The following is a 71,906-nucleotide window of genomic DNA, read 5'->3' on the forward strand; positions in this document are numbered from 1 at the left end:
CCGGATTAGATCTATTGGATAGAAGGGGAGATCTCAATTTAAAAACTGCACAAAGGAAACAAAACAGCTGGTTTGAAATGTTTACATTTTGTACTTCCTCAGCAGGGCATTCCAATTTTTAACAACTTCTCATATGTTGACCAGTGCTATTCATTCAATAAGCTTTTGAGTGTTGTCTATGCCAGGCACTGTCAGGAATCATGATGCAAACATTATCACCAGCCCTGTCCTGAAGTATTACTAATAAAAACTAACAATTACAACAGAGTGAGTTATGAAAGCATTGAGAATGAAGCCAGTACTGGTGCTTAGGAAACTGTGGGAAGGTATCAAAGAGAACACAAAGAGGCAACTTTGAGATGGTGTGTATGGGACTGGACTAAAAATAACAGAGATAAAGAAAAAGCCCTTGAAGAGAAATAGGATTCATTACTGTCTCTTCTTAGAATTCAAAGTGATTTGCTCAAAATTAGATATTATATACTCTTATTTATTTTTTTAATTAGAGAGATGTAGGTTTATAGAAAAATCATGTAAAAAAATATTCCCCATTATTGACACTCTGCGTTAGTGTGGTATGTTTGTTACAATTGATGAAAGAATATTAAAATTTTACTATTAACTATGGTCCATAGCTTATAAGGTGTATTTTTTCCCCATATATCACCCTATTATTAACACCTTGTATTAGTGTGATATATTTGTTATAATTCATGAAAGAACATTTTTATACTTATACTATTACCTACAGTCCATCATTTACAATAGGGTTCACTGTTAACACTGTACACATTTGCTTTTTTGTGCTTATTTCAATGTGTACATTTAGATGCATGTTTGTAATCATTTGACTTTAGACTGAAAGTTCCTTGAGGACAAGACCATGGCTGTTTTGGTGTACCACTATTTCCCCAGTGATGACAGGTGAGAGATGCCGAATAAATATTTATTGAAAGAGTTTAATAAAATATATGGGGAAGTTCTCAGGAGAGTGACTAATCATTATTTATCCAGCACTGCCAGGTGAGACAGCCCCTGACTCTGTGTAAGCTTTTATCTCACCAGAGGGGTGTGCTCTGTTGTTTGACAGAGGATAATTCATTGGACTTTTCTGTGGCCAAAAGGAACCATTCCTCCCTGCTTACCCCATTAGATGAATCATCCTTTTATTGATTTCAACCTTTTGGTCAGTGATTCAGCCTCTCTGACTGCTTAATACACTACAAATATCTTCTGGTAACTAAAAAGGTCAGCTGAAGGAGGTTTTTTTCGTGATCACTCAGCCTTGATCACTCTTGTCCATCAGTTGCAAGGAATATAGTTGCTGAGAGACAAAGGTGTCAGACTTTCAAATTACCTTGCTAAAAAACTGGTTCAGTGTTACTGAAAATTCCAGAGTAATGTAGTAGTCAACAGAAAGAATGACTGCACTATGAATGAGAAGAAACTAGGTTTGGAGACTTTTGGGTTATCGTTGGAAAAAGAGGTATCTTTTAAATGACATTCCTGAACACATCCTCAGAATTGTTCGCCCTCAAGATTTACCCTTAGCCTTGCTGCTTAAAGCATATTCAGGCGGCTTGTGAAGACCAGAGACTCTGAAAGTCACCAGCCACCCCGCCCGCTGCGTCCCAGAGGAGTTAGTCAACACCGAGATTACCTCCCGCAGTACAAGACGAAGGTAATCCAGGGTAGCCTACCACCATCTTGGTTGTGGTTAAGAGCAGATCAGTGGTTGGCGTCACTCAGTTCTTGCGCGCAAGCGTATTAGGAGTACGCTCTGCGCCCCCCCCCACCACCACCACCGTGCCAGTGCACGCGCTCGGAGCCCGCAACTCTCGCGAGAGAAGCGAGATTTATTCCTACGTACCGGGCCGTGCTGCTGATGGCGGCGCTGGAGAGGGGGCGCTGAGCTGTTGGGGTGAGTACGACCTCAGGGTCCAACTAGGGGTAGTAAGTCGTCAGGAATGGGGCAGATGATAAGACCAAGGCTAACGAGAGAGACTTCTGAGTCAAGGTGGGGATTCCGAGGGCTCAGAGTAGGGAAGATGTCACCCTAAATCCTTACCTAGGCTTTTCCACCCGTCTCCCGTTCAACCGTTTGGGAGCCACTTTGGGCGGCAGAACCGAAGCGAGGAGTCGGGCCAGGCGGACGCGCGTGGAGGTGGTGGTGGTAGCGGTGACTAAAGTGGGGGGAGGGAGCGAAAATGGAGGCTCCGACCGCAGCCAAGATGGAGGCACAGGGTGCGGGGCTGGGGCGCGGAGGTTGCTGGGATCTGTAGTCTGTCGGCTTCCTCCTCTGCGGCTTGGAAGGGAAATAGGAACTACAAGTCCCGGCGGGCGGGGCGAGGGGGTGGTGGCGCGGTCCTTTGTGTGAGGCCAGAAGCGCCGGAGGCAGACGAAAGGGCTCTACTCTGACTATGAACTCTGTAGTTTTCTGGCCGTCATCTTCTTGGGGATCGTTCTACGAGTACCTGGGCGCAGTGCAGCAGTGGCGCCCCCTTTGTGTGTATGGACCGAGACCCCGCTCCATCTAAGGGAGCCGCTTAGAGATTCCTCCTTTTCTCGGCCACATCTGGCACAGCAGTGTGGCAGAACTGGCATCCTAACTTCCACTCCACTCCTGTATAGCTATTTTATCTTGGGTCTCAACACCCAGCCTTCCCCTCTTCGCCGCCTCCTGGGCTTCTTGAGAAAGGGAATCACCTAATTTTTTAGGCACAGGTTTCCCATCCCTCTGTCCTAGGGAAGGGGTGTGAGTTGTGAGAGCTCTGTGGAGTCCTCCTTGCCACCTCCTCTGGCTCTTATGGTGCAAGTGCCTGGTTCACATTGTGCAATTATAGGCCCGGCTTCGTCGTTTTACTTGGAGTTAGTTTTTTCAGAGCCCCAGTCGGGGACACCTTCTAGGTTTTCATAATTCGGTGCTTATTACAATACGAAATCTTAGTGCCGTGTTTCTTTTTTTGCTCTGAGTTTTTCTTTTAGAAGCACCGAGATGGTTTCTCTCTTGCTTGACTCACAAGTGAGGCAGGGAACGCTCCCTGAAACGGGTCTCATTCTGCAACCACAAAGATATGAACGTTGTTTCGCGAAGTAATTTCCTTGTTTTGCACCTAAAATGAGTGAAAGAATGTAGTACGCTTTAAATAGTTGGAAGGCGGGGCATACAGAAGGGATGAAGTGGGAAGGCACTGTTGATAATTGCCTTTTCCTTTGAGAGACTTAGGTTTTTATGAGGCTGGTAGGTACTGGCAGCTCTCAGAGCTACCAAACTACCTTGTTAAATTGTAGGTTCCAAATTATACCCCACTTATATAAGCTACTCTGTCCCAAAATGCTGAGTAATTTTTATTTTTAATTTCTAGAAGGCAGGCATTCTCAATATTACATTGAGGGCAATGAAGAATAGGCATATACCTGAGTCATAAAACCTAGATAATATTCAATCTTGTTTCCTTTCCTTGTTTTCTTTTAGCCAGAGGCCCAAATAAAAGAGATGGTAGTAGTTTGAGTGATTTTGCAGCTGCTCTGGATGTTTACCATTGAGATGAGTATTTATAGCAGCTGAGTTGAAAAGTAAAGTATTTGAGGCATAGAAAATAGCTTTTCTTTTTCTTTTTTTTTTTTTTTTAAATAAGTTCTGACTTAGCAAATGTGACCTTTAAAGTGTGGGGTCAAAAATGCTAGTAAATTCCTAGCAGATCAAAATTAAGTGTGAAAGTCCTTTCTATCTACTTTACTTCCATCGCTGCTTTTTCCCCTCCCTCCTCCTGGAGAGACACCATGCAGGGCCATACTTTGGAGGGTCGGGGTGGGGGTGGGGTATCATGCATCATAATATTTCCCATTTTTACCACTTTCTACCATGCAGTTTAGGGGCCATACTTTTGAAAGGTAGTTAAAATATGGAAATGCCACGTAGACAGATTTTTAAGGAGTTGAATTTTAGGACTGTGTTACAAAATGAAATAAACACAAATAATCGATTTGCCTACGTAACTTTGCAAAAAACAAAGGAGGGACAACTTTGAAATCCTTGACCTAAACTAAATTGTACTATGAAAGGTGTTAGTGCTTTTAGGATTCTCTGCAATAGATCATTGCAGCTAGAAGAATTATAATTGCATTTTCTAAGATTTATTAGCTAGAATGTCTTAAGTGATGAAAGTGTAATATTCAACTTATTTTCTTGAATCCCATTATCTCTTGCTGTTAAATCCCTTCTGGACGATAAGGATAAAAAACAATTTCTTCGTCTTGATATTAGAATGTTTTCCATTTGCATGTGTGACTACCTAGTTTTAAAAAAAAAAAAGAAAAATGCAAACCTTTTTTCAGTTACTGCCAAGCCTGACAAATTCTTAGAAGTTTCCATTGTGGTACTTTTCATTAGGGATTTTAAACTGATTACAGTATTCTTGGTAGGCGTTCAGAAGTATTGGATATAGTAGTAAATTTATTTTTGGAGTATTTTTATATTTACTATGCCCTTTTATGCTAATGTAAAATCATCAGTGTGTAGTTGAAAATAAAGTCATTGGGAGTTTCTTCATATTGCATACATAGGCTGTCCATTGGATTGCAGCTACAGCCTGTGTCATTGGCACTTCTTTTCCAATTTAATAACTATTAAGTTCCTACTGTAGTCATCTGGGCTAGATACTGCCTCCTTTTGTCAGTGAAGGTCTTTTGTTTTATTGGTCAGTTGAATTCCCACCCCCCATCGGTCTACTGTCACCTCCCACCCCCCACCCCCCATCCATGGGTCTACTCTTCTGTTGGATACCATAGTCACTAGCCACATGTACCTATTGAGCATTTGAGATGTGACTAAAACTGAAATGGGCTATAATTGTAAAATAAACATTGGATTTCAAGGAATGTAAAAACTTTTTTTTTTGGATGATTATATGTGAAAAGATAGTATGTTGAATACATTTGGTTAAGTGAAATATTTTATCAAGTTTCACCTATTTTTTATTTTAATATGGTTACTGGAAAATTTAAAATTACATTATATGGCTCACATTATATTGTTTTGACAGTGCTGGTCGACACTGTCCTCTGAGTTTTGTGCCTGGAGCATTTCTTCAGCTTGTTCCCACACTGGCATTTGTCCTGCTTCAAGTATTTGTATGTAAAAGCAGTTAAGTGATAGATGGGTATATAATTTTAAATAACTTATTGAGTAACTTTCAGGTAATAAGCAACCCAGAACAATTGTTTTTACTAAACGTATACAAAAAATTAGTTGCATCAGTTTGGTTTTCTTTTATTTCAATGCAACAGGCAATGACTTAAATTGATTTAAGTTGGTTAATTTTTTAAACCTTACCACTTACCTTGGATTCTAAAGTAAAAGCAAATTAAAACCTGTATAGCACTTCAATTATATGTTATACCAAAATGTAATGTACTTGAACTTGTTCTGAGTTAATGCATTAAGAAATACTAGCTGTAAAGTTAAGGTAAAAGTGTTATTAGTAATCAACTTTTTTTTACCCATTGAAAAATTATTTAAATTTGATGCTCAGTGAAATGTCAGGCAATAGAGAACTTTTCAGAGTGATGCTGCCTATTTGGGTCTCAAAGAAAGACTACTCCCTGAAGGAGGTGGGGAGATTTCCTAGGCTGGTTTAGACCTTCGTTAATATTCTTCCTCAGAGATTGCTGTACAGACTTTCAGGATAATTTGCCAAAGTGTTAAGCTGAGTTATGTGATACATTTTAGATGGATTACTGATCATGTAAATAAGTCTTGATTCACAAATACTTAGTGTCTGCTTGTGCCTTTCTTCATACTAGGCCTTTTCCTTTGTGATAAAACTGATCTAGGAGAGATGGTAAATAACAAAACAGGTGGTGATAATTTTAAGACAGGTGAAATAGGGAATAATTTAGATTATCAATTCAGATAAAGGAATTAGCTTTACTTTCTAAAACAAAACAACATAATAATTGATAATTAACTAGTGGTGGTATTGTTTCCATACTTAGCAGAGGAAAAAGTTGATTAGCAGTCAGGGAGACTCAGATCCCCATTTAAATTGTTCCTTAGTTTTTTGATTAGTATTTGATATTTCAGGTGACTTAAGAATTGTCTAGCTTTTGGCGGGAGTAGGGTAGGGAGTAATGCACTTAACATTCAGAGAGTTAAGATAAGACAAGGCAGTACCACAAATGAATGTTGATAATCGTGGCATGAGTGGATAGCCACTTTTATTAAAATACTAGAATGCCTTCAGGTATATGCATAGAACCTGTCCTTAGCAGTTGCATAAGATTCTCGCCTATTTTATCAAATAAATATCTTGAGTTCTTTAGGTCCATAAATAGACCCAAGTTATTAAGGTACAAGCAGGTAAAAAAAAAAAAAATAGTCTGTATTTTTAAAATAAGAGATTATTACTTCTATATTGGATAATTAAGACTCATACAGTTAACCAAAACACATTTTTAAAAAGTTGGTGGAACTGTCTAGACTTGAATTGTATCCTTTTGGCTATTACAAATTATTCTTGCTATGTTAGTTTCTGCTGTGTTAAGTTTAGCAGCCTTGGAGTAGGTGCTAAAGGGGAGTGTGATAAAGAAATAAACTTGAGGTTGTCCCTCAGCATAATTAGAGGAACAAGATACATAAACATTAAGTAATTGAAGTGCAGAAATGATTTGGTACTGAAAGAGTGATACAGGCAGTGAGTGCTACAGAAATTACAAGAACATAATCTGTGTTGCAATAGCCAAAGAAGGCATTTTTTTGTCACCTTGAAGATGGCAAAATTACATTCTTTGTGGAGGAGACCCATATGAGCAAAGGTAGAATTCAAGAATCTTCCAAGAGCTATGTTCATGAATTAGGGGAAGAAATTTACCTATCTGGGAGAAGGACTGGAGAGTAGTAAAAGGTAAAGATAGCATAGAAAGGAAATATAGAATGGAGGTATTTAGAATGGTGCTTCCTAATCCTGGCTGCAAATCAGAAACACCCTGAGGGGAGTGGGTTTAAAAAAACAAACAAACAAACAAAAAAACACCAAAGCTTGAGGGTATCTGGGACCTAACCCAGTGTGGTTAAATTAGAATCACTGGGTAAGACTTAGGCTGTGATAGTTTTTAAAGTTTCCCAGGTGGTTGGAGGTGTAGCTATGATTGAGAACCTCTGATCTCAAGTGCTAAAAAAAAAAATAACAACAACAAATCACTGAAGATTTTGAACAGGGGAGATGAGTTTTAGATAGAATCAATCTGGCTGTGTTATTTGCTTTTGAAAAGGTTGACAGTGGAAGTTGGCATATGTATTAGACACCTAAAATACTTTAGACAACACTAAAGTATGTTGTTTAGGACCAGACATGAATGCAAAAGATATCTTGAAGGAAACGTGATGATACTTGGAACATTTGGATGCAGAGATGAAAGAGAGGAAAAAATTAAAAATTAACTGAGAAAATACCTCAGGCCAGTTAAATCACTCTGGGTGGGGACCAGGCATAGGTAGTTTTAAAGTGTGCCAGGTGATTATATTATGCAGCCAGTTGGAGAATAATTACTCTAAGAAGTGTAGAGTCTGGGTAATAAAAGAATGATCTAAAGTTGAAAGATTACACAAGTTGTGATATTTGATTTTTGAAGTTACAATACAGAATCAAGGAATGTTAGATACAGAAAATGGCCATAGATCAGCTGTTACTGAGTTTTCATTTTGCATGTGAGGAAACTGAAGCTTATAGGGGTTATATCACTTGTACACAGCATTTGATTATAAGTATTGATGATTGAAATTGAGCTCTCCTGGTTTAAGATATTTTACCAGCTCTGACCTCCCACTTCATATAGTCATTCTTATTTTGGATGTTTTTTTTCCCAAATAAATTTACTATCTACCGTCTCCCAGCATGTCTAAAACCAAATCCATCATTTCCTTCTCCCCATAAAATCATTTAACAGCACCCTTGAGTCACAGTGCAAAATAACCATTTATTTTATAGCTAATATAAAACAGAATCTGTGGTTTTATTCATAAATGTATTTTGTTTCTCTTCCTAGCTCTTCTCATTTTTTTTTTTTTTTGTTGCTTTTATAGACATTTCTCATCTATTTACTGCAACAGCTCAAATAAGATTTCTGTTTTCTTTGCTAAGACATCTCCCACAGGATTTCAGACTTAACACCAGTTTCATCAAGGCTTTCTGTTACCTGTTATGTCACGTTGAAATGCTTCATAATCTGGCTCCACTACACCTTTCACACCCCACATCTCATTTCACTTTAACCCAACCCTCTGTTCTAGCCAGGCTAGCCAGTTGATTGCCTCCAGAACAAGACTTGTCAGAGTCATTCATGCAGTAAACCTCACTTGATGCCAGACATAGAAAATCATAATACGTGGACCCTGTTTTCAGGGAACTCACAATTTAGTAGCATATTCTAACTTGGCTTATATAATTTTTCATGCTTAGAATACTCAGCTTTTTTCTTTCTCTTCAAATTCTGCTTGTTTTCTAGGTTCAACTCAAATTCCACCTCTTCCTTAAGAGCCTTCTCTATGCTAACCATGTTTCTTCATGTACATACAGTGGTGAATAAACAATAAGTTGTATTTCCAATAGAGTATGTGAATTAGTAGATATCCAAATATTAGTTAAGCAAGTTAATTTTTGACATCTCATCCTGTATTCTGTTTTTTTTTTTTGTTTTTTGTTTTCTTTTTTTCTGTGTATAACTCATCTTCTCAGGAAGATTTGTAAACTCCCTGATGGCAGGAGCTTCTTTTATATTTCCCACAGTACATAATTCAGTGTTAGCTGCTTACAAAAAGCTTGTACTTACTGAATATTATGCTTAAGCCTATGTAGCTAAGAGTTTTTGGGAGGGGTCAATAATGACTGAAGTAATTTCAGATCTTGGGTGTATGGTACCAAAGGAAGTATTTATTAGCTTTAGAAATTGCTTATGTAACATCAAATGAGTGTGCTTCCAGGTTTCCTGCATTAATTGCCAGATCAATGATTTTAAGTTAATGAAATGAGTTTGTCCCTCTTCCCACCCTCTGTCCTTGATTCTTTTATGTAAGTTACACTTAATGTCTTCATTTTTTATCTCTAGTATGAAGTGTAACAGAACAGACTTTACCACCTGAAACTGCTGCTTCAAGTTCAGATCAGGCAAGGAACAAACGTCGTAACAACCAACAAGACCAAAGAAGAGTACACTTAAGTTGAAGACACAACACTTGATCTGAAACAAGAAGTTTGTGCCTACTCAACAGCTTTGAAAGAGCACTTCCCAACGCTGCTAGTAGTCTTTGTTTTCTTCAGTGCTGTACTGTGAGATTGCCTGGTGCAGCAGCAGTTATATTCTTTATTAGCTTGATAGAGCATTTTCTCTCGCTCTTTTTTTTTTTAATACTAGCAACTTTTCATCCTTTGAAACGTGTGCTGAAAAAGAAGAATCAGCAAATACTACTGAAAGTGCAATAATATTTGATTATCACTGCGAGGTAGGTTTGCAGTTTCCTATTTGGAAAAATTAGTTCTGTAATTCTAGATTTCCTAATTATTTGGTCAAATATAAAATCTTCATATTGTGTTCTCTTCTTAAGGTATTCTGGGAACGATTTTTATATTCTCAACTCTACAGTATGAAAATATCAACCCTAGATTATTTTATTTATTGTTGTCTCTTGTTGGGCTAGGACAATGTATGGCCAAAACTATGGGATTTTCATATAAGGTTATATTTTGTATTAATACATGCTAACCTCTTTTGATGTATTGGTTTCTTAGAGCAACTCTATCTGTTCTATTTTGGGTTTCAGATAGGAATGCCCCTTCCAAACTATACTGGGGTCTTTGTAACCTAGGTGATAATAGGTACTGATATCTCTGTTTCCCTTTCCCACTCCACCTGTCCCCATTCCCTCTCCTTACTCCTCTCTAAAAGCTAGATTCATACATTAGGGACTTTGCCCTACCTTTGGTACCTGTGTGCATTAGCTGGCATTCATTGCATATTGTCAGGCATTGCTAGCACTGACATACAATAGTGAATGAATAATATGTTAATGGACTTATGATTTTGAACAATTTACTGTAAAATATCACAGTTTAATACAGGCTAAAATAGAGGCGTGAATAAAGTACTAAGAAAATATAACTGAAGGAGCAGCTAATTCTCTTGGAGGGGGAGAAGGGTTGCAAAAAAAAAGCCTATAGAGAAGGGACATTTGAAGATAAGTAACATTTTGCTTAGAGAGAAGAGCCTTCTGGTAGTTATAGAGTTAACAGAATGAGCAGATTTGGGAGGAGTGAATGTACATAGTATATTTAATTAATCCATTATGAAGATTAAAGGATATACAGTTTGTAGGATGGGAAAGAGTAACTGGAAAGTGCTACTTGCCAGTCAGGTTCTCAAAATGCCAGTATATTTGGCTTTATACTGTAGGAAAGACGTCAGATGTTCATAAGCAAAGGCTTAATGGATTCTGTTTTTTGACAAAGATGAGATAGCTTTATTTGCTTCAGATTTTTAACATAATAATAAATTCAGGAATGTAGCTTTAAAAGGTAAGTGATACCATTTGTGAGAAATAGACTTGAGGATGGCGAGACCTATTGAGACAATGGATAGAGTAAAGTATAAGGAAGATAAAAGCCAGGAACAGGTGAACACTAGGTGTTTTAGTAGGAAAACTAATAAGACGTGGTAGACAATTGAATACAAAAGATGAGCCTGGAGGGAATTTGCTTACATTGTCCGAGCTAGAACATTGTTTGTGTTGGAATAGGGAAATTTGGGTGGGGACCTGCTGAAATTAAAATATATTTTGGATATCTGTTAGGTTCATTAAATAGTCATCTTAAACTGAAGAAAATATGCTAGAATGGAATGTTAAACAGTGGTTCTCTTTGGGGAGTGGGATTTAATCTTTAGTTTCTAGATTTCTAAAATTGGTAGGATTAAAGGCTTGGCATTCACAAAGGAGTCATCAATTTATAGGTGAGAAAGGAAGAGGGGCTAACAAAGAGATTGTTCAAAGCAGTGACCAAAGTTGGGGGAAAGTAATCTCACAGAAAGCCAAAGAAGATAACTTCAAGGAGAAGTTAATGATAAAACTTTAAGATGTTGCCAAGGTCAAATAGATTGAAGACTGAAAATGGGTCATTTCTAGGTCATTGTCTTGTAAAAACTTTATCACCATTTTAAGTATCTCTCAGACCTTTATGTCCAGTTTAATTAAAGATTGTGTGGCAGTATTGTGATTACTGTGGACCAGAATTATTCTTTAAGAACTGAAAATACCAGTAATGCTAATTTATTTAAATTATCCGTGCTCCATAAATATCCTCATTTTCTCAATTTTAAGGTTATTGAACCATTTACTATTTCTGTTTCTTCTATCTCCCTAAATTCTTTTTATAATTTTATACCAATATATAGACACTTGACAACCACCCCCTGACTGGTTGTTATCAGTTCTGTTGGATGAGGAGGATAGTGCAGATTGAAATTGCAGTTTTATGTTTATTGTTCAAAAGGATATTTTTATAAACGACCAGAAGCTAAGGCTTGTATTTGAGTTCATTAACATGAACTGTGGAAATATATTTAAACTAGGATTTTTTTTTTTTAACTTAATCTTCAGGTTCTGAATATTAGTTTGCTACATGAACATTTTAAATCTAGAAGTAAATATATCCCTATCCACCCATAGCTCTCTAAAAATTGTTACATGTGGTAGATACCATCATCACGATTGATACAATTGGGGTGGGGAGTATGGATGGTAAGACATGCTCTAATTGTACAGTTGTAAATTATTCCAGCTAAGGAAACAGATTTGGAAATGCAGTAGAACCCGAAATTTTAAAAGGGACTTTTGTAAAAATGGTAAAAGTAATGCATAATTAGGAATGAGTAATTACAGAAGTTATTAGCCTTTAAAATGGCAGGCAAGAATAAGGCTTACAACAAGTTTTACCTGTTGAAAGTAGACAGGAATTGGTTTGGTGAGCATTTTGGTCAAGACAGTCTAAAGATGACCAAAGAAAGGCAAAGCCAGGGAATCCCTATTGTGCTTCCAGCTTTTTCCTGAAGATAATTTTCACACTTGAAAGCACAGCAGAAACATCAAGAGAATACTAAAACCCCAAGTGAGTGAGAAGGTAGCAGTGTACCTTGCTAGAGATGTAGTTACAGTTAACTAAATGGAGACACGTGATTAGGAGCTATAAATGTCCTGATTTTTAAGTCAGGGGGTGGTTGTCAAGTGTCTTTCTTTTTTAAAATAGAGTTGAAATCACCCTACATAAATTACTTTTTTCTTTGTCATGTAATATTACAGCATAAGCATTTTCAAACATCTTTTTTAATGATGGCACAGTATTATATAAAAGACTGATTTCTTGAATCAGGGTTAGACTTTTGGTTGTTTGTAGGAATTTGTTATTAAAACATTGTGCATAAGCCCTTGTCTACATTTCACATTTCCTTAGGTTATGTTTTCCTCAGTGGAGTTATTGAGGAAAACAATTTTGATGCTTGTTGCTAAACTGGATCTCAGAATTGGTTGCACCAGTTTACCACCATTAAAGTTTATGAGCATGTTCTTAGCCAGCTTCCTCAATTTTTAAAACTCTTTTATCTTTGCTCGTTTGATAAATGACTAATACTAATTTGCTTTATATTTTTGATTATTGCCAAAATTGAGGTTTTCAAATATATTGTTGTTAATGAATGATTTTTTAAGGCTAATTTGTTTATTCTTTGCTCATTTCTCTGAAGTGTCTCCTACTGTGTGCCAGGCAATCTCCCATCTAGACTCCAGGAGTTTAGCTTTGAACAAAAAGCCCCTGCCCTCAAGAGCTTTATATTCCAGTAATTTAACTCTTTATTGATTTCTTAAATTCTTTAATAATACACCAATATATTTATATTTACATTTGTTTTCCTTAGGTTTAAGTATAAAAGTTTGTGCTTTTTATACAAATCTTGATCCTTAATAATTTTTTCAGTTGATTTCTTTTTTTTTTAATTCAATTTTATTGAGAAAGTTCCCCTTCCAAAGACTTTATAAATATATACATCTGTCTTTTAATATTTGTTAAAGACATTTAACTCAGTCCATCTGGAATATATTTTTCTATATGCTGTGCAGTGGGAACTAAGTTTTTTTTTTTTTCCTGCTATGATGAAATAGCCAAATAACATTTATATGCTGATCCTTTCTAATTGCTTTCTCTCCCTTTTTGTGAGACTTATTTAGCTTAATTTCTTTAATGAACAAGGATTTGTTTTCGAGCTAGTTACTTTTTCCTTTGGACTTCTGCTTTTTGTATCATTGTTTTTGTAATAAACTTCCATCTTGGCTAATGGTGCTGCTTTACGTAAAAGATTTTTGGTGGCACTAATTAAGAAATAACTAACAGTGTTATATGTGGTAGAGACCATCATCACAATTGATACAGTTGGGGTGGGGAGTATGGATGGTAAAACATGCTGTAATTTAACTAACAGTTCCAGAAAAATGTAGTGTAGCTGAAATATTAGGAATTCTTTAAAGGATTGAAGGGAAAGGTGTTAATATATTGTCTTTTATCTGAAGTTGTTTGAATAGTAATTTTTTTTTTCCTTTGGGAGGGAAAAAAAAAGCACCAGCATGTATAATGGCTAAATTTCTGGGAGAAGGGAAAAGCTTACTTTCAACTCTGTTCTTATGTTCATTTAGGGGTGAGATGAAACTCAAAGCAATAAAGTCTAAATTCCCACTCGTGTTTGGGAACAATTTAGTCTTCCCAGGAAATGCTTGCTCTAATTCCTTCTGATTCTGGTTCATTTTCCTTTAGGGTAAGAAAAACAAGGTCCTTATCTCCTGCCTGCAAGGACATGCGATAGGACTAGAGACTTGAGAATGTAGTTTTTTGCAGCTTTCTCATCTATGTATTACAAATCCTGGCATTGTGTTCTTGTTTGGTATAGTAATAAGAGCTGTAATCTAAACATGAAAGAAACATATCTTGAAAGTCAGTCAGTAATCTAACCTAGTGCTGTTTAAATTAATTTGATCATATTGCTTGTCAGTAAAAGTTTTGAGCATGTACTGCCTATAGGTATTAACCTATAAATATATATGCATACTGCATATATATTTATAGTAAAATATAGTGGTACGAATAAAGATAAACATGAGATATATATTCTAAAAATAGTTGTTAACACAGAAGCTTTTCCACCCTTACTAGAGTATGTGATTGAAATTGTTTAATTTTTTTAAAAAACTTCATTTTTCAAGAATTATTATTTCAGGGGACAATATGCATTTAATGTGTCTTACTTGTTACCAATTTAAGTCCGTATCATAGTATTGCGTTTAACTTTGGCAGACTTATCAGGTCTCATTAGATGGTCATTTATTTCATAATGTGGAGGTTGAAGAACCTAGTATTAGGAATAGAAGTGTCAGCCTCCTATGCTCTTCTTTGCTTGTGCTTTTATTTTTCGCATTATCTTCCATCTTAGGTTCCTTTGCAGGAATTTTTCAACATTCGTCCATTTGTGAGGACAGTTTAGTTAAACTAGATAGCTAAATTTGTACATCCACCTAACTGGGTATGGATGAACTGTAATATGCTGAAAATGAACCAGTGAGGGTACCATCAACCTCCTGTAATGTATGAGATAATGTGACTATCTGCCATACATATGAATGAGACTCCTCTCTTAAATACATAATAAATATTTGTAATAGATACCTTTACCTTTTTTCTGGGTAAAAAAATATGTGTAGTTCTAATATTGTCTTCTCACAACCAATATATTATCTGCATTTACTGTGCATTAGGGAGACCAGTGATTGAAGAGATTGGATTCAATTTAACGTTGCTGGACATTGAGAACAAATTGTGATGAGCTGTCTCACTCCAGCAACCATTTTCCCCAAAGTCTTCAGGGCGTTGTAAAAATTGTAAATACATTGTGTTAGGGATTTAAAAAATATATTTGTATGGCCTTTTAAAGATAATTTTCTAGTTTATTTCCTACATTAAAAGAAATCTTATTAAATGAACCATATTTTGATAAACGGCCTTAATCAAATCTGAAAAGACATACAGATTGTCAAATTTGCATTAAATTGTTGTTGGTCATGTTATCACAGACGTTTGAAATGGAGAACATTTTTACTGTGTCATCAGATCCTCATCCCCCTCCTGCAGCCCCTCCTTCACTTTCTTTACCTTTATCTTCATCTTCTACCTCATCTGGACATAAAAAACAAAAGAAGACCCCCGCATATCAGAGATCTGTAAGTCAAGGGAGCAGTCATTCCAGCTTATTTTGTTTTATGTTAAGAGCATGACTTACGAGGGCTATTTGGTTTGATTGAAATGCCCTGCAGACTCACTTTCTAACTCCTCTAAGCTTTTCACCTTGAATCTTGAAGGGTACTCCAGTAGTAGCCTTGCTATGCAGAATGTGTACAAGAATCAGAAGCATTTTTTTTTTTTTTAATGTGTTGTAATACATTGATTTTCTTATGTTGAACCATCCTTGCATGCCTGGAATGAACCCCACTTGGTCATGGTGTATGATTTTTTTAATGTGTCTTTGGATTTGATTTGCAAGTATTTTGTTGAGGATTTTTGCATCTATATTCATTAGGGAGATTGGCCTGTAGTTTTCCTTTTTTGTAGCATCTTTGCCTGGTTTTGGTATTAGATTGATGTTAGCTTCATAAAATGAGTTAGGTAGTGTTCCATTTTCTTCAATGTTTTGAAAGAGTTTGAGTAAGATTGGTGTCAGTTCTTTCTGGAAAGTTTGATAGAATTCCCCTGTGAAGCCATCTGGCCCTGGGCATTTATTTGTGGGAAGATTTTTGATGACTGATTGGATCTCTTCGCTTGTGATGGGTTGATTGAGGTCTTCTATTTCTTCTCCGGTCAGTCTAGGGTGTTCATATGTTTCCAGGAAATTGTCCATTTCCTCTACATTATCCAGTTTGTTGCCATACAGTTGTTCATAGTATCCTCTTATAGTTTTTTTAATTTCTTCAGCATCTGCAGTTATGTCACCTTTTTCATTCATTATTTTGTTTATATGGGTCTTCTCTCTTTTTGATTTTGTCAGTCTAACTAGGGGCTTGTCAATCTTGTTGATCTTCTCAAAGAACCAACTTTTGGTGATATTTATCCTCTCTATTGTTTTTTTGTTCTCTGTCATTTATTTCTGCTTTAATCCTTGTTATTTCTTTTCTTGTACTTGGTTTAGGATTGGTTTGCTGTTCATTTTCTAGCTTCTTCAGTTGATCCATTAGTTCTTTGATTTTGGCTCTTTCTTTTTAATATATGCGTTCAGTGCTATAAATTTCCCCCTCAGCACTGCTTTTGCTGCATCCCATAGGTTTTGGTGTGTTGTGTTCTCATTTTCATTCGTCTCTATATATTTAGCAATTTCTCTTGCTATTTCTTCTTTAACCCACTGATTGTTTAGGAGTGTGTTGTTTAACCTTCAGGTATTTGTGAATTTTCTAAGTCTCTGATGGTTATTGACTTCTAATTGTATTCCATTGTGGTCAGAGAATGTGCTTTGAATAATTTCAATCTTTTTAAATTTATTGAGGCTTGTTTTATGTCCCAGCATATGATCTGTTCTGGAGAAAGTTCCGTGAGCACTAGAAAAGTATGTGTATCCTGGTGATTTGGGATGTAATGTTCTGTATATGTCTGTTAAATCTAATTCATTTATCAGATTGTTTAGGTTTTCAATTTCCTTATTGGTCTTCTGGAATCAGAAGCATTTGTGTCACCTTGGAGCTTATTAGAAATGGAAAATCTCAGACCCCACTCCCACTGAATCAGATTTTGCATTCTAACCAGATCTCTGGGTGATTTAAGTTTGAGCAGCCTAGTGGTCTAGAGCCCGGACTATAGAAGCAGACCTTAGCTTGAATCCGGCTCTATCGTTTGACTTGGCAACTCATTTAACCTCTATATGTCTGTTTCCCTCTTTGGTAAAATGGGGATAATATTATTTCCTTGTGGGCTTTTGTGAAAATAAAATGAATTAATACATGTCGAACATAAAAGAGTATCTAGCATGAAAGAAGTAGAAATTAACCACCAGTAGGTGTGGTGACTCTGATTTGCATGGTTTGTCCTTGCTACATACTGAATAACTATTCATATTTGGATTTATCTTTCTAGAATTTATTCTTCTATTTTCCTAATGAAAAAATATTTTTATTAATATTGCCCAACTTCTCACTTAAACCATGAATGAGTACAATTTTCAATGAAAGAGTCTAAACCTGGTTGTAAAGATACAGGAATGATGCCAATATAGTAAATCAATTATAGGCCTTGCCTTTGCTGGGGATTTTGTCCTGTTTTATGCTTAACTTAAACTGGTCAAACTATCAGATTCTGTGGTTTTACTCAAATAAGGTAAAATGAAATATCCAATATGATAGACGATATTTGAAGATCTAAACAGGTTCCATTGCGTTGAATTTAATAGCTCCTCTTTCGCTGAAGAATGTTTTCTTGTGCTTGATCTGATCACGGAAACAAATGACAGTATTTAGAAATTTCATCAGTGTCTGAAGCTGGTGAAAAGGTTTGTTTAAAGGTACCTGTGGAATGATTGAAAAATTTCAGAATGGAAGAGCTTTTGCTGCCCTGGAGTTTTGTCTTAGAAAACTTGTTCTTTTCTAATCATTTTGGGTTATCTTCCAGTAAAGGACCTAAGCGTTAGTCACTCTGGAATTTTCTAATTGAATGAAGTATTGTAGAGAAAGCTTACTTTATTGTATTAACCTTTACTAACTTAAGTTCATTTGCCTTCAAGAATGCATGTTTTACTAAATAGTGTTAAGGTTTCTGTTGTTTTTTCCTCTCCAAGTTTAAAAATAGCCATTAACCAGTTTCTCGTGAAACAGATTTAGTCTTTTTGGTTGCTGTTTCTTGAAAATTGCCCACCTTTGCTCTGAAATTGCTATTTTGGCAGTTTAAAGTTAACAGAGGAGGCTTTTACTTAATGTGGGTGATTTACCTTTAATATTAAATTCCAGAAATCCTGTTTCGTTTGAAAAGGAAAATTCTACCTTAAATGGGGACACTTCCCCCAAATAATTTTAATTGTTTTCTCTGAAATTTTTATTAGCTAAATTAACATTTTAGTAATAAAAGCCCATAATCTTTTAATTATTTTACCTTTTTTCTTTGCCTTTTCATACTAAAATTTTAGTGATTTGTTAATCAGACTTAGTATGCTACAGAAATGAAGTACAGGCATTTACATGTTGAGTTCTTTTTATTTTTAAAACAGATGAGCTTTGATCCAAACCTTCTCCACAACAATGGACACAATGGGTACCCCAATGGTACTTCAGCAGCACTGCGTGAAACAGGGGTTATCGAAAAGCTGCTGACCTCTTACGGATTTATTCAGTGTTCAGAACGTCAAGCTAGACTTTTCTTCCACTGTTCACAGTATAATGGCAACCTGCAGGACTTAAAAGTAGGAGGTAATCTATCAGTTCTCCCTTTTACAAAATGTAATCATAAATTTCTTGAATATCAACTTTTGTTCGTGAGAGTATTACCGTTTTTGCTTTCAGTTGTACCAACTACTGAAGTTTGTCTGTATAAACCAGTAGAATCCCAAATTCTGTTGCAATGTCTCTTTGAGAGATGAAGGACTGATTGATTTCTTTGAGTAGTTTTACAATAGATGTTTGAAAGATTTAATTGGTGTTCCCCTAATGATAACTGTTTACTTATTTGATTTTAAACCAATGAAAATTTTTAACTTTTATAATGTTATGATTGTTATACCAAGTACTGTTTTTGGTAGTACCTAAAAAAATAGGTTAGAATGTCACCACCTGGACTGTGTGTCACTTCATCTTCGCTTATGACATAGAAATCATTTTCACATATGAAAGTGTTCGGCTTATTAAAGGACCTGAAGTTAAACATCTCAGTGTGTTTTCAAAAGTTATTTTTGAGAAATGAGTCAGAATAATAGCTAATCTGAGTGTTTGCTCTATACTCAATACTCTAAATGCAGTGGTATTTGTTTTGTTTAAACCTTATAGCAACCTTGTATAGTAGAAATATCCTTATTTTATACATGAGGAAACTGAAATACAAAAAAACTTGCCAGAGATCATGATTGTTAACACTGCCTCATTTGCAATATCTGAAAAATATGGTAGGCTATCTTAGTCTCAGACATTAGCATGTATCAGAAGGAACTGATAGTACCTGATCCCCAGAACTTCTCTTTGACTAGGTCTGGAGGGGGGCCCAAGAATTTGCATTTCTATTAAGCTCCTAGGTGATGTTGATGCTGATGCTGCTGGTCTAGGAACCCCATTTTGAGAACCACTGGTCTAAGGCAACTTAAGTGCTACCTTAAGTTTACCTTAGCTTGGAAATGAGATATCATTTCACCAAAATTAGTCCAACAAACATAGTATATTCTTTATTTTAGATGATGTTGAATTTGAAGTGTCATCTGACCGGCGGACCGGGAAACCCATTGCTGTTAAACTGGTGAAGATAAAACCAGAAATCCTCCCTGAAGAACGAATTAATGGACAAGTTAGTGGCTTTGACGCTTTGTGTTTTCTTAGGGCCCTGCATTTGCATATCTTTCACATTAGAAAAGGAAGATTTCTCCCCCATCTCAGTTTGCACGCAAGAGAGCTATAGTATTAAAGATTATTATTTTAAAATTATATCAGAAGCACTGGCATTTCTTGACCTGAAATAAAAATATGGTCAAGACTCAATTTGGGTTTTTACACATAACCCTAAGTCTATGCTTACAGTCAATTTATGTACTGTAAGTTTGAAACTTGGCAGCATGACATCCTCTGTGGATCATATTAAAATGCATCCCTATGTATAGTATAGAGGATTTTAAAATTCAGTTAATATTGCGCAGCGCTGCTCCTGAAATGATTAGCAATGGAAATTTTTTTTTTTTTGACTGGTAGGTTGTGTGCGCTGTTCCTCACAACTTAGAGAGTAAATCTCCAGCTGCCCCGGGTCAGAGTCCAACAGGGAGTGTATGCTACGAACGTAATGGGGTAAACTTGTGTATTTTTCTTAAACCTTTGCCTGATCCACCACGTGGTCTATAAAGCGTACTTTAAAATTCAAAATAGAAAACATAAGCTGCAGTTGCTGAAATCAGTTTTAAATTTGGTTTCTAAAGGCTTTGAGTGCAGTGTAATAAAAAAATTTAAAAAGAAAACAATCCATAGAACTTCCCTTAGCTTACCCAAGTGTGACCTTAGTTAGAACTTTAAGGTAAAATGCTCCTTTTAATCACTTTTTTTGGGGGGTGGAGAGGTCTTTTTTCTGGTTCTTTTAAAACACTAACTCCAGCTTTTTTGTTTGGAATGCCTTATATAAAAATTGTTTTGTTTTGTTTTGTTTTGTTTGAAACGTAACTATAGTCTCTGGGCAAATGCTTCCACGTGTGTAAGCTTTTTGAAGTTGGATTGCTGCTCAGTTGTGGACTCGCAGAAGTCATCAGCTTCATGGAGGGGAAGTGTGTGCTTATATGAATAAAACAACTTATCATAAAGCATTTAATTTTAAGAAATTTGGCTTAAAATGCCTATATAAGAGAGATTTAAGTAAGTAAATCACAGTATACTGTCAATATGCATCCTGCCAATATAGTAATAGTAATTTATTAATTCACAGGAAGTGTTTTATCTGACTTACACCCCTGAAGATGTCGAAGGAAACGTTCAGCTGGAAACCGGAGATAAAATAAACTTTGTAATTGATAACAATAAGCAGTAAGTTCTTTTTTATTTATTTTACATTAGAAAATCTGAAGCAAGTTTAAAACACTAATTTTAAAATTGGGATAGTTATGCTCTTTTAAACTTTTCATTCATCAGCTTAAGCATACGAGAATCTATTTTGTGACAGGCACTGCAGGGTGTCAGAAATAGGAAGATAACTAAAACATGGTCAGAACTTTCAGAGGGCTATTGTAGAAGTTAGTGAAGGTTTTGCAAAAGCAGCATTGATTGAGTTATGTTTTGAGGGATGGGTGTAAAGTCACTAAGGAGGTAAGAAAAAGAACATTCTGGATAGAGGAAGTATCATGGCGTGTTGGGGAAAATGGCCAAAAGTTTGAGTTTATTAAATTAATTGGATCATAGGAAGATGGAAAGTTTGAGCTTTATCCCATGATCATAGGAATCTAAAGAATTTAAAATGAGAGAATGATGATTGGTTTAGATTCTTAGACTGGTGGAGATGGTAGACTTTTGGAGAGTTAGGGATACTTGAGACTAGAAGCAGTGATATGAGAACTTACGTGAAAGATGAGGGTCTGACAAAGTCAGAGGTGGTGAGATGGAGAAGTTGAGTCTATTGGGAAGGTAAAGACAAGCTTAATTGTCCCAAGTGCTATTTTTCGGGCTTGGGCTACTGGGCAGATGATGGTATCTGAACTGGGAGATGAAGGAGAAAGTTTTAAGGGTGGGAGAAGAATTAAAAATTTGATTTGGCATTCTGAGTTTGAGGTGTTTGTGGGTATATCTGGGTAGAGATACCAAGTATGCAGTAAGTTGTGTAATTCTGAGACTTTTAAAGGCCAGTAATGGGCAGTAGATGTGGCTTTGGAATTCATTAGCATGAGCAGTCAAGGAAAGTATAGTTAAGAAAATCAAGGGGGAATTATTTTTTGGGGGGGGGGAGTGGTGGGAGAGACTGGAGAGATACAAGCTGAGATTGGGGAAATTAAAAATAGGTTGGAGAAAGTGCTAGCAATGCACTTTTTAGCAGTATAAGGAAACTCGGATGAGTATCGTGTGCACATGCAGGATTTTTAGCCTAGAACCTTACCTTTTGAAAGGCTAGAAGGAATCAGATTGAGGTGTGGGTAGGGGTGTAATTAGCTCTGGTCTAAAAGTTTCAGTTTAATCTGAGATAGAAAACTATGGGATAGGGCTTGAGTTTGAGGGCAAACCATTGAAGTGGCTTTATTTAACCTTTATTAAGTTCTTACATGTGCCAGGCACTTGTACTACTTAGTTTATGTATAGTTGCTAATTCTTAAAGCACCTTTACCTGTTAAGTTCCCTTTTATGACGGTAAGATACAGGTTCTCATAGAGTAACTTGCCTGTGGTCATACAGCTTTTTAAATAGTAGACATTTAAATCCCAATCTAGCTCTAAAGCCTTTTTTACTGCAGTAAGTGTGCAAAGGGAAATAGAATTTTTCAGCTGTCTTTGATAATCTGCTAAATTTTTAAAATAAAAAGCACTATTCCACATACAGCAATCACTATTCCAGTGCAACAATCAGGTTACCAGTTGTCCATAAAGAATTAAGAAAAATAATTGCTTGGTCTACAGCTCTTCCCTTAAAAGAATAACACCACTATTACATCTTGTAACAGTCTTATTCCACCTTAAAATGAAATAGATTTACATTGCTGCTGCTCAGAGAAGGAGATAGCATAGCTACATGCCATGCCTGTAACTGGCTTTGATTCTCCAGTGGAGTTCAATATCAGTATTTCAGAAGCACACCAGATTTCTTCAACAGTCACTGCATTTATTCAGTTATCTTTTTTTTAACTATTTGATCAGAAATAATTGGGATAACTACTGAATTCAGCACTCATTGAAAACAGAGACCAACTCTTACTCATTTCTGTATGCCCAGTACCTTAGTTCACAGCACATAATACTTTCTCAAATGTTTAATGAATGACCTTTCTAAAACTTCAGTGCTTCTCAGCTTGGTTGCATTCAGTTTGTGGCTTTATTTCAGTTATTTTGTTGGAATAGAAAGGCAGAGTAGAACATCATGTACCCAAGTATAAGTTAGTAAAAACAAATCTTTCAACAATCCAAGATAAAGTGATCAATGTATGTATGTGCTCAATTGAGAAAGCTGGAGAGTTTGAGCAAAAGTCATTAGCAAATAAAGCCATGTGTAAAGTATTAGGTGTTGTAAACCCTGAATTTGTTCTTATTGGTGACAGGATTGTTGAAGACCCAGAGAATTAGTTTACTGTTTTTCTCTGGACTAACCATTTCTAACCAAACCAATGCATTTTTCACCTGTTTGATCCCCTTTCCTGCCCACTCCCCTCCCCATTCCTTTCTAGTACTGGTGCTGTAAGTGCTCGTAACATCATGCTGTTGAAAAAGAAACAAGCCCGCTGTCAGGGAGTAGTTTGTGCCATGAAGGTATGTGTCCTCCCATTTGAAAAACGTGAGTTTTTTATTTGACCACTTTGTCTTTAACTTCAAACTCAAGCCTTTTGTGTTTTCCTCTTTGCCCTCCCCTTTAAAAATAGTCAACCTCACAAATAATCTCTTAAGATTCCTTGGTTAATTGTTTAAAATGGGCTGTTTAATAGTCCTTATGTTAGACCTTACCAAATTTTGTGAGTTCCATTGCAGTATAATTTTATGAAAAGACATTGATTGTAAATTATAATCATAAATATATACTAAATGGCTCATAATGTCCCTGTTTTTTTTTCTTTAGGAGGCATTTGGCTTCATTGAAAGAGGTGATGTTGTAAAAGAGATATTCTTTCACTATAGTGAATTTAAGGGTGACCTAGAAACCTTACAGCCTGGAGATGACGTGGAGTTCACAATCAAGGACAGAAATGTAAGATAGTTGACTAATGTGACTTTGGCCTTCTAAGATCAGTAGTGGATTATACTTTTAGGAAACACTTAAAATTATGAAATTTTCCCCTCTCCACTTCTGATTTAGGGTAAAGAAGTTGCAACAGATGTCAGACTATTGCCTCAAGGAACAGTCATTTTTGAAGATATCAGCATTGAACATTTTGAAGGAACTGTAACCAAAGTGATCCCAAAAGTACCCAGTAAAAACCAGGTAAATAGTCTTTTGCAAGAGAGTCCTCTTCTTTTGCCTAATTGGTAACAAATGGTGTGGTGTAAAGAAATTTTATCTAATTAGTGTAATTGTGTGATCATGGAACAATTAAATCTTTCTTGCATGTGATTAAACTAGATGAGAAACCACTGATTGATGTATCCATGAATATGCTTTTTATACTTGGTGATAAGGAGAAAAGGCCAGAAGAAGAAATGCTGGTTAAATTGGAGAAAACTGGATTGGATTGGATTGCAATTTGGGTGTGCATTTGCGTGCCCTCCCCACTCCCTTGCCCCAATTTGGTTCTTTTGTTGGGGAGATGAGGAGACTGGTGGACTCATTGCTGAGGAAATGTTAAACATAAAAGATGAAATTTTTTTCTTTAAATAAAATCTCTTGGTTATCAGAATGCAAGGCTTTAACTACAAGGGTGTGATTTTTATGATTGTATCATGTGACCACAGAGTGCGAAACTTTCAAAATGACTTGTGTTGTCAGCACCTTTTTTCCTTCGGGGAACTGTTTATTAAAAATAACATGGGTTTGCTGTGTATTCTTGTTTGACTTAGAACAAGGAAGGATGAGAAATCTCCAGCTAAAGTTGTTTTTCCTTCTCATCAGAATGACCCATTGCCAGGACGCATCAAAGTTGACTTTGTGATTCCTAAAGAACTTCCTTTTGGAGACAAAGATACAAAATCCAAGGTGACCCTGCTGGAAGGTGACCATGTCAGGTTTAATATTTCAACAGACCGACGTGACAAACTAGAACGAGCAACCAACATAGAAGTTCTATCAAATACATTTCAGTTCACTAATGAAGCCAGAGAAATGGTAAGAAATTGGTTTTCTGTCTAATCTGAGGGCGATGTTTGTATTCATCAGCAGTACTAAATTGAAAATCATTTTAGTTAATGACCATTTGGGGCATTTACCTTGTAAAATGACTAAGAACACAGGCATTTGAGATAGTCAGGTTTGATTTCTATCTTCCCCAGTTATTTTGCAAATACATAGTGAAAAAGTTTAAGAGTGGAAATCTGGACAGGATGATTTTCTGAGATCTCTTCAGAGTCAGTAATTTTCAGGTCTTTAAAAACTAAGACTAAGGAGATTCACGTTCATTATTTAGAAAGTAGATTTCCCCAAACTGTTCCATAAGGTGTATAGTAAACATTAAATTAAACAAAGTTAAATAAGTTTTGTTTGTTTTGTTTTACTGTAAGATTTTGCAAATTCCTTTTAATGGGTATATGTCCAGGAAGGGCATATACCAGAATTGTTTCCCAAACATTTTTACAAATTGGGTTTTCATGAACTAACCACATGTAAACTAACTTTCCCAGACATAGTTAGTTTATATTCAGTTTTATTTAAGATCTTAATATCTGCAGTGTATCTCATTGATGTCCATGGAACTGGACACAGAAGTTCAGTGAAATTTTCAAGTTTCTTGAGACTTTCTTTTTAACTTGTAAAGCTTCAGTCTTTGGAGTACTGATTTTATTTGACATGTGCACTAAATTTCTAATTTTAAAGTATAAACATCTGCAAGTGTGATTTAAAAAAAATCAAGTTTCTCAGGCTGGGTCTGTTTTGCTTTACAGTGTGGAATACCATTTGAGTAGCTTGGGTACCATCAAGACTTAGCAAGGATTACATGTCAGAATATTGTTTAGGTCATATTTAAAACTGGATATAGAATAGTTATCTCTACGGTGTGTAAACATGCACACTGTCAGTGGTAGGTCGGTGATAATTTGTGTTCATTGTTGCAGTAAACATTTGAGTACCTACCATGTGCCAGGTGCTCTGGATACAGTGCTCTTACAGAGCAGATAGTTTAGTAAGGAGGGAGAAAAACATGGGAAAGAGTTTCCTGTATTTTATTCTTCCAACTGAAAAAGATCTTAAGTCCTGTCTGTGCCTAAACTCATAAAATTTTTGAAGTTTTGGGCTTTTGGTCTGTAGATGGTTGAAATTTCTGGTAATCACAGTGTCATAAGGCTTGGGCTTTACAGTCAGCTTGATCAGGAATCCTGGTTCTGCCATTTATTAGCTGTCTGCTTTCAACAAATTGCTTAGTCTCTCTGGGCCTTGATTTCCTCATCTTGTAAAATAAGGATAATACCAAGTTCTCAAAATTGAGAATTAGATGAAATACATTGTTTGCATGTGTTTACATTCAAATATGCTTTTTCTGGTACATATTTGCCGAGGAGTAGCATCTGGGAAGTCTCAGAAAGTTGCTTAAGTGGGAAAAAAATCAAAATGCAGATAGAATATTTGAGTCATTAAGAGAAAATTCCTAATGAGCTGAACTTCATGATGCTTCCAAACTTGAATATTGTCTTATTTGACAAGCTTCACAGCCAGTGAAAATGTTATTTGGGTTTTAGGGTGTGATTGCTGCCATGAGAGATGGTTTTGGTTTCATCAAGTGTGTGGATCGTGATGCTCGCATGTTCTTCCACTTCAGTGAAATTCTTGATGGGAACCAGCTCCATATTGCAGATGAAGTAGAGTTTACTGTGGTTCCTGTGAGTAGTTTTTGAGAAATGTATGGGTTTTTTCTCCTAATGGCTTGCTTTTTTGGTTTAATATTAATTTTGTTTATCATTTGTAGGATATGCTCTCTGCCCAAAGAAATCATGCTATTAGGATTAAAAAACTTCCCAAGGGCACGGTTTCATTCCATTCCCATTCAGATCATCGTTTCCTGGGCACTGTAGAAAAAGAAGCCACTTTTTCCAATCCCAAAACCACTAGCCCAAATAAAGGCAAAGAGAAGGTAAGTTAATGCCATCAAAATGATTTTTGTACCTCTTTTTTTCTTCCTCTGTCCAAAGGCCATCCCTGTCCACATAATAATGCAGTATTTTCTCTTTCCGAGTTCGGGTTACTGTAACAGTGATCTTAATCAAAAGCTAGGTTTTTTTAACCTCAGCATTGTTGACATTTTGGGCTGATAATTCTTTGCTGTAAGGGCTTTCTTGTCTGTACATGGTAGGATGTTTAGCAGCATACTTGGCCTGCGCCCACTGGATGTCAGAATGTATCCCCTTTCCACTACCAGTTGCAACAACCAAAAATGTCTCCAGACATTCATTGCCAGATGTACTTAGCCAGACAGAATTACACCCCCCCCCGTTGAGATCCATTACTAGTTTTTGTCTTCCAAGCAGTTTAAAACTTTCAAAATTGAGTGATTTTACATGTTTAACTTGATTTATTCTAACATCCACTGGATAAGAAATATAAAGATATCTAAGATGATTTCTGCTCTCAAGTATATAAATTGAGAAATGGAGAGCTATATAGAAATAAGTAATTCATTTAGAATATAAAATGTTGCAAATAAGGGTCAGTGAAACGCTCTGGTGAAATCTAATTCTAACTGGCAGAATCTGGAGTGGTTTCACTAAAGCACTGATACTTAATGAATGGAGATGAGTGAAGAGAAAACATTCTTCACAGAGAAGTATAGATAAGAAAAATTCAGGGTTTCTTTAGAAAGCAGTGAGTAGTTTGTCAGGAACGGGATTTCTTTTGCTGGGAGAGGTTAGGGAAAATCAGGGTAAGGCTAGATTGGGAAAGTGTTGATTGCTCCTCTAAAGAATTTTTGGACCTTGTTCTGTAGGCAGAGAATACAGTCTGTGTTGAAAAGTGACGTTAGGTGGAAGATCATGGCAGTAATGTGAGGGTTGGGTGATAAGTGGATAAAGACAGAAGCTGGAAAAGCTTGATAGGAAGTTACTTAATAGTTTAGGTAGTCCTTGAACCTGGGGCTGGAAATAATATAAACAAGAGGAGGTACATGAGAGAGATACTGGAAAGTAATATAATTTTGAAAATTACTTAAGAACCTGATAGAACAAGGTTAGCATCTCTGCTTACCACTAATTTTTTAGGTTGGAAAAATAACTTCACTTTAAAAATGATTGTTCCCTGTTTTGCCTCAGTTGTGTGGAATTGGGTTTTAAAAGCCCTCGCAGTGCCTAGCCCATAGTAGGAATTTAATAAGTGGCAGAAGGTACTATTAACAGTAATAAAAGTAGAGAAAGTTTCAACAGGGCTTACTTTTTAATGGCCTTACCTACTCCTAGAATGTCCTGCTTCTCAGATGTTTCTGGCAAAACTGACTTGATCAACACAACATTTGTGTAAGAATTTTCCTTCCCTTTTATTGTCTGTCATTTTCTTTTCAGGTCAGCACTGTACCCTAGTACATTCTTCAATCATTGTGCTTATTACAGTGTTTTACACTTATCTGTTTATGGTCTCTTTGAGAACAGGGAAGATCTTGTCTCTAATATACTTGATGTATATAGTATGCTGTCATATGTTGACTAGATCTTAAGGGTGGCTGTTACAAAGGATTGAGAGAGAAAAAATGAATGCTGAAATTTTGAGTTTGACTTACAAAAAAGTTGAAGCCATTGGAGTCAGACCGGAATTCACTGACATTAAGGCTCTTCAGTCAATCAAACTCAAATCTTCAGGATTATTTTGTACTGGCTGTGTGACTTGGTCAAGGTATTTAACTTCTAAGACTTTCCTCATTTGTAAAATGAGTATAAGAGTAACTATGGAGATAGTTACCATAATGTTAAATCTGATAATACCACATGCCTAACATAAATAAATGTTTGTTGTATGTTGGTGTAGAAACTAGGGTATGAGTGATAGAAGGGTAGAAACAAATTGGTTCTGAATATGTAACAGTTGGTAATGAGTGCTGGAGCCTAGTAAATAAATGAAAGCTAGATTAAGGATGTGGGCATAATCCTTATAGAAATAATAGTTGAAATTACAAAAATAGGTAGTAGAATTTAAGGAGTTGCCGTACAGTGTCATTGCTATATGAGTTTATGAGATAACTGAAAGTTTTTAGGCTTTTAAATAGCTAATTTTTCTGGGACGAGGCAGTGGTTTAAATGTTACGTGAAAACAGTTATACATCATAACTTAATCACCCACTCAAGTATTAAATGCTCAGCATAGTGCTAGATCCTGTACCAAATTACATTCTTGTGCACTGGTAGATACTTGACTGACATTAGCACAACTGGGTAGAGATGCATACCCAGTTTGATTTCTAATTGGCTTTAAGGAGTAGAAAACGGATGTGTTATAAATTTTCAATAAGCTTTCCCCCCTCAACAGCAAAAATTAGGCTTTAAATCTAAGAGACCCAATTGTTGAAGATTGAGCCAGTTCGATATTAAGTTAGGTAAGACCACTGTGGAAAATCTGTTTTATTGTTACAGAGCCCTGGTATAGAAAATTTCTACAGCTATGCCAATTCTTTGGCTCAAGGGTCTTAAGAACTGTAATTTAGATTTTTATTGTTGATTCTTTTCGTTGCGTTCTGTCTCTTGTTTTTTAGGAGGCTGAGGATGGCATTATTGCTTATGATGATTGTGGGGTAAAACTGACTGTTGCTTTTCAAGCCAAGGATGTGGAAGGATCTACTTCTCCTCAAATAGGAGATAAGGTAAGATAATTCTGCTTATTGAGAAAGGGAGGCTCAAAATGTTATCATCTTAATCATAAATCCTGTAGGATGTTTTCTTTAAATTTTATCTGGTTTTGTTAAGTATTTTTTATGCTTAACATTAAATATATGAACATCTTTCTATTTTAAAACAGCTTAATTATTCATTTAGAATAGGGATTTTTCATTTGTTTTTAAGCATTAGAAGATAAGAAGTGTTTAAATTTGTTAAATGAAATTGACAATATTGGTAAGAAAATTAAGAGTTACTGAAACTTCAAATTAAAATCATCCAAAAATTTTATATTGTTTTTCATTTTTCCCATACTTGGTATTTCTGGTTTCCTGATAGTCCTTCTTACACCAGTAGCACAACTAAGGACAAAACTAATCTTTTGTGAAAAGTGGAATGAGAAGTAGAAGTGTTAAGTTTTGGGTGAAAATCCATTCCATTAGAGTAATTACAAAGGATATTTGGAGTGGAAAGCATGGTCTGCGGGCGTTGTAGGCCTCATTTTCAGAATTGAGGAGCTTGGCATGGAAACAACACAGTAGTAATGAGCATCCTTATTTTTCACAGGTTGAATTTAGTATTAGTGACAAACAGAGGCCTGGGCAGCAGATTGCAACTTGCGTGCGACTTTTAGGTCGTACTTCCAATTCCAAGAGGCTCTTGGGTTATGTGGCAACTCTGAAGGATAATTTTGGATTTATTGAAACAGCCAATCATGATAAGGAAATCTTTTTCCATTACAGGTGAGAAATGCTTTCTAGGAACTAATAACTTAACATCCATGTTTTTGTTTTGGAGTGAAAAATATTTTGTATTGGATGTTTATATTTTTAAATCCCAAAGTTCATGTTGGTAAAATTATGGTAAGAAACCAACTGAAGTGGAGCGTTTACATCTATACAGAAAACAGGTGATTAGAAGATAAGAAAGGCCTGTGCCTGCTTTGAACATTGGATAGGAACCTTTGTGCTTTAGTGAAAGAATGTGTTTTGATTTTATATATTGATACCATGACACCAGAGAGTTGTGCATTTGGTGTATGGTGGTTAAGAGCATTGGCTTAAAATCAGACTGTTTTTATGTTTAAATCCAGGCTCTCTGTCACTTACTACCTTTTTAACTTTTATCACATGCGCTGACCTCTTGCTATCTTAGTTTCCTTCTCTTGAAGCTAGGGATAATGGTACTTCTTCACAGAGTGTTTTTGAGGATTACATGCATCAGTACTTATGACGTACGTAAAACATTGTCCAACGTTAGTAAGCATCCCATGAATGTTGTTATATGAGAAATGCCACTTGGTACTGTTGATGTTGGTGGTAGTGGCTTAATCAAAATGCCATTTCCTTTCCCCCTGCAGTGAGTTCTCAGGTGATGTTGATAGCCTGGAACTGGGGGACATGGTGGAGTACAGCTTGTCCAAAGGCAAAGGCAACAAAGTCAGTGCAGAAAAAGTGAACAAAACACATTCAGGTAATGAATTGTGGTTTCTACTTCTTCAGCCTATGTTTTAAGTAGAAGATAAGGGATAGGGTGGGAGAGTAAGAAAAGGCCCAATTGTTGTAGATCAATATTTCTCCACAACACTTGGTAGCTTGTTAGAAATGCAAGTTTTGAGACTCTATCCCAGACCTATGTAAACTCTGGAACTGGGCAGTCTGTTTTAACAAGTCCTTCATGTGATTCTGATCTACTTTGAAGTTGGAGAACCACTGTTCTAAACAGTTATAGGTCATTTGCTCTAAGTTTATTTTCAGTTCAATGCCTTTTAAAAAAAAAATCATAACCTCAAGATATAAATCTCCACGGGGTTGAGGACAAAGGGGGATTACTTGCTCTGGGAAGATTGAAAGACCTGCAACTTTTGACTTTTATCTAAATACTGCAGGTAGCATTTTTATTTAGGTTAGACTTGGAGAAAGGACAGTTGAGACTATCATTTCAATTCAGTCAGTATCAAAGTGCATGCCATGCTGTAGATACTGGGGATACAGCAGTGAACAAAATAGACAAATTCTTGCTTTCATTGACCTTAATTTTAGTGGAGAATATGAGCAAAAAAGATAAGTAAAATGTTGTATTACTATACTTAGAAAGATACTAGTAGATAGATAGAAAGATAGAAGTAATACATACTGTTGGGATAAAATGAAACAGGGAGAGAAGTATTAGAAATTGCCATTTTAGAGACCAGACTTCACTTAGAAGGTGGTATTTGGTTACTGGGAAAAAGTAAGAGAGCAAGACCTTTTTTAAACATGAATACTTATTATTTCCTCAAACTAAATTAATTTATTTGGTGAGATTACGCATTTGGTGAAATTATGCATTTATATAATAGTTTAGAAGTATTCAAGGACAAGTGACTGTTCCAGGACTAGAACTTGGCTTTGAGTTCCCTGCCCCATTTCAAGAATAACAGGTTAACTCAGTCATCCTTCTGTTAAAGCTAAAGCTATATATGTATATAGATAGATGTATATTAGTTTTTATCTTTATCTCATGTGTATAAATCTGGTCTCTCCAACATAATGTGCTTACATACAGATTTTTGCTCACTTTTTTTCCTATGGGGTAGAATTTAAAAATGTTTTAAATGTTTATTTTGAAATACTTTCAAACTTACAAGACGGCTACAAAATTAATACAAACCACATACAAAGAATTCCAGCTAATCCTGATCCTCCCAAATACCCAGATCCACCAATTTTAACATGTTGCCACATTTGCCATATCATTGTATTTGTCCATCAGTCTATCAGTCCATCTTTCCATCTTTCTATTTATCAATACAGTTTCTGAACACTTGAATATAGTTGTATACAGCATGCTCCTTGAACATTTAATGCTTATATGTACATTTCCTGAGAAAAAGGATATTCACTTATTTAAGTACCTAAAATGCAGTTATCAAGTTCAAGAATTCCAACATTTATATAAAGCTTACAGTCTGCATTCCAGTTTTTCTTATGCCTGACAAATGTCCTTTGGGGCCTTTTCTCCTCTATTAGTAGATCCCCTCTAGGGTCATGTATAACCTTTAATTGTCATTGTCTCTTAGTTGCTGACTATTTTTGTAAATTGTGGAAACATATACACAACATAAACTTTTCCATCTCAATCATTCCCAAACATACTACTCAGTGGGATTACTCATTTTTACACTGTTGTGGAACCCTTGCCATTTTCTGTTACTAATATTTTCCCATCTCTCCAAACCGAAATCCTGTACCCATTATGCATTACCTGATTCCCCTTGCTCACTGCCCCTGGCAAACTGTACTCTAATTTTTGTCTCTATGAGCTTGCATATTCTCTCATATTTCTTTTGTAGTTACATTGGGGCTTAAATGAAACACCCTAAATCTGTATACTCATTTGCTTAGATGCCAGCTTAACATCATTGGTATATACAAACTATATATACCCCTCCTATATCCCTCCACCCCCCATCTTTGTTACCTCTTGTCATAAATTACATATTTATACATTATGAGTCCAAACTCACTGATTTCTCATCACATTTTGTACATCTGCCTTTTAGATCTTGTAGGAAGTAAAAAGTGGAGTTACAAACCAAAAATACAGTAGTACTGGCATTTATATTTACTCATGTTGTTAACCTCACCAGAGATCCTTATTTCTTCATATAGCTTCAATCTTTTTGTCCTTCCCTTTCAACATGGAGAAATCGGGTATTTTCTGTAGGGCCAGTCTAGTGGTGACCACCTCACTTAGCTTTTGTTTTTCTGGGGGTATCTCTCTCCCTCTTTTCTTTTTTTTAATTTTAATTAAACTTTTTATTTAAAATAATTATATTTAAAATATTTATATTCATATGCAGTTGTAAGAGTACAGAAAGACCCCATGTACTCTTTACCCCATTTCCTGCAATGGTAACATCTTGTAAAACTAGAGTACAGTATCATAATGGTGATTAATATTGATACAATCCACAATCTTATTTAGATTTCCCCAGTCTTACTTGTACTCATATACCAAGTTTTACTTGTACTTGTGTGTGTGCATTTAGTTCTATACAATTTTTAATTGAGTTTTATTGAGATACATTCACATACCCTACAGCCATCCACAGTGTACAGCTATTCACAGTACTATCATATAGTTGTGCATTCATCACCAGTCAACTTTCAAACATTACCCTTACTCCAAATAAATAAATAAATAAATAAATAAATAAATAGTAAAAAAGAACCCCCAAAACATCCCCCCCCCAATCCCATGCTGTTTTTCGTTTAGTTTTTGTTCCCTTTTTCTACTTATTTATCCGTACACTGGACAAAGGGAGTGTGAGCCACAACTCTCCCTCATTTTTAAAAGACAGTTTTGCCAGATACAGAATTCTCGATTGGCAGTCTTTTTTTTTTTGCTTTCAGCACTTAAATGTGTCATCCCATTGCCTTCTTGCCTTCATAATTTCCAATGAGATATTGGCATTTCATCTTATTGAGGCTCCCTTATATGTGACATGTTGCTTATCTCTTGTGGCCTTCAGAATTCTGTCTTTGACAGTTTGATTATAATATGCCGTGGCTTGGGCCTATTTGGGTTTTTCCTGTTTGGAGTTTTATTGAGTATCTTGGATATGAATATTTCATCTTTCGTTAAATTTGGAAACTTTCCAGCCATTATTTCTTTGAGTGTTCTCCCTGCCCATGTCTCTTTTTTTCTCCTTCTGTGACTTCCACAATTGGTACATTTGATGGTACCCCACATGTTTCTCAGTCTCTGTTCACTTTTCTTCATTCTTTCCTCTTTCTGCTTCTTGGACTGGATGGATTTCAGTTGTCTTACGTTCAAGTTCACTGATTCTTTCTTCTGCCAGCTCCAGTCTGCTGTTGAACTCTTGCAGGGAATTTCTAATTTCTGTTACCATGGTCTTCAGCTCTGTTTCATTCCTTTTCATAATTTCCATCTTTCTATTGATATTCTCTTTGTTCATCTACTGTTTTCCTGATTTTCTTTAGATCTTTGTCCATGTTTTCCTTTAGCTCTTTGACCATATTCAGGACCATTTTGTTAGTCTTTGGTATGTCATAGGTCTGATCTTCCTCATTAATAGTTTCTAATGCTTCAGTGTTTTCCTTTGCCTGAGCCGTCACTTCTTGTTTCTTTGTATGTTTTGTAGTCTTTTGTTGAAACCTGGACATTTTGGTATTTTAATGTTTTATCACCAAAATTTGTACTCTGAGGAGTCTGTTCCTTAAATTTGTTTCTGTATAATGACTGAGGTTTCCTGTCAAGAACTAACAAGAAAAAAGAAGAAAAAAAAGAAAACACCTTTGCCACTCAGTCTTTGTAGATTAACTCGTGGCAATGCTCTCTTCAGAGCCAGTAGAGGTCTCTGGACTACCTTCTACATGCAGGGCTGATTTTGGTACCATGAGTCCCTCAGGCTACCTCCAGACAGATTGGGCCGGATATTCATGCTCCCAGTATATGCATGAGGATTACTTTTCTCCCTCTGGATCCAGGAACAGGGATCTGCACTGGGAGTGTGGTTCAGCATTCTGCTGAGATGCTTTTAGGGTTGGGGAGGGGGTCAGCTAGGGTGCCATGAGATCCTACGACTTTCAGGTAGTGCTTTTCTTGATTTGGCATTAGCCCTTTTACTGCAGTCTTTCAGATGTTTCTTGGAGCTTTGAGAAAGATGTTTCTGCCAGTTTTGCTGGTTGTTCAAAGCTTCTGTGGGGGCATAGAACATGTAGCATCTCAATACTGCCATCTTGATCAGTGCAGGCCTAGAGTTTAAATTACTGAATGAGAGGTTGAATCATGCTTTTGTTTTCCAGTGAATGGCATTACTGAGGAAGCTGATCCCACCATCTACTCTGGTAAAGTCATTCGCCCCCTGAGGAGTGTTGATCCAACACAAACTGAGTACCAAGGAATGATTGAGATCGTGGAGGAGGGTAAGACCATCTCTATCAAATTGTTTCAAATATTCCATGCCTTCAGAGGAACACTTTAAAGGTTTTAGAATATGATGTTCATTGCAGTTGTTTTCAGGTTCCTAAAGTGTTGAATTAAGGAAAACAAGTGACTTTTTATAACTTTCCTTTATTATCCACTTGTTACTTATCAATATTAACAGCTTTTCCTAATACTATTAAGTTCTACAAATTGGCTTCCTGTAAAAGTTTATTTACTGTGTCAGTTTCTTAATAGCTAGGGTTTCATGGGGATCCTACAGGCTCTGGTTCCCTATATTTTTCAGTTTTCTGCTTTTTTTCTCCCCATCTCCCTCAGGTCCGGTGCCACTCCTTTCCCCCCAATAACCAACATAAAAAAGACCAATTTTGAGCAGTCTCCTTGCATAAAACAACTTTGCAAAAGAAATGATAGGAGGGAATATTGTAGATGATTTGGTAGCAGAATTACCATAATGGTGGGGTAGGTGAGAGGGTTTGATATTTCAGCTAAAGATGATGGCTTGGCTCACAAAGAAAATAAACCTTTGTGTCATCTAGGAGCCATAGTCACAATAAAGTGGAGAAGAGCAAGTCATTTGGGAGCAGAAAATGAACCTTGATGAAATTGTTCCTTTACCACATGAGATTCTTAGGAATTTCTACTTTATATAGAACCACTTTTCTACATCTCCAAATATAAATGAATTTTAAAGCAACTCAATCTTCAAACCAATGCCATGATGACACCACATCCTTAGAAGGGCCAGGGAAGTATAGCCTACTAACTTTTAACTAATAATATAAAACTGCTCTTCCTCTTCTAATATGACTCTTTTTGCACCCCTGCCCCTTCCAACCTCTTACTCTTCAATATTGCATTTTGCACCCCTGCCCCTTCCAACCTCTTACTCTTCAATATTGGCAGTAGGATATGGTCCAAAGCAAGGATTTTGTGGAAAAGCAAACTTGGCAGCAGTTTCTAAGCCTAGAGGTTTCTGGGACTGGACAAACCATGTTTTTCCACTTTTTGGCAAGAGCAGGTGTTTTATGTAAGAACACAATTCTGTCTTCTTATAAGAGGATTTGCTTTTGAGTTGGGCAAACCTAGGTCTAAACACTAGCTCTTTTCACCTCCTAGGTGTGTAACTTTGGACAAATAACTTAAATCTTTTTGAGCTCAGTTTCTTCGTCTTTAAAATGGGAATAAGGTCTTCAGTCTCAGAATGTTCTATAAAGATTATATGTAAATCAGTATAAGTGCTTAATAGTAGTTATAATTGCACAGTTAAATCAGGCCATCTGTCTCAAAATCACTTTTCTGCATAACTTGGTTCCTGTGTGTTTAAAAAAATATATTTTTTACTTCTGTAATCATCAAGGGGATCGTTAAAAGCACTTCCATTTCTGAAGCTTCCCCCTTCAGCCTAATTATTTTCTCATCTTCCTCACCTTTGATTCGTTGGATTCACCTGGATGCTGAATTGATACGAAGCTGAACTCTTTGACCTAGTGTTTAACCTTTCCCTGCACTGACCTCTAGCCAACTTTTTACCTCTAGGACAGGGCTTGGCAAATATGGTGGGCTTTTTGGTTTTTTTTTGTTTGTTTGTTTTTTTGTAAATAAAGTTTTCTTGGAACATAGCTGTGACCCTTCCTTTACATATCGTCTTTGACTGCTTTCTCACTACAACAGCAGATTTGAGTAGTTTGAGAAAAAGAAAAAGTTTGCTAACCCCTGATTTAGGGGAAGGGAGCCCATTAGTTTGATGTAGGCACAAAGAAATTTTAATCTACAATGTCTTTGCCTATGCCTGGCTAGTTTATTTCCCAGTTATGTATGGGGCAGCACTATTTTTGGCTGGTTGAGTCATGTTGTGAACTTGGGAAGAAGATAATCCAGTGGATAAAATTGGCAGCCTATGTTTAAAAGCCCCAATTCTTAGGTAATAGGATTGTGAGCGATAGTGTTCCCCTTAAAAGTTGTAAGTGCAGTTTAAAGCTGTTCATAGCTAGTGAGGTTCTAATGAGTTACTAAGTTTCAATTTGTTCTCATGGTGCTCTGCTTAGCCAGGATTTCATTTCAGCTTAAAGGTAGTTCACAGGATCGAAAAATTTTTTTAAGGAACGTAATACATTTTTAGAAACTGTATTTATAAGCACAGTAGGACTATCAGCAGTGGACTGTTATAAATTACTTGCTTTTAGAATTTCTACTTGTTTCTCCTTAACAGGGGATATGAAAGGTGAAGTCTACCCATTTGGCATAGTTGGGATGGCCAACAAAGGGGATTGCCTGCAGAAAGGGGAGAGTGTTAAGTTCCAATTGTGTGTCCTGGGCCAAAATGCACAGACTATGGCCTATAACATCACACCCCTGCGTAGGGCCACAGTGGAGTGTGTGAAAGATCAGGTAAGTGGCAGTATCTCTGAATCTGAGTTTGATCCATCTGTGAGTTAAAGGGTTTCTTTTTGCCATTATATTAACAAAACCCTGAAATTTTGTCAACCAAAGAGGAACCATCAGCATTCATTTGGTTTTTATTTCTATTTTACCCCTTTTTCAGTGATGTAAGGTAGCTTATAAAAATATGGAAAACATCCCATGAAGAGAAAAAGTAATATTGGCAAAGAGAAAACAAGAGTTTTAATAACTAACATTACATAATGGGAAAAAATAAGTTCATGGTAAGATTCCAGAATAGAAAGACTACAAAGTTTTTGTAACTTTAGCTCAGAGCTTCTTTCACAGACCACATGAAGAAAGAAACCATGGTTAGAAGTATTTATAAATAATACTAAACTGGTATTCCTGGTACCAGTGCCTGAGGGAAATTTCCCTGTGAATCCTTGCAGAGGACATTTTTCAGCATCAGTACAATAAATATAACATCATTTTGTATGACTGTCTTATAACACCAAAACCCAGCTTAGTAATTGTAGAAGTGATCAGAATAATACATATGTTCAAATAACAGCTCTGATGATTTTGCTTAATTCAAAAACTTAATTTGTAATATATAAAGGAACAAGGCTGTCTTTATTGTTTTTGTAAAGCTTTATGATCATAGTGAGTGGCAGTAATTTCAGAGATAATACATTTCTTAGCTGAGAGTTTCGCAGACCATATGCTGTTATAACACTGGAGCATCAGCATTAATACCATGTTTTTAAAAGTCTTCTCGTTAGGGTCAGACATTGTTTCGTTCAGAATTATGTTTTCCTCCCCTCCCCCCAACGGTGTGTCTTCCTTAAAGCTGCTCTCTTATTATTTCAGTTTGGCTTCATTAACTACGAAGTAGGAGATAGTAAGAAGCTGTTTTTCCATGTGAAAGAAGTTCAGGATGGCATTGAGCTACAGGCAGGAGATGAGGTGGAATTCTCAGTGATTCTTAATCAGCGCACTGGCAAGTGCAGCGCCTGTAATGTTTGGCGAGTCTGGTGAGCTTTTTTATTATTGGGATCAGTAACCACCTAGGACTGATTCTTTTAAACCTCTGGATTGTTTTCTGCTTTATCACATTTTTTTTTCTTTTTGCTTTCCTTTTATTTATTTATTTTTTTCTTGTCTTACACTTTTTATTTCTTGATACTTCTTAGTCTTTTTTTTTTAACCTCTCTTTATTGCCAAACCTTTAGTTTCATAAACTTGTCCCAGTGAAATATTAATTGGGCTGTTGCTGTATGCTAGATATAAAAATATTATGTAGTCCCTATCCTTAAAAAATTCCGCTTAGCTCCTTTTCTTCCATTAAGCCAATTCTTTGCTGCTTAAAGTTCTAATTTGTAGTATCAGTCCTGACTCTCATATCCTTTTTTTGAAAAAATCTCAGAAACATTGTTGCCATGAGAGGAGCTGGAAATATTTTTTTTAATTCATTTTTATTGAGATATATTCACATATCATGCAGTCATACAAAGCTTACATTCAGTTGTTCACAGTACCATTATATGGTTGTGCATTCATCACCAAAATTAATTTTTGAACATTTTCATTACCACACACACAAAAACAATAATAAAAATTAAAGTGAAAAAGAACAGTTAAAGTAAAAAAGAACACTGGGTGCCTTTTTTTTTTTTTGGGGCCCCCATTTTTCTACTCATTCATTCATACAGTGGACAAAGGGGAGTGTGGTCCATATGGCTTTTCCAATCACATTGTCACCCCTCATAAGCTACATTTTTATACAATTGTCTTCAAGATTGAGTGGTTCTGGGTTATATTTTGATAGTTTCAGGTGTTTACTACTAGCTATTCCAATTCATTAGAATGTAAAAAGGTTTTTCTATATTGTGCCTAAGAGTGCCCACTGTGCCCACCAGAGTGACCTCTCGGCTCCTTTTGGAATCTCTGCTGAAAGAGATTATGGAAATATTTCTTAATATTTAACTTTCTTACATCTACTCCCTTGTTTTATATGTTTGCGAAACTGGCCTTTCTGATTGCAGACACATCTAAGGATGACCCTCACCCAAATGATTCTTCCAGCTGTACACAGCAGTAAACCTTAAGTTGGGGAAGAGGGGGGTGGATACAGACAGACTTGTCTGTCCTGTTTTGCTTCTGGCTAGTTGAGATGAGAGTCCTCTTCATTAAAAGTGAGTCATTTGGATAGTTAGGTAGAGAAAGCAGTCTTCTGCAAGTACCTGCTTCCCACCAAGTGTTGCTTCTTCTGAACTCTTGACTTTATTACAGTGAGGGCCCAAAGGCTGTTGCAGCTCCAAGACCTGATCGGTTGGTCAATCGCTTGAAGAGCATCACCCTGGATGATGCCAGTGCTCCTCGCCTAATGGTTCTTCGTCAGCCAAGGGGACCAGATAACTCAATGGTATGAAGCAAGACGAGGCTTGGGAGAGGCCAACTGATGAGACTAACTACCTGAGGTCCTATTTATACATAGGTCAGAGAGGTTACTGAAGCAAGGAGCTTCAGTATTGCTTATAGCTTGTTAGGACTTCCCTATGTATTAGTTCAGCCCCTAAGATGATGGTTGTTCACAGTAAGAACCACATTTCTTGCTTTTCCTGATACTTTGAACGTAGTTTAGGTAATGGGGCAAGAGGAATTACTACAGATTTTCCCCCTCTAAAAAAGAATTGGTGGTTAAAATTATAAAAATAGCTTTTGTAGTTCATTTTGGTATTGTGAACGCACTGTTTGTTGTGCATCCAGGTTATTAAACTGCAATTTTATTTCTTCACAGGGATTTGGTGCAGAAAGAAAGATCCGTCAAGCTGGTGTCATTGACTAACCACATCCACAAAGCACATCATTAATCCACTATGATCAAGTTGGGGGTATTCTGGTGAAGGGTTCTGAATATCTCCCTCTTCATCCCTCCCCAAATCTGGAATACTTATTCTATTGAGCTATTACACCAGTTTTAACACCTTCCTCGTGTTATGTTTAAAAAAATAAATAAATTTAAGAAAACCATTTTAAAATTATGCACAGTTGCAGCCTGGAAAACTTAAGGTGGCGCCTTATAGTATCAATTTTAGGAGCTTTATTTGGTGCATTTAACGCAACTGGTAATTGCAAAATCCACTTCGCCTGTGTAAGTGAAAAATATAGACTTATTTTGTTGGCCCCATGAAATTCTGCACTCGGTATTTAGTGTATACTCTACCTTCATTACTTCTGGCAAGATGTTCTGCCTTAGGATTCAGTTGCATTCTTTTCTTTCCTGTTCATTGTGCTTTAATTCTGAAGACGGTATGAGGGTAGAATACATTACCTTTTAAAATTACAAAAATTAAACAATTTGTATAGGCGAACCATTTCCTTAAGTTGATGGCCAAATGTTAAAATGTTATTTTCATATCATTTATAATCTTGTCACAGTCCACTTAACGAAGTTCAGTTAGATTTCAGTGAAAATTATCTTCCAGAGTAGTTTTTTTTTTTTTTCCTGGGATGGGGGCTAACTTTACTACAATTAGTTTGGTGCAGAATTTCATGCAAATGAGGTGTGCCAGCAGTGTGATAATTTAAACGTATTTAAACAAACATAAAGGACGAATGCACAAATTTGCTGCTGCTTAGGTCACTGCAGCTTCTAGGACCCAGTTTCTTTTACTGATTTAAAAACAAAACAAAAAAAATAAAAAAAAAAAGTTGTGCCTGAAATGAATCTTGTTTTTTTTATGAGTAGCCTCCTGGTTCCTGTGTTCTGTAAAATACAGGCACTTGATCCTTGGTGTAGCTTCTGTTTGACTTTATATCACGGGAATGGATTGGTCTGATTTCTTGGCCCTCATCTTGAATTGGCCTCACTCAGGGCCCTTGGCCCCTGGACTGAAGGCTTTATCCTTAAGATGAGAAGGGTCAGCTCAGGGGGTTTGGGGGAGGGCGTTTTATCTTCCCCGTTGTCTTTTGAGGTTCTGATCTCTGGGTAAAGAGGCCATTTATCTTTGTAACATAAAACATTTTTGCTTTCTCCAGTTTTCTGTTAATGGCGAAAGAATGGAAGCGAATAAAGTTTTACTGATTTTTGAGACAATAGCACCCAGCGCTTTCATTATTGAAACATCCCGTGTGGGAGGGGCGGTTATGGGTGGGGCGTTCCGCGTGACTCTTAGGTTGGAGGCCCACGTGGCCAGGGCGGGGACTCGGGCGCCCGGGGCACAGACTGATTGCGTAGCGGGCGGGGCCGGAAGTGCCGCTCCCTGGTGGGGGCTGTTCATGGCGGTTCCGGGGTCTCCAGCATTTTTCCCGGTTGTAGACCTGAATCTGTCCGAAACGGAGGCAGCGGAGCTTGAGGTAAGGCTGCCAGGGCGTGTATCCTTGAGTTCTTAAACATACGAGCTTCTCGTTGATGCCAGAAGTCGAGTGGAATCTGCGAACTGGAGACAAAAGGCCCTGGGAGAGGGTCCGTTGTAGGCCTTAGGTGGTGAGATCTTGAGAGACAGGCGGGGGGTGGGAAGAGAGGGCGGCCTGAAGGCAGTCCCCCAGAGCTGAGAAGGCTTGCGGGAGGAGTAGGGGTGGGGGTTTGCTTCTTTACCTTAGACTGAGGGCGGGGCCCAAGGACTGTTGAATAATAGACGAGGGTGGGGGTAGCCAGAAGGCTAGAATACAGAATTCTGAAGCCCAGACTAACATGTAAGTGTTTTTGCGTTCCTTAATCACTGAGAACCAAATGAAGTCACGTGTATGGAATCGACGGATACATTTCAACTCTGGTTTTAGTAACTACTGATGATAGAAAACTTTGAAGTACTGTAGCTGTGCCTCGCCAATTAACCCTAATTGCTGCTTTCTCACAGATTATTGCTGGTGTGAAATGACTGAGTACAAACTGGTGGTGGTTGGAGCAGGTGGTGTTGGGAAAAGCGCACTGACAATCCAGCTAATCCAGAACCACTTTGTAGATGAGTATGATCCCACCATAGAGGTGAGGCCCAGTGGTAGTGTGTTGACCCTAGCTCTCATTTTCATTCTTTCCCTTTACCAGTTAGAGGAATAAGTAGGAGAGAAAATAAAAAGTTATCTTGGATACTGCATTCAGTAATACAATAAGTAGGACTTTTTGTGTTTGTAGAGAAGAGTTTATTTTATAAGCTGCTGATGACGGTTTTCTCAAAAGTTTACAGTTTTTAACAGCTCTAAAAATTATTGCAAACTCAGTAGTTGAATTCATTCAGTTTCTTCAAATAGGACAAGCTCTATCAGATAGAAACCCTCCATAGATAATATCATGATGGAAATAAAGGATTCAGAGGGCTGAGTATTCCACAATTTTAATTTCTTCCCTAGTTGAAGCAGCTGAGACTGTAGGTTAGAGTAGAAAGAACGTGAGATTTTGAGTCACTGTGTTGAGGATTCATGCCCCCTGTTTGCTGCTTACTTAGTTATGTGATATTGAATAAGTCCTGGTCTTCCTCATCTATTAAATTGCCATAAACTTGTCCAGCTTACCACATAGGGATGTTGTGAAAATCAAATAAGATAATATGCTTAAATTTTTTGAGTGGTAAAGCACCACAAAATAGTTCTTATTCTAAGGCCGTTTAAATAAAAAGTGTTATAATTTTAATCATTTAGAAATTGTTTTAAACTACAACTTGGCATTCCCACCACTCAGCTATTGAGTGTTTAATGCATACTAACTCTAGTATAGCCACTATTAAAAAATGGGTTATAATTCTTGGCAAAAATCTATTTTGGGCTTGACAGCTTCATTATTAATGCTTAGAAGCTTTTTAATATTGTTTAGTTTTATTTCTTAAGGTGTAGTTTACACACAGTACAATACATTTATGTCTGCAGCTCATTGACTTTTTACATCTGAATATATCCCATGTAACCACCACACAGATCATTGTTTCATACCTCTTTCCAGTCAGTAACTTTCCTCTCACCACCTGGAAATAACCACTTGTCAGACTTCTGTTCTCATAAATTCATTTGTCTTGAATCTCTCTTTATTTACATTGTAATTTTGCTCAGTCCCTCAAAACACTTATATACTTAACCATTTCTTTTGCTTCAAGGAAGTTTTGATAAAGTGAATTATTCTATTTTAATTTGAAAGAGTATATTAGAGATTGGCCATGAAGTAGATGACAGAGGAACTGATCAATGGGTCAGGAAAGTAGGTTGTATTGTGTTTCAGAGAAGATTTTTGCTTTGTATGATGACATTATTTTCTTCAAACTGAATCCTCCGGTTTGAACAAGGCCAAATTGTAATTATTTTTCATATGATCTATACATGTCTGTCTTCTTAAGATACTAATTATAACTGTACCTGTTTGGAACCTTTAAAAATTTGATTAAGGACTATTTCCCCAAATGTACAATCTGTCACGATGAGGAATAAAAATTTTGGTATTGTATCCTTCCCTGAAACCAAAGATATTTGTGTATTTAGTCATAAAACACAAATGACACTAAATCCAGGCCAGTTTATAATTGGAGGTGTTTAACATTTTAAAAGTAGAACAAACAGCTCAAATAACACTCCAAGTTTATACCTTAGTAAAATACTCGGTGAGCTTAATCTAATTTCCTAACTGCAGTAGAGCTGTTTTTTAAATTACCATGTATTTTCTTTTTTTTCCCGGAAGAGAGTGACCACATTTTCCTTTCTGCAGGCATGTAGGATTTGGAGCTTTTTTCCCAGGGTGACATTAAGTCTGTTTGTGATTATATATTAGCAGTTTGAGACACAAACCAGGTAGAAATGGACTTGAATATTTAGAAATGTATTTAACCTTGGCAATGATATTGCATTCCTTGTGGTTTTTAATAAAAATTGAATCCCTCTCTCCCCACTGCCTGCCCTCCAAACCCTCAGGATTCTTACCGAAAACAGGTGGTTATAGATGGTGAAACCTGTCTGTTGGATATACTGGATACAGCTGGACAAGAGGAGTACAGTGCCATGAGAGACCAATACATGAGGACAGGCGAAGGCTTCCTTTGTGTGTTTGCCATCAATAATAGCAAGTCATTTGCAGATATTAACCTCTACAGGTACTTAGGAGCATTATTTTTCCTGGAAGGATAGTCCTTAACGTGTTTTGAAGTTTTGTGGGGAAATGAGGGTACTACATTGGGGAAGATACAAATTTTTAATTATGGAAAGAGTTGGTTTTAAGTTATTTTACATTGAGAATCTGGGGTTATTATTGAAAATTAATACAGGAATTTATTTTATATAATATACCATCACTAGAACATGTAATATAATACATGAACAAAGCTTGCTAATGGGAAGCATTCAGAACTAGAGGTGTCATAGTGAGATCATGAGTTTGAGAGGAAGACAATTCTGAGAAACATTCTTCAGTAAGAAATAGAAAAGATGATAGGAAGAAGCAAATGAGGAGATACAGATGAAAGCAGACCAAAGGAACATAAATGTGGTCTCCATAGAGCAGAAAAGTTTTAAATAAGCTAGATTGAACCATAAAAATATTATAATACATTTCTTATTTTACAGAATCAGAAACTAGAGTTCAGAAAGTGTTTTTGTTTTTCCTTTGTTTTCAGAGCCATAATTATTAGTTGCAGAGCAAGAACGAAAATCTAGGCTTCCTTTTTCTTACTTCATTGCCCTTTAGGCAAAATAATATAATGATTAAGAGCATGCACTCTATGTGGGTTGCAACTTGGCTCCATCATTTACTGGCTGTGTGACTTTTGGGCAAACTACTAAATTTCTGGGCCTCAGTTTCCTTACCTATAATATGGAGATACCAGTATGTACCTCATAGAGGTGTGAAGGTTAAATGAGTTCATGAATATGTAAATTACTCAGAACAGTGCCCAAACCACCATAGGAAATGCTACATGGTTGTTCTGCCTACATCCTTGATTGCTGGCTTATTCTCCATTCCTATGAAGATGTCTGCTCAGAGAAACAAACTGGTCCAAAACTGAATTAAATGGTTTTTTTAATACCTCCTAAACCTGCTCCACTCCCCTGTCTCTCTCAATAAAATGCCAAACACTTGAGAACCACCCAATAAATATTTGTCAAATACTTAGAAGTCATTTTTCTTCTTTCTTTCAAGGTATTTATTCAATTTCTATCTATTTATAACCTACGTCTAACAGAGATCATTTAAAGCATCTTGTAGAAATGCAGATAGTATAGAAAATAAGTTTAAAAGTGAAATAAAGAGAAAGTAAAGGTAAGAAAATAAAATGGTGTCAGGAATGAGCTTATTCTGTACCTATGTGCCATGCAGTCCTGTTGACCTCTTAGAGATGGGCTACAAATTTGGCAGCTTTTGTGGGAAGGGAAATAGCCAGTTGAAAACAAATCAGATGTTCAGAAAAAACAGAAATATACTGAGACCAGAAGGAAATTTTCTCATGGGTTCTCAAAGAGGATCATTTAATGTAAGCAATATTAGTAACCAGTGATATGGCCAGGTTCATTAGGCTTTTGTACAACATCTCAACATAGATTGCTGCCAGTAGCCAACATCATACAAGGTTCAGGAACATGATTTTGTATGTAATCCAGGGATAGAGTTTAGAGCTGTGCTAAGCATTATGGTAGCCACAACTATATGTGGCTGTTTAAGAGTAAAATTTTAAAATCAGTTCTCATGTGCTAAATAGCTACATGTGGCTTGTGGCTACCATAATTTGACAGCACAGATAAAGAACATTTCTATCATCGCAAAAAATTCTATTGGATGGTGCTGGACTAGAGAATCTAGAGCAGTAGTTGTCATACTGCTCTGTGGTATGTCTTACATTTTATTGAAGGGAGGTTGATGACCAGTTGGGATTTCCAGATCATGCAGCCTCCTTTTAAGTAGAGCAGATCTGGTGTTTTCTATTTTAAATCTTGCACTTCCAACTGTAATTTTGTTTGGAGAAAACAGTTGGATACCACTCATCTAAAGTAAGAGAACTTCAAAAATTTATTTAGAGTCAGCTTTAGTTTTTCTACTTCCAGACTTTAATCTACAGTGAGATTTTGAGTTTCCAGTTAAATCCAGAGTTGCTTTTTTTTTTTCTTTATTCTTATTTTCTTTAAATAACCGTCAGCCAAACGGTTAGGATTATCATCCTTTTTGGAAAATTGAGGCACCTAACAAGGGCATGTATCTGGATAAAATAGCCATCTACCTCCACTAGGAGGTGAACTGGCTTTTGACTTCTTGTGGCTGCTGCATCAAGTCTAAACCAGTCCCTTTAGCTTGGTCCTCTGTGAATAGTAGGAAAAAAGTGAAACTCAATACTGAAAGCTAATAGGGCTAGATAAAATTTGCCAGTTATTTTTTTGCCCTACTGTTCATTCTTTCCTGAAAACTTACTGTTCTTAAGTTGTGATAAAATCAATCCTTCCCCTTTTTAGGGAGCAGATAAAGCGAGTTAAAGATTCAGATGATGTACCTATGGTGCTGGTAGGAAACAAGTGTGATTTGCCAACAAGGACAGTTGACACAAAACAAGCCCATGAACTGGCCAAGAGTTACGGGATTCCATTCATTGAAACCTCAGCCAAGACCAGACAGGTATAGTAGGATTTTCAGCATCTGGACAAAGGTTTATGTAAGGGAGAAAAGTTTGATTAATCCACTGTACTAGAAATATGGTCCACATTCTTTATTCTTAAAGATTTTTAATAGTGTTCTATTTTTTTTTAATCTTTTAAACCCAAAATGAATTTATTAATATTTTGGTGTGGCATTTTTTACTCCCACATTAACATGCACATAATATTTCTAAAATGGAGCCCCTTGATTAAAAATATTTGTAAACATGAGTCCTTTCCCCATCAACTCTACCATCAGCCACTGTTTAGGCCTCAGGCCCTCCTGAATTCAGTCTTTAGATCTGGTGGTTCTCTGTGTTTCTTTTATAGGGTGTCGAAGATGCCTTTTACACACTGGTAAGAGAAATACGTCAATACCGAATGAAAAAACTCAACAGCAGTGATGATGGGACTCAAGGTTGTATGGGGTTGCCATGTGTGGTGATGTAACAAGGTGAGCACTGTGGTCTCTTGATGTAGTTCTGAATCTTCTTATTTCACGTTGGGCAATTTGAAGGAGTGTTTACTGTTATTTTTCTCTATGTTACTATTTTAACCGAGAGTTTGTGCTCATAACTATAAAATACTTTCCTCAAGGCACTCTTTCTGAGAGTACTGAGGTCTGAACTATCACTACATCAAAACTAGATGAAAATGACATGGTGTGTATTATTTTCTTACAGATGCTTAGACAGTTATATCATCAGAAAAGAGCCACTTTCAAGGTAGGAAAAATTTGGAAATGTATGATCATTCATGTTGATTTCTTAAACTTGTTTTTCATATTTTCTCTATGTGCTGTTTACTAGAATTCTATCTTCATTTCAGCTGCACTGACACCTGGTCCTGACTTCCCTAGAGGAGAAGTATTCCTGTTGCTATCTTCAGTCTCAAAGAGAAGCTCCTGCTACTTCCCCAGCTCTCAGTAGATCAGTACAATATTCTTTATTTGAGAAGTTCTCAGAATAACTACCTCCTCACTTGGTTGTCTGACCAGAGAAATGCACCTCTTGTTACTCCCCAGTATTTTCTGCCTTGGGTGTCCTCCTTCCCCCCAACCCAACCCCTCCCTGCACCACCCCAGGTTTTTCATCTGAAAAACAATTCATGCTTTGAAACAGAGAACCAAACTGTAGACATGAAATTCTGTTGGAAACAGTGTCTTGAGCTCTAAAGTAGCAACTGCTGGTGACTTTTTTTTTCTTTTTACTGTTGAACTTGGAACTGTGTTGGTTTTTGGAGAAATGTCATAAATTACTTACTGTTTTGCAGATAATATAGTTAATGTTGCTGTTTGGTTTGTTTATAATGCTCTCGGCTACATTCTCTAAACTGGCATCTGCTCTGTATTCATAAATACAAAAGTGAATACTGACTTTTGAGTCTATCCTAGTCTTCTCAACTTCATGTAATTAAATCCAACTTTGACAACAAAGTGCCTTTTTCCCAGAAGACTTTCTTTACAGTAGACTTCCTTTATAGTACTTCAGTGGAGTTGATGTCTCAGAAAACATTATGAAAATGAATGTCTGAAATATATTTATGTTCAGTCTGTCCTTTGAAGGAAAGATACATCTATATGGTAGCAGATGCCATTTCTTACATGTATTAAGTTGGTCTTCCAGGGGCCTGTTTTTGGGCTCTCCAAGGAGAAAGTGGAAACTGGAAACAATTATGAATAATCTCACTTAATTTTTACCTAATCTCCACAATTTTTTGTAGGCTACTACCTATAAATTGTACATTATTTGTTTCTTCTAGTTTACTGATAAACCTATGTTCGATGAACTTGCACTTATATTCAAATTTGGGTCACACCAGAGAGCTCTGCATTTGCAGGTGTTCAGATATTGTAAAAAAGTTGGGTGCAGTTTTGTTTAATATCTGTGATTAATTCTTTTCAAGCCTCAAATGCAATATATTAACAGACAAGTTACATTTTTACTGCATATCATGGTATCTTGATGATGTATATAACTGTTGCCCTCAATCTCCTTCTCATCCCACCCTGTGCCCCTCACCCCACATCAACGGGTACTTGATTAGTTATTACATTTGGGTAAAGTATGGTGCTGATGAACCAGGGTCACAGTTTCAAAACTTGAACAAGCCAGTTAGCATCACAGAGAGAGAAATTCTTCCACATTAGCACATTGCACCAGTAATTCCAGGTAGTAGTTCTGCCAGATGCATGCTGTAGGCCCTTGCAAGGAAAGAGGTCACTTAGCACAAATCCTGCACCATGACTTGGTATACTAAGGAAGCTCAGTTTAGAATTCTTTATGAATAAAGTACTTAGACATTTTTTTAAGCCATGTAGAAATTCTAAATTAAGCCAGTGGTTTTTTCGTGTTAAATATTTTTTTGAGAATGAGAATGCCTCAAATCAAAACTAAAAAGTTTTTCTTTATACATAATGTCCTCTGAAGGATTTAAAACAAATTTTGATTAGTCTATGCATACCAGATATCCAGAGCTGATGAGTTTGTTCCAAATAAGTAGTCTTTGAATTGAAATTGCTGTTTGAGAAAGGAATAAAATACAAAATAGACTTTGATAGCTTTTGATAAAAGGATAATTCCAAATGGCCACTCTCTGTTCTATAATCTTCTAATTCTAAATACTCGCTAAGGTCCTCCATCTAGTTTGAATCTTCATTTGATAAGCAAACTTGATATTACCTTGAAAGGAATTAAGAAGAGGGGAAGAAACATACTGTGCCCAGAGAATAATAAACCTGGAGAGTTGTGCTCCTTAGTGCTGATTCTGGGAGCTTTCATAGCACCATTATTGCCTGTAAACAGAAGCTCTCTCTTTTTTCTCCTTTTGGAGCATTGCTCTGATGTTTTCTTGAGGCTTGGTTGAGGCTTACAACCTCAACCGATCTTCTTTTTTAAAGTGTCTATATGACTGTTAGCTTGACTCTTCCTAAAAAGTCTATTAAATTTAATGTTAAATTAAGGAGAAAGAGATAGTTACTCATTTCAGGCTCTTGTGCCCTTATCTCCTTATAGTTTTCTAAAGTATGTTCTAAGCACAGCAGTATCTAAATAGGGCCAAAAGTCAGACTTGAAAATGTTCTTCTATTATCATCTTAAGTTGAGCTTAGGTATGAGTTTTGGCACAATAGTGTGACAAAACTATAGTTTAAAAAACAGCTGAATAACTTCAGTTAGTGTGATATATAAAATGTGGTGTTTTGAATATGTTTGTGATTACTGAAAACAATGTTAGGTTACCTCAAAATCTGAAAATCTGTTTCCCCAAGTTAAGTGCCTGGCCAGCTGTCATAAATTACATATTCTTTCATGTATTTTTTTTTTTTTAAGGTTGCAAGTTTAAGAGTAAAATTAAGATGTTCTGTTTATCTAAAGGCTACCATAACTAATCTGTTAATCTGTTAAGTGCTGTTTTACTCAAAGCTTATTATAGAATGTTACTTGGTAATAAAATATCATACTTAATTACAATTAGCACTTTTAGGAGTATAATAGGTAAAATTAATCATAATTTTACTTTAGTGGGCCCCATAGTCTTTCACCATCCTTTCAACTGCTGTGAATTTTTTGTCTTGACTTGAAAGCAAGGACAGAGAAAAACTTTAAAGAGATATTTTGGGTTTTTCCCATTCCAGAATTTTTTAGCATAATCGTATTTTGCTTCACATTTACGGTCATGAACATATTAGCTGGCAGCTACAACTGAAAACCAAAAAATGGTGCAGTCTGCTTCTTGTAATTCATCTTTGCTAATAAATTACAGGAAGCGAGGATAATTAATTAGGGAAAATATTTTATTTAGGTGGTTGCTATAAACAAGGAACTATAATTCTTGTACATTACTTTTCATCTTTGCTAAGTTTCTTTAAGCAGTCTAACATACCACAAAATTATTTTAGGATATTCTGTTTTCTATAAGAATTGTTTTAAAAGTGTTCTCATTATCAGAGTAGTTGCGGGTATATTTCAAAATATAACATGATTTTAAAAAGCCTAAGAAGCAATTATATGAACTCTACTCTGGAGGGGGAGGAGGCGCTCAAGTTGTATGACATATTTCTGTGCCATCAAATATAGGTAAAATATCAGTTGTGCAGTTCTGCTGTTTAAACGGGAACTATTGGCCTCCTTGGTCCTAAATAAAAGGGCTGATATTTTAAGTTGACTATTTTATTGTAAATCCATTCTGATTTTTTTTTTTAATTTGATTGAATATTTTTCTTGATAAATGATTTTTTTTAAATAAAAACTGGAAGTTCTTTGCTTACTCATAATTCTTTTTTCCACTGAAGTGCCTTTATTGAAAGTTAATTTTAATTTCAGGCCTTTTTGGATGTAACATTTGGACATTGTTTAAAGATCCGAGTTCCTTATTTTCTCTCAAGGTAAAATATGTCAAAACCTACTTTAAACTGGAGTGATAGCCAGTGATTCATCACTGTTTGTCAAATTCTTATACATTAAGATAAAACACTTAAAATTACCATTGGAAATTTTTGCATTACTGTACAAACTATCAGTCTTGGTATAGTTGGAAGAACATTGGCCTAGAAGCCAGAGAACCTGAGTAACAAGTATAATTTTACTACTCTGGCCCTCAGTTTCCTCATTTGGAAAACAACAGAGTTGAATTACAGTATCTCAGATTTCCTTACCCTAATTAAGGAGATAGAATGATTTCAAACCTGGGCTTTTTTCACCTAACACTGAAATACTCTGATTATGGGGACCTTGGTTTATTCTACTGAATAAGACCAAAAAGACTTAATTTTTTTTTCCTTAAAAAGGGGGCAAGAAGGGGTATCATTAATAATTGGCTGAGTTCAGCTTGAGAAAACCACATTTAAGTAACAAAATATTGTTTCTAGATAAGACTACTAGAAAGAATAATTACAAATATTTTCAATTATAAAGTGTAAATGAAAAGGAGACAGAATTGTGAACTTGGTATAACAGATTTACCCCTTAACTCAATCACCCAGGCCTTGAATCGCATTTATTGTTCTGCTAATATTTGACCCTGCTATAACTGAGAAGAGGAAAAAAGGAAAATATATTTTCTTGCTTCTGGTCACAGCTGCTATTCTGTTTGGCAAAAGAGCTATGGAAAGGCAAAGGATGAAAAAGTAGCTAAACTTGGTAGTTTGAAATGACCTATGCATCTCTGTGCTATTAACATTTATTTTGTTTCATTTCACTTCCCCCTTTTTGGCCAAGAAGATTTTCTCAATCCCACAATGCCGGGTCCAGGCTCATCTCTGGGAGTCATGTCCCACGTTGCCAGGGAGATTTATACTCCTGGGAATCATGTCCCACATAAGGGGGAGAGCAGTGAGTTCACCTGCCGCGTGGACTTAGAGAGAGAGAGAGAAAGAGAGAGAGAGTGTGCCAGATCTAAGCAACACAGCGGTTTTCTGAGGGAGACTCATAGGCACAATTATAAGTAGGCTCAGCATCTCCTTTGCAGAATAAGCTTCACAAGGGCACACCCCAAGAATGAGGGCTCGACATACCAAATTGTTAGTCCTCAATGTTTGTATCACATGATTTTACTTCACACTTGTACCAAAATATTTTATTTATTACTGTACCGGAGTGTGTGTGTATATTGGGGATGGTGGAGATGGCATTATTCAACCCAAAAGAATGCATTTGGTCTCTAACTAGTACAAATACAGATTACCAGCAACTGGTAGGAGCCACATGAAAAATGAATCCAAGGGGCAACGACTGGAATATTGGGGGTTAAAGGGCTATTAAGTGTTTTCAAAAGATAGAGGCCACTACATGCCTGATGGGGGAGAATGAAGTTGGAATTGAGCAGTTGCCCACTACAGCCTTTAGATGTGGGAGCCTGACGTATCCAGGTTAGGATAAACAGTCTTCTAGAACAGCTGCTGTGGAAGTAAGAAAATTGGCACTGCTGACACTCTAGGTGCTTGCGATGTGTGAATTACATAGGATATCTAAATTTGAAAGAAAACTTGCACATTATTTAAAAGCATTTTAGTGTAAATCAATTCTCCACATTTGCAACTGAGACCCAATCTCCTGCTATGAATGCTATCTAAACAATGGAATAGTTTAAAGACTTAGCATTGAAAGTTAGAGCAAGAGATCTCATTAATGAAACTATCATGGCATACAAACTGAAATTACTAAGACCTGTGCCCCTATCATGCCATTCTGTAGCTGGCATGAAATTGGTGATCTTTTCTTTCAGAGATATTTGGATCCTGCTCTGAGGAACAACCACAAGCACAAAATATTTTTGTTAAATTGACTTGGTAAATTTTCCATATGACTTTCCTTCCTAATTTGTTTAGCAGGTTTTTATCAAGTACCTACTATGTTCCTGGGCACTATGCTGCACTGGGCATATGGCAGTGAACCAGATACATATGGGTTCCTGTCCTCAAAAGACTTGTGAAAATTAAATTTTAATACATATAAAAGAATGTGGACCCCATAACCTATACCTCCGTCTTTCCACTAACAGAACGCACACAGTACACTGTTGATATTCAGATTGTTTCCTTAAAAGCAAATTGCTGAATTTCAGTTCCATTCGAGAGACAGGAAATAAAAGTCTGTCTCGTGGAAAAGGATGAGTCTTGTAAATTTGACTTCTTTATTTTTAGGCTGGTATGGGAAATTATTACAGGAAAATGAGACCAAATGCAGTAAAATACCATAAAATTCCTCACCATTCCACAGTTTGCTTCTGCTCCAAATCAGAACACATTCCTTATATATAAGGTAACTGTATAGACTTCTCACTGGGTGGTAAAGAAAGCTGCTGGCCAGTTTATTACTAAACTGGAAGTTGTAGTGAACTCAGAATTGCTCTTGTTGAAGCAATGTAACAAAGGATTAAGCTGGTTCACAAAGTTCACTAGTGGTAACCCTGAGCCCCATAGAATCCTTTGGTATGCCGTGGTCTCTGAGCCGCGAGCCAATGTGGGCACTGAGGGGCGTGTCGGTGAAGAGCAGGTTGGAAATGGGAGGAGCTCCCAGCAAGTTGAACAGCAGCCAGGGAGATCTGCTACAGCAGAGTGGAAAGAAAGGCTTTTGAACAGTCATTACTGTCAAGTATCTATCATCTGCTTCCTGTAGAGCTTCTGATTACAGGTCTCTTTAATTGAATGAAATACAAGAAATCTCCAATTTAAAAATAAGACATGCTCCGAAAGTACATTCGTAAATTTATTTGGAACTCAGAATGTTTTCCCATTGGGATAATGTTGTAAACAGTGATTAGGTCTCAGGTTAGTCAATCCACAAACCAAGGGAGTCCAATAATATAGCTGAAATAATTTTTTAAAGACACAGAAAATAATTCTTTTTTTCTAAAAACTATAGCAAAAATAGAATTAAATTAGACTAATCTGTTTAACTTATATACTGGTGCTTGAAGAAAAACAGGCTTAATTAGAGAAAGAGGATGAGTAGAGACTTTCTCCATTGAAGAGAATTTCTGGGCATTTTCCCTCAAGGACTTTAGGTGTTGATAGGACTAGGGTTTGTTTAGCTTTAGATTCAGGGATTTTTTTTCCCCCTTATAATAGAAATAATACCTGTTCATGGTAGAAAATACAAATATGACAAAAGACAAAAGTAAAAAATCCCTATCATCCCATTATCCAGAGATAACACTTGTGTAAGAGATGTCCAGGCAGTTTTCAATGCCTATAGAAATATATAAATTATATGTCTTTTTATTTTTTACAGAAACAGTATTATACCATATATTCCTCTTTGTAACATGGTTTTCTATTTAATGAAATTTTTTAAATATTTTCCATGTTGATATGTATCCATCATCATTTTAATGACTACTAGTATTTCATTTTATGGTTGTACTATAATTCATGTTATCAGTCTTCTATTGTAGGCATTTAGGTTGTTCCTTATTTTTGACTAATATAACAGTGCTATACTTAACATTCTTGAAATACATCTTTGAGTACTTCTATAATAATTTTCTTAAAGTCTTAAAAATAAAATTATTGGGTCAAAAAGCACATTTAAATAAATTTAATAATATAAATTATCATAATTAATAATAAATTTAGTATAAATAATATTGTCAAATTTCCTTTCAGAAAGGCTAAAAATCCTACACTCCCACCAACTACATGACTATTTCCTCATATACTAAATATTAAGTATCATCAAGAAACTTTCTTTTTTATATTCAGATTCACCTCAGATTGTATGGGAAAATTAAAATAAACCCTGAATTATTAAAAAAAAAAAAACACTAAAAGTTAGAAAATATGCAGTTTTAGAAACTCCTTATGGTATAATCAATGATAACATTTCTAACCTGCATCAGATGTCATTCCCAAAAAGAGGTAGCAGCCTCTTAAGATTTTCTCATTTTATATGTTGAACTAAAGACTGAGAGTGTGTTCTGCACTTTAACCCATTACTTAAACATGCCAGATATTTTTTCAGGACATCTGTGCATGCTAACATCTTAATTTGTTCAATGAATCAGTAATTTTTTTAAAAAATAACTTTTTATTTTGAAATCTTCAAACTTACGGAACACTTAAAAAATAATACAACCATTTGCAGAGATTTCCAACATACCCCTACCCTCCCCACCAGACACCAAGACACACCATTTTAACCTTTTGCCACATTTACCATACCATTCTATCTATCTATCTATCTATCTATCTATCTATCTATCTATCTATCTGTCTGTCTATCTGTCTTTCTATTTATCAATCCATTTTCTGAAGACTTTAGTGTAGGTTGTATACATCATGTTCCTTGAACACTTAATACTGCCATGTACACTTCCTAAGACCAAGGATATTCACTTAGGTGTTCAACTTAAGTGCAGTTACCAATTGAAGAAATTTAACATTGATATAAAGCTTGCATTCTATATTTGATTTTTTTCATATGTCCCAATAATGTCCTTTTGAGTCTTTTCTCCTCTCTTGTTAGATCCCATCCAGGATCAAGTATTGCATTTAATTGTCTTTCTCTCAAGTTGCTCCTTTTTTTTTTTTCAATTGTGTGAACATATATACAACATAAATCATCCCATACCATCCCTTCTCAAGTATACCATTGAGTGGAATTAATCACATTCATAATGTCCCACCACCCCAAATGGAAACCTTGCACCCATTATGCATTCATACAGCATTGCCCCTGCTCCCTGCACCTGGTACCCTGTCTTCCAATTTCTGTGTCTAGAGCTTGTATGTTCTCCGATCTTTTCTTTGTAGATGACGGGGGGCTTAAATTTGAAATCCTAAACCTATAACAATCTCATTTGATTTCATACCAACTTAACTTCAATGTTATACACAAACTATGTCCTTTACTCCATGCTCCCTCAAACCTTTCTATAGTTCTTGTCACAAATTACATTTATACATTATGAGTCCCAATTCACTGCTTTCTCACTACATTTTATCCACTTATTTAGATCCTGTGGGAAGTAAAAAGTAGAGTTACAGACCAAGAATACAGTAGTGCTGGCATTTATATTTACTCAAGTCATTACCCTCACCAAAAATCTCTCTTCATACAGATTTGGTCTATTATCTATTGTCCTTTCCTTTCAATCTGCAGAACTCTCTTTAACATCTCTTGTATGGCTGGTTTAGTGGTGATGAATTCTCTCAGCTTTTGTTTATCTGGGAATGTTTTCATCTTTCCCTCACCTTTTTCTTTTATTGAGATTGTTCACATACCATACAATTATCTAAAGATCCAAAGTGTAAAATCAATTGCCCATGGTACCATCATACAGCTGTGCAACCATCACCACAATTAATTTTTTTTTCAATTTTTAGAACATTTTCATTACTCCAGAAAAGAAATGAAGACACAAAAAAAGGAAACTCAAATCCTCCCATACTCCTAACCAACCCCCCTCCATTATTGATTCATAGTATTGATTTAGTACATTTGTTACTGTTGACGAAAGAATGTTGAAATACTAACTGTAGTATATAGTTTGCAATAGGTATATTTTTTCTTATATGCCCCTTATTATTAACTTCTAGTTATAGTGTCATACATTTGTTCTAGTTCATGGGAGAGATTTATAATATTTGTACAGTCAGTTACGGACATTGTCCACCACAAGATTCACTGTTTTATACATTCCCATTCTTTAACCTCCAGCTTTCCTTCTGGTGACATATGTGACTCTGAGCTTACCCTTTCCACCACATTCACACACCATTCAGCACTGTTAGTTATTCTCACAATGTGCTACCATCACCTCTGTCCATTTCCAAGCGTTTAAGTTCACCATAGTATAACATTCCGCTCATAATAAGCAACCACTCCCCATTCTTTAGCCTTGTCTTGGTAACATATTTCATGTCTATGAGTTCACATATTATAATCAGTTCATATCAGTGAGACCCTGCAATATTTGTCCTTATGTGTCTGTCTTATTTCACTCAATATAGTGCCCTCAAGGTTTCTTCATCAACCCATTTTTTTTAAGACGGTTTTGTTCACACACCATACAGTCTGTCCTAAGTAAACAATTGATGGTTCCCTGTACAGTAACGTATTTGTGTATTCACCACCATTGCCACTATCTATATAAGGACATCTCCATTTCTTCCACAAAGAGGAAAAGTCAAAGAAGGTAGAGAGACAAAAGAAAAAGAAAAAAGAGAGAAGAGAAAAACAAAACAAACAACAGCTAGGAAGCAAAAAAAGGAAAGATAGCATTAAACTAAAGTAGAATAAAGAGTCAGACAGCATCACCAATGCCAGGAGTCCCATACCCTTACCCTATGTACTTCCCCCTCCATATGCATTTAGCTTTGGTATCTTGCCTTTGTTATATTAAAGGAAGCATAGTACAATATTTTTGTTAACTATAGTCTCTAGTTTACATTGATTGTATTTTTCCCCCAATTCCATCCCATTTTTAACACCTTGTGATGCTGACATTCATTTGTTCTACCTCATGTAAAAACATATTTATACCTTTTATCGCAGTCATTGAGCACCCTAGGTTTCACTGCATTATACAGTCCCAGTCTTTATCTTTCCTCTTTCCCTCACTTTTGAAAGGGAGTTTTGCTGGATATAGAATTCTTGGTTGGCCTTTTTTTTTTTTTTTTTTTTTTTGCTTTCAGCACTTTAAATATGTCTTTCCATTGCCTTCTTGTCTCCATGGTTTCTGATGAGATATTGGCACATAATCTTATTGAAGCTCCCTTTTAAATTATATGTTGTTTGTCTCTTGTGGCTTTCAGAATTCTCTCTTTATCTTTGGAATTTGGCAGTTCAATTATAATATTCCACAGTGTGGGTCTATTTGGGTTTATCCTATTTGGAGTTTGTTGAGCATCTTGGTTGTGAATACTCACGTTTTTCATTAAATTTAGGAGATTTTCAGCCATTATTTCTTTGAATATTCTCTCTGCCCTTGTCTCTCTCTTTTCTCCTTGTTGGGACTCCCACAGTGCATACATTAGTACACTTGATGGTACCCCACATGTTCCTCAGGCTTTGCTCACTTTTCTTCATCCTTTCTTCTTTCTACTTCTTAGACTGGATGATTTCAATTGTCTTACCTTCGAGTTCACTGATTCTTTCTTCTGCCAGCTGCAATCTGCTGTTGAACCCTTCCAGGGAATCTAATTTCTGTTACTGTGGTTCTCAGCTCTGTTTCATTCCTTTTCATAATTTCCATCTTTCTATTAATATTCTCTTTTTGTTCTTCTACTGTTTTCCTGATTTTCTTTAGATCTTTGTCTTTGTTTTCCTTTAGCTCTTTGAGCATATTTAAGACCATTTTGTTAAAGTCTTTGTCTGATATGTCCCAGACTTGATCCTCCCCATTAATAGTTTCTAATACTTTAATGTTTTTCTTTGCCTGGGCCATCACTTCCTTTTTCTTGGTATGTTTTGTAATCTTTTGTTGAAACCTATACATTTTGATATTTTAGTGTGGTATCACTGAAATTTAGACTCTGAGGTATCTGTTCCCAAGTTTATATTCAGTTAGTGTTATGACATAGTTTTTCTTGAATGCCAGGAGCTAACCAAAGAATAAAAGAACGAAAAAAAGAAAACACCTTTCCCAGTCTTTGCAGATTGACCTGTGCTAGTGATCTCCTTCAGGGCTTATCCATACAATGAGTTTAGAGAATAGCTCCATGCCAAAGCATAGGAGCTATTCTGATCTTTTCTGTGCATGCATCTTGTCTCTGGCCTGCACATGTGGCCCTAGGAATTCTTCTATTTATGCAGATACAAGTGTCCTCTCTTCCCTAGAAAACAGTCTCCTCATGGTCCTGGGCACTGCACTATAAGTTCTACAGCCAGCAATCCCTTGCCCCAGGCAGCAGCAACTTGACTGTTCTCCCACAGCATTTGTAGGAGAGATCAGCGAGCTGCCTTCTACACACAGGATAAGTTCTGGGGTGATGAGCCTCCAACAAGTATCCTGGTTCAGCTCCTCTGGCTGCCACCAGTTTGTGCCAGTCATAAAAGTTCCCAGTGTGTGCATGAGGGTTACTCTGCTCCCTCTGGAACTGTGACCAGAGACTCACACTGGGAGTGCAAGCTGGCTCCAAGCCAAGCTGGCAAGTGAGTAGGGAAGGAGCCAGCCAGGGTACTACAATATCCTAACTGCTTTTAAGTGGCCTCTGTCTTGACGGTGCTCACCTTGTTACTGCAACCCTTTAACTGTTTTCTGGAGCTTTAAGAAAGAATTTTTTTTTTTCATTTCTTGCTGGTTTTTCAAAGCTTTTGTGGGGAGATGGAGCTCTGAAGTGTCTCACTCTGCTATCTTGATTGTATTGGGGCCCAGGGATTTTTTAATAGTATAGTATGTGAATTCCCCAAACTTACTACTTCCACATCTCAGAGTGCCTCTGTCTGCAACCTTTTCCTCTCCTCCACTGCAGACATAGAGACAAAGTTCTCCCCTTTCTTCAAGACTCTTCCTAAACCTAGGTCTTGTTCCCACCTTCTTCCATCTCTTCTAGGACTAGAAACTTGTTCTGTCCGTTAGTTCCCTTTTCTATTTTCATTTTTGATCTTCTGCTTGTTCCTGCACCTAGAATCCTATAAATATGTTCCCTTGGCCCTGGTTACCTTCTAGAGATTACTATATTTTTTTCTCATTCTGGTCTCTGGCAATATCATTAGGGAAGAAGGGCCTCCACTTCCTCACCTTCCATTCACTCTTCAACTCATGGCCATCAAATCTCCACTCCAATGACTCATCTGAAACTTCTCCAACACCATGGCAGCCATGGAGGTGGAAGAAGAGGCTCTTAAACCTGCCAGAAGGATTGTAGCTGGCTGACAGCTTCCAGTTACCACACCTTTTTATCTGTAACACTAAGGGCATGATAAGTTCCTTCCCCTCTCCCCATCCCCTAGTCAATGATTGAATATTAGTATACTAGAGCTTGACCATTTCTGCCCTATGCAGGACAGTTTTTGTGTGGGAACTTCCCATTGGCTTAGCCAAATCTTTCTCAGAGCTGCATTACAATCTGAAACTCTTCTTGCTCAATTCTCCTTCCTACCCTCTCTCCTTTCACAGCTGTCAGACATGCATTGCATTATGATCTGAAGGCACGCCCTACCTACTCTGACACACACACACACACACACACACACACACACACACACACACATCCTTCACAGGTGTTACCCCATTAAATCTCTTGCATGTCTAATTCTGTGTTTCTTCTTCTTGGAGGATTTGAACTGACCCAAGAGTTTGATCACCAATATTCCTAACTGACAGAGCCTATAGACTGCATTCTGACCTCTCATGAAATCTCACATCATTTCACCCTGTACTCAGTTCTAATTTTTCTTCTTCCCTGGTTTCCATGATACAATATCTCCTAGTTCTCCTTCTTTCCCCCTCACCATTTCATCTCTTTCTCTTTGCAGCTTCCTCTTTCTATAACCCACCCTTCAATATCAGTGATCCTTAAGAGTCTGCCCATGGTGCTCAGCTCTTTTCTCTCCACATATCCTCCCTAAGTGATATGATTGACTATCAAAGTTTTACACATTATTGCGGGTGACTCTTGCATCTCTATCTCCAGTTTAGGATCCTCTCCTGAGGGCCAGGGCTAAATATCCAAATGTCTACTGGACATTTCCACTTTGAAGTGTTAAAATAAATACATTGGCTTTGGTCTTAATCCAGTTTTTCCTCTTAATCCAGTTTTTCCCTGTCTTAACAAATGGTGCTTTCCTACACATTACTCATGAAGAAACTTGAGAGTTATTCTTAACTCCTCTTCCATGACTCCAATTGGTGAGTTAATCCTTTCTTAAAAATATCTCATATATGTCATTTCCACTAAAATTCTACACTGATTGCCACATTTGAGGCTGTCATCATTTTCACTAAGACTTTCAAAATGATCATTTAACTGATCATGCCGTCTCCAGCCTTGATCTCTTCCTGACCATACTGTTGTTGGAGTAATCTTTCTAAAATGCAAATCAGATCATATAAGAGAAGTAAATTCCAAAGTAAAGAACATAGGCTTCAACTTAATCTAGATTCAAATCCTGACTCTGCCACTTAACTGGTGACTTTGGACAATTATTTAATATCTCTGAGCCTCAGTTACTTCAGTTTAGAAATGCAGATAATTATAGCATATATCACATTTAACTGTTATGAAGATTAAATGAGACAATAAATGTAAAGTCTCTAGTACAAGATACATAGTCAAAATATGGTTTTTATTAATGTTATTAATATTATCACTTTGGTGGTCTGTAGTTGTATGTATCCCAGAAAAACATGTTTTTAAATCTAATCTATTCCTGTGGGTATGAACCCATTGTAAGTAGGACCTTTTGAAGAGCTTACTTCAGTTAAGGTGTGGCCCAGCCCAATTAGGATGGGTCTTAGGAAGGACAAAATTCAGGCAGAGAGAGAGAGAAAGCCACAGAGGAAGCAGCTAGAATCTTAACATCAACAGAATCCAGAAGAGAAGGGAGAGACCCAGAGACACTGCCATATGCCTTGCCATGTGACAAGCTAAGAACAAAGATTCTGTGGCAGCAAACCCCAGAACACCAGTCTTTGGGAAGAAAGCATCACCTTGATGATAACTTGAATCAGACTTTCTTTTAGCCTCAAAACCACAAGCAAATTCCCATTGTTTAACCTGATCCATTTCATGGTATTTGCTTGAGTATCCTAGAAAACTAAAACAATCATTATTGTCTCTCCCTTCTTAAAAAAACTTCAATAGAGATGAATAGTAGAGTATGGGTTAAGAGAAATGGCGGAAGGGGCAATGGGGAGTTAAGAAATGAGTGTAGGGTTGCTGTTTGAGGTGAAGAGAAATTTCTAGTAATGGATGGTGGGAAAGAGCATTACAACATTCTAAATGTGATTAATCCCACTAATGGAATGCTAGGGAGGGGGTGGAATGGGAAGATTTAGGCTGTATATATGTTTCCACAATTAAAAAAAAAAAAAAAAGACAGTCTAAATAGATGACAATTGAATGCCAAGGATGAACCTGGATGGGATCAGAGGATGGAGGACAGGAGGCTCAAAGGGACACAGTTGAGACATAAGGAAAAGGAAATATAGAATGTAAACTTTGTATCATTGTTGAATCTCTTGTACTTCTTAGCTGTGCTTAATGGGATTGCATAAAAGAATGTTCTTGTTCTTGGGAAGTGTATATGTGAATTATAGTGTTTGTTCAAGGATGTGTGCAGCTAGCTCTCATATGTTCAGAAGACAGAGCAATAGATGATGGATGATAGATAGGGAGGGAGGGAGGGAAAGAAATAGCGATGTGACAGCATCTTAAAGTTGGTGGATTGAGCTATTGGGGGAGGGGGGTCAGGGTATGCTGGAGTTCTGTGTATGAGGTTTGTATTATTTTTGTAACTGTTCCTATAATTCTGCATTTTTTTCAAAATAAAAAAAAAACTTCAATGGTGTTTAACTTTTCAATGACTCCCCAGTGCAACATTTATTAAACTCAATACCTGTAGCATGGACAGTAGGTGGGGCAAGATGGTGGCATAGGGAGGTGTAGAATTTAGTTAGTCCTCTAGAACAACTAGTAAATATCCAGGAACAACTAGTAAGTAGTCTGGAACAACTGTTGGGGGGACATCTGTGACCAAACACACATCATACACCAGTCTGGAATGGGTGGAAGGGCTAAGATTGTAGCACAGAACTGTAAGTAAAAGCACCTCAAACTGGGGAGCTGGCATGCCTCCCACACTGGCATGGCAGTATAAGTTGGAACACTTCCCTGTGAGAAAAAGAAGTCTCTACTAGGAGAAAGAGAAAGTAGCTCAACCAAGCTCCAATTGCAGTTTTAATTAACAAATTTGGACTACTGAATACAAGCTACAAGTACAGGTAAACCCAGAATAAGCAGGAAAGGAAACCTGAAGTCTGTCTCCACAGAGAGGAGGTGGGGCTGACAGAAAACAAATAAATAAATAAAAACAGAGACTTTTGGAGTCAGCTGAGCTCAGAATACTGGAATAGGACTGTGTCCCAAGAAGAGGACCACATAGAACTGGGTACCAACTCTGACTCTTGACTGGCAAAACTTGAGGGATGGGGACTGGCTCTGTAAAGGGGATTTTTGTCCATTTTCTTTTTCTTTTTCTCTCATTCTAAGTATCTCACTAAAGGCAAGGGTGGGATTAAGATAGAGAGACAAAGGAAGAAGTTAAATGAAAGAGATAATTCCTTAAAGGGCTTATCTTCCTTAAGAAAATGGGGCTGTGTGGGTCCCAGCTCAAGTGGCTGCCCTCCTTCAGAGAATTCAGACCCAAGGGCCTATGGGAAAAAAAGAAAAAACAAACAGAAACAGCTTAAGCTTGGCTTCTGACTCACCCTCAGTCCTTGGCAGGGGCAAAGTCTGAAAAGAATTAAAGGCAACACATCTCTTTATGCCAGTGGGGAACTGCAGCTGAAAATCATCATCAGTTGGGCAGGATAGGAAAAGCACAGAGTATAAAGGCCTCACAGGAAAGTCTGATGATCTGAGTCTCATCCTCAGGGCAACTTGATACTGAATACAGCCCCCACCTGAGACCTGGGCCAGTCTGGTCTGGAAAAATCTGATTGGGGTAATCAAGGAAACCAGATGCCTAGACAACAGAAAATTATGAATCACACTAGGAAAAATGAAGATATGGCCCAGTCAAAGGAACAAACTTACACTTCAAATGAGATACAGGAGTTGAAATAACTAAAGATGTTCAAACAAATATGCTAAATTAATTCAAAAATCAAATCAAGTTGAGGGAAGATATGGCAAAATAGACAAATGATATAAAAAAGACATTGGGTGAACACAAGTGTTCTAGTTTGCTAATGCTGCCGGAATGCAAAACACCAGAAATGGATTGGCTTTTATAAAAGGGGTTTATTTGGTCACTTGTTTTTAAAGACGGTTTTGTTCACACACCATACATTCCATCCTAAGTAAACAATCAATGGTTCGTTGTATAGTCACATATTTATGTATTCACCACCATCGCCACTGTCTCTATAAGGACATCTCAATTTCCTCCACAAAGAAGGAGGAAGAGTCAAAGAAGGTAGAGAGACAAAAGAAAAAGAAAAAAAGAGAAAAACAAAACAAAACCAAACAAAACATGACAGCTAGGAAGCAAAAAAAGGAAAGATAGCATTAAACTAAAGTAGAATAAAGAGTCAGACAACATCACCAATGCCAAGAGTCCCATACCCTTCTCTTATATCCCCCTCCCATATGCATTTAGCTTTGGTATATTGCCTGTTATATTAAAGGAAGCATAATACACTGTTTCTGTTAACTATAGTCTCTAGTTTGCATTGATTGTATTTTTCCCTCAATCACATCTTGCACTGAAGATGCTTCCTTATGCTTTCTTCTGGGAATTTTATAGTTCTGGCTCTTATATTTAGGCTTTTCACCCATTTTCAGTTGATTTTTGTATATGGTGTGAGGTAGGGGTGCACTTACATTCTTTTGCATATGAACATCCAGTTTTCCTAGCACATTGGTTGAAGAGACAATTCTTTTTCAATTGAGTGGACTTGACTCCTTTGTCAAAAATCAGTTGGCCATAAATGTGAGGGTTGATTTCTGAAATCTCAATTCAATTCCATTGGTCTATATTTCTGTCCTTGTGCCAGTACCATGCTGTTTTGATTACTATGGCTTTATAATAAGTTTTAAGATTGGGAACTCTGAGACCTCCAACATTTATTTCAAGAAGGCTTTGGCTATTCAGGGCCCTTTACCCTTACATATAAATTTGATAATTGGCTTTTCTATTTCTCCCAAGAAGTCTGCTGTAATTTTGATTGGGATTGTGTTGAATATGTAGATCACTTTGAGTACAATTGACATCTTAATATTTAGTCTCCAATCCAGGAATGTTGAATGCCCTTCCATTTATTTAGATCTTCTTTTGTTCCCTTTAGCAATGTTGTGTAATTTTCTGTGAGGAACCAAAAACAGAAACAACATCCTTGGTTAGATTTATTCCTAGATAATGGATTCTCTTAATTGCTAGTGTAAAAGGATTTTTTCTTGATTTCTTTTTCTGATTTTTCATTACTAGCATATAGAAACACTACTATGTGTTTTGGGGGTAAGAACTTATACCCCACCATTTTGCTGAATTCATTTATTAGCTCTAGAAGCGTTATTGTGGATTTTTCAGGATTTTCTGTATATAGGATCATATCGTGCAAATAGGGAAAGTTTTACTTCTTCCTTTCCAATTTGGATGTCTTTCATTTCTTTTTCTTGCCTGATTGTTCTGGCAAGAATTTCCAGTACAATGTTGAATACCAGTGGTGACACTGGGCATCCTTGTCTTGTTCCTGATCTTGTTTCCCTGATCTTACAGGAAAAGCTTCAGTATTTCACCATTGAGTATGATGTTGGCTGTGGGTTTTTCATGTATGTCCTTTATCATGTTGAGGAAGTTTCTTTCTATTCCTGTTTTTCTAAGTGTTTTTATCAAGATGTGGTGCTGGATTTTGTCAAATGTCTTTTCTGCATCAATTGAGATGACCATGTGGGTTTTTCTTTGTTCTGTTAATATGGTTTATTACTAAACAATTTTCTTATGTTGAAACACCCTTGCATACCTGGCATAAATTCCACTTGAGCATGTTGTAGAATTCTTTTAATGTACTGTTGGATTCAGTTTGTTAGTATTTTTTGAGGATTTTCCTTCTATATTCATAAGAGATATTGGTCTATAATTTTCTTTTCTTGTGGTATCTTTATCTGGCTTTGATATGAAGGTGATATTGGCTTCATAGAATAAATTAGGGATTGTTCTCTCCTCTTCCATTTTTGAAAGATTATGAGCAGGGTTGGTGTTTATTATTCTTGGAATGTTTGGTAAAATTTCCTTGTGAAGTCATTTGGTCCCGGGCTTTTCTTGTTTGGAGGATTTTGATTACTGATTGAATGTCTTTATTGATTTGTTGAGACATTCTATTTCTTCTTGAGTCAGTGAAGATAGTTTGTGTGTTTCTAAGAATTTATCCATTTCATCTAATTTGTTGTATATAGTTGTTCATAGTATCCTCTTAAAGTCCTTTTTATTTCTTTGGGATCAGGAGTAATAATTCCCTTTTCATTTCTGATTTTCCTTATTTGTATCCTCTTTCTTTGCTTCTTCATCAGTCCAGCCAATGCTTTGTCAATTTTATTAACCTTTTAAAGAACCAACCTTTGGTTTTGTTGATTCTCTCTGTTGTTTTTTAATTCTGTTTCATTTATCTCCACTTGAATCTTTGGTATTTCCTTTCTTCTGCTCACTTTGGGTTTAGTTTGTTCTTCTTTTTCTAGTTCTCCCAGTTTTGAGGTTGGGTTTCTGATTTCAGATCATTCCCCTTTTGTAATGTAAACACCTTCAGCTATAAGTATCCCCCCTGTACTGTCTTTGCTGTGAATTCTGTAAGTTTTTCTATGTTGTATTTTCATTTTCATCATTTCAAAATATTTCCTAATTTCCCTTGTGATTTCTTCTTTGACCCAATTGTAATGTAAGAGTATGCTATTTCATTTCCACATATCTGTGAATTTTCCATTTTTCCCTCTGTTATTGATTTCTAGCTTTGTTTCATTTCAGTTATTGTGGTCTTTGGCTCCAATAGTTCTGTTTCGTTCCTTTTTCTTTCTTGAGATTCTCATTGTTCATTCATTGTTTTCCTAATATATTTTAGCTATTTCTTTGTATTTTCTTTCATTTCCTTAAGCATACTGAATATCATTTTTTTAGTTTGTCTTCTGGTATGTCCCCAGTCTGGTCTTCCTCACTGATGTTTTCTGGATTTTTATACTCTTTTTTTGGATGGGTCATTATTCCCCACTTCTTTGTTTGTCTTGTAATCTTTTGTTGCACACTGAACATTTTAATATTTCAAAATGTCAACCCTGGGATTTAGTCCCTGAGCTATTTCTTGAGTTTTTATTTAGCTAGTGACAGAAATTTTCTTGAATGCCAGAAGCTAACAAAACCAAACAAACCAACACACAAAACACCTTTCACAGTCCTTTCAAGTTGGCTTTGCCTTGACCTGCGCTCTTTAGAGTTCAGCCCTACTATCAAGAAGGTGAGTCTAAGGCAAATGCAAAGTGCACGGTCCTCTCTGTCTTTTCAGAACTGGTGTATTGTTCTGGGCTTGTGCTTCCTAGTGGCCTTAGGAGTTCAAATTCCTGTTCACAGGAATTTGAATGCCTTTTCTACTCCTTAGGAAACAGACCTTCTCCCTCTCCAGGTGCTTCACTGCAGAATTTAAGGCAGGTAAGCCTTTGCTTCATGCCACCTAACTCAATGTTTCCTTACACTAGTTTAGCTGTCCCAAGCTACTTTTGCCTGGAGGGCAAGTTCTGGAGGGGGGGTGGAGGAGGCAAGCTAGAGAGGAGTTTCCTTGGTCATTTCCAGCTGGAAGTACACCCGAGACCCACAAAGGTAGTGCTGGCCAGCACTACACTGTCCTGGAGAGGGCATGAGGGAAAGGTCAGCAAGGGTGCCAGGAGCTTCTCCTATGACTCTTTGAAACTGTGTTTTCCTGATTCAGCATTTGCCCAGTAAGTTGAACGGTTTCTGTAGTTTTGATGAAGGGTACGTCTTTAAGACTTCTCTGCTGCTTTTGCCCAAAGTAAAGTTGGAACAATGGCTGCCCTCACAGGTGGGCACCCAGCATCTGAAGTATGTGATCAAAAGCAGTGATCAGCAATCAGACCACACACCCTTGGATCTTGGGGGAACTAGTCTCTGTATCCCACCCTGGCAGCAGCAAGCTGCACGACAAGCCAAGGCTGAGGACTTCACTGCTGCCAGCCATAAGGCTTTAAGTGGGAGGTGAGGTGGGGGCAATGGTAGCCACTGCCTGGAGAGTGAAATTCACTGGTATTTACCAACTTTTTCCTCCTGCTCTTCCCTGTCTTCCCTGGATGCTGCACAGTGTTCTACTAAATTCTGGAGTTTCAGAAAAAAAAAAGAAAAAGTTCATTCAGACAGTTCCTGCCTAATAGTTGTTCTGGTGGAGGGATTGATTCCTGGAGCTTCCTACTCTGCCAACTCCCCATAACCCTCTTGCTCATTCTTTGCATGTGGCTTTTGCATGTGATACAACAATGGCTGATCTGCGTCCTCTCCCTAAATATTTCCTTATTCCCGGTAGAATGAAGAGAAAGGGCAAAGGGCAAAACATGCCAGCTAGGTTGGTCCCTTTTAAAAGCCTTGTTATATGCATTTCACCCCGCAATTCTGCTTACATCCATTAACCAGAACTGTGTCACTTCTAGCTGCAAAGGATTCTGACAAATATAGTTTTTTGACTGGGCACATTAGTGTCCCAAACCAAAGCAGTTTTGTTTTTAAGAAAGAATGGGAAAAGTGACTATCGGGTAGACAACTAGGATATCTACCATAAATAGAATGGGAAAATTGGAGAGTAATTTATATCGACATAAGAAACATTGAAGACAAAGTGTGTTTGTAAAGGAAAATGTTCACTTAATACTGGTAAATACTATCAGGAAACTTGGAGGAAATGTCACAAAAAATGAGTTGGAAAGAAATAAGCAAATATCTTGGTTTAGTAACACCTTTGTAATATGTTCCAGTATTGTTAATTGAAAGGAAATGACAGTCATAAAACTAGGCACTAAAAGATCCATTTTTGCCAACAAAGAGGCTTGTTGCAGTGTTCAGTAGGAAATAATTAATGGTAAAAAGAGCATTCAGGCTATGCCCACCATTCTGTTCCTAATCCAAAGTTCCAACCAGGTGGATATTGTCATCAATATAAGTTGTAAACTCTGCTGAGCTTAACTAAGTACTTTCTTTACATAACAGTAATAATCACAAATTAAATATAATGAAGACAGAATGTTATCATGGAAAAAACATGGCATTTTGATTGAGAAGGCCTTGGCTTTGCAATTACGTGCAGAATGACTTTTGGTAAGACACTCCACTTCCTGGAGCCCAGATTTCTCATTTGGGAAGAGGGCATAATGTACTACTTCCTTTCAAGGATTGTAGTTAGGATCAAATAGGTAATGTTTGGAACGTGCTTTATATACTATAGAATGTTATATAAAGGAAAGACATACTTATTATAAAAATATCTAGAATAGGGTAACAGCACTCTACATGAAAGTTGAGTTTCTGTAAGACTTGAAGTGAATTTACTACTCAACTCATTAAATAATTTCTTTTAAATGAATTTCTGCAAAGTCAGGGTTTGTTTTTTTTTTAAATGAAAAATTTGCTCATGTACATGTATTCATTGAGAGCTTGATGAATATATCAACATATTCACCAACCACAAAAAAACAGTTCTCATGCTGTGAAACCCTGAGAACCTTGACTTCTCAGAAGCCTGGAAGACTCCACTGTATTTCACTAGTGTGGAAAATAATCATCATTGGTTAAGTCATATACAAAAACTATAGTTAAAGAGAATCCAATCTATTGGAAGATTTAGAAAGATTTGAAACACAATTCCTGGCCCATCACAGATCTCTTTTCAAAAATCCCATCGTAAAGACTGTAGACTTCACCTGTTTCTCACTGTCAATTGCCTAAAGCTAAAAATAGGTCCAAAGCTCATCTCTCTCCTTTTAGCAGAGAAGCATCAGATTTCAGGGGGCAAAGCAAAAAAATAAAATGAATGTCAGGGTATTTTATAGTCTCAGTCAGTCATCTCTAGTCTCCTCTCTCTTCCATCTACTGTGCTATCCTAGAATCAAGGATTCCAGCAACAATGCCTCTGTTCAAACCTCCAGGTAGGTGTGTAAAAGTGTTTGGAGAGCGCGATTCTTTTCAGATGCAACCACTCCTTTAACTAAAATGTGAGCTTTGAGAATCTTTTATTTATTTAGAGTTCATAATAGCTTTAATAATACATTCAATGGCAAAACATTTTCAAGTTTGTTTTATTTTACTTTTAGTTTGTCAGGGAAATAACTACCTAAAACTGCATCATATGTGTAACATCTTTGATGAGCCCAGTTTAAAATTGTGTGAGACATTTAATGTCTATTTTACTAGGCTAAACAAAACCTGTGCTTCCACAGTTCTGAGAAGGGTCCTATACAATGTCTCTAGCTATGGGAATAGCTGAAAATCATGAATGCAATGGAAATACTAACCCAAACTATGCATTCTGATGGTTCATAATATAAGTTTGTACAGAGCAATTTTTAAAATAATTAATTATGTCCTTTTATGATAAAAGCAACAAGGTTCACATAAAATAAAAAGGGAGAAATTGCACTGAAGAATAAAAGTAATAAATACTCATTTAGAAAATTAGGTAAATTTAGGCAAGTAATAATGAGGGAAAAAAAGCCACTATAGTCCCATTATCCAAAGATATCCATTCATAATATCATTTTTCTTTTTGACCTATTTTCTATGCAAAATCAAAGAGTTTTTAAAAACTTAGTTGTGATTGTGTGCATGTAATTGTACATTACACTTTTTTTCTTAACATTATAACTTAATCACTTACCCATGGTATTCCAAACTCTTCCTAAACATCATTTTAAATGACTATAATATTCTAGGTTGTTTACAGGCTTTTGTAAGTGTAGATATGCTTTGACAATAATCTTTGCACCTAAATCCTTTTCCATGTTGAAGGATTATTTCCACTGGATAGATTCTTAGAAATAGCTTTTGGTAGGTGTTACTAAATTATTTACCAAATGAGCTATTTCAGTTTAACTGCTTAAAGCTTCACATGCGAGTTCTCATCCCTTTTTGTCAGGCTTTTTTTTTAAAAAAATCATATTTTGCAAAGAATACCTTTTAAAGATTATGAACATAAATTAAGAAAAACATATTAGAAAGGAAGAGAAAATGAAGATGTATAATGAGACCCAGAGTTTTCTCATGGCAGCAAATTGTAGACAAACTGGAAAAAATGGAGCTGTAATAATGCATTCCACCATATACCTCTTTCTTGTGCCAGCTACATGTTTCTTGTCCATAGCACTGATTAAAAGTCACTATGATTTCTGAAATTTGTTCATATATTTTATTTTA

The 71,906-nt window shown here is 36.5% G+C and overlaps 3 protein-coding genes across 5 annotated transcripts in view; all 3 read left to right on the plus strand.

Annotated features, from left to right (window-relative positions):
* The first annotated feature begins 1,812 nt into the window (after window positions 1-1,812).
* Window positions 1,813-41,453, plus strand: CSDE1 (cold shock domain containing E1). 2 transcript variants are annotated; one of them, XM_037826296.1, is made up of 20 exons: window positions 1,813-1,921; window positions 9,106-9,499; window positions 18,325-18,523; window positions 19,495-19,604; window positions 20,003-20,095; window positions 20,721-20,818; window positions 23,154-23,235; window positions 23,540-23,668; window positions 23,777-23,902; window positions 24,527-24,739; window positions 26,305-26,445; window positions 26,532-26,696; window positions 29,295-29,402; window positions 29,983-30,158; window positions 30,776-30,888; window positions 35,229-35,348; window positions 37,580-37,758; window positions 38,623-38,786; window positions 40,045-40,177; window positions 40,553-41,453. In XM_037826296.1, exons 3-20 carry the CDS (start codon window positions 18,325-18,327, stop codon window positions 40,598-40,600), a joined length of 2,397 nt encoding a protein of 798 aa, XP_037682224.1. In that variant the 5' UTR covers window positions 1,813-1,921; window positions 9,106-9,499; the 3' UTR covers window positions 40,601-41,453. The 2 variants fall into 2 exon arrangements, with proteins under 2 accessions (XP_037682224.1, XP_037682225.1); XM_037826297.1 differs by lacking the exon at window positions 20,003-20,095.
* Window positions 41,454-41,622: 169 nt separating this feature from the next.
* NRAS (NRAS proto-oncogene, GTPase) lies at window positions 41,623-51,622 on the plus strand. Of its 2 annotated transcripts, XM_037826300.1 has the most exons (7): window positions 41,989-42,111; window positions 42,615-42,742; window positions 44,647-44,825; window positions 47,170-47,329; window positions 47,680-47,803; window positions 48,033-48,074; window positions 48,178-51,622. In XM_037826300.1, exons 2-5 carry the CDS (start codon window positions 42,632-42,634, stop codon window positions 47,797-47,799), a joined length of 570 nt encoding a protein of 189 aa, XP_037682228.1. In that variant the 5' UTR covers window positions 41,989-42,111; window positions 42,615-42,631; the 3' UTR covers window positions 47,800-47,803; window positions 48,033-48,074; window positions 48,178-51,622. The 2 variants fall into 2 exon arrangements, with proteins under 2 accessions (XP_037682226.1, XP_037682228.1); XM_037826298.1 differs by lacking the exon at window positions 42,615-42,742 and having other exon boundaries at window positions 41,623-42,111.
* Window positions 51,623-70,523: 18,901 nt separating this feature from the next.
* The window catches only part of AMPD1 (adenosine monophosphate deaminase 1), a 19,828-nt gene continuing 18,445 nt past the window's right edge, over window positions 70,524-71,906 (plus strand). The window contains 2 exon segments of the mRNA XM_037815179.1: window positions 70,524-70,580; window positions 70,582-70,642. Coding sequence (XP_037671107.1) covers window positions 70,524-70,580; window positions 70,582-70,642 — 118 coding nt within the window.

The sequence above is a fragment of the Choloepus didactylus genome, chromosome 2, assembly GCF_015220235.1.
Source record: "Choloepus didactylus isolate mChoDid1 chromosome 2, mChoDid1.pri, whole genome shotgun sequence".
Lineage (NCBI taxonomy): Eukaryota > Metazoa > Chordata > Mammalia > Pilosa > Megalonychidae > Choloepus > Choloepus didactylus.

Bases quoted from the DNA above. Each gene is read 5' to 3' on its own strand.
- CSDE1 (XM_037826296.1), top strand. From the start codon at position 18,325: ATGAGCTTTGATCCAAACCTTCTCCACAACAATGGACACAATGGGTAC. The intron at 18,524-19,494 runs GTAATCTATCAG...TCTTTATTTTAG, and splicing joins GCAGGACTTAAAAGTAGGAG to ATGATGTTGAATTTGAAGTG. The intron at 30,159-30,775 runs GTGAGAAATGCT...TTCCCCCTGCAG, and splicing joins GAAATCTTTTTCCATTACAG to TGAGTTCTCAGGTGATGTTG.
- NRAS (XM_037826298.1), top strand. From the start codon at position 41,815: ATGGAAGCGAATAAAGTTTTACTGATTTTTGAGACAATAGCACCCAGC. The intron at 42,112-44,646 runs GTAAGGCTGCCA...CCAAACCCTCAG, and splicing joins CGGAGGCAGCGGAGCTTGAG to GATTCTTACCGAAAACAGGT. The intron at 44,826-47,169 runs GTACTTAGGAGC...TCCCCTTTTTAG, and splicing joins GCAGATATTAACCTCTACAG to GGAGCAGATAAAGCGAGTTA.